At 45.1% G+C, this 72089-nt stretch overlaps 1 long non-coding RNA gene across 1 annotated transcript; it reads right to left on the bottom strand.

The window, feature by feature from the left end:
- Nucleotides 1–36945: 36945 nt before the first annotated feature.
- On the bottom strand, nt 36946–56500 carry LOC137528301 (uncharacterized). Its single transcript, XR_011023353.1, has 3 exons — nt 56282–56500; nt 38876–39024; nt 36946–37169 (listed from the first exon to the last, which is right to left on the bottom strand). It is a non-coding gene; the product is annotated as an uncharacterized lncRNA (long non-coding RNA).
- Between the last annotated feature and the right edge of the window lie 15589 nt (nt 56501–72089).

Below are 72089 nucleotides of genomic sequence, written 5' to 3'. Positions count from 1 at the left end.
AGCGCATGGCCGAACGTTCCCCGAACGTTCGGCTAGCGCTGTGATTGGCCGAACGGGTCACGTGGTTCGGACCCGAACGCGCTCTGATTGGCCGAACGGTCACGTGGTTCGGGTAAATAAATACCCGAACCACGTCATATCTCCGCCATTTGTCTGTGGGTTTAGCTTTGGGTAGGCAGGCAGGGTAGTTCGCGCTCCAGCCACGCTAGCCAGGGTCCCCCCTGTCATTGTGTCACTGCTGGGAACAGTAGTACACCGCTTGCTCAGCCACACTATATAGCATTCTGTTTACTGCCACTCTGTGTACCTCGCTCAGCCACACTATATAGCATTCTGTTTACTGCCACTCTGTGTCTGCTGGGAATAGTAGTACACCGCTTGCTCAGCCACACTATATAGCATTCTGTTTACTGCCACTCTGTGTACCTCGCTCAGCCACACTATATAGCATTCTGTTTACTGCCACTCTGTGTCTGCTGGGAATAGTGGTACACCGCTCGCTCAGCCACACTATATAGCATTCTGTTCACTGTTCTGTGTCTGCTTGGAATAGTGGTACACCGCTCGCTCAGCCACACTATATAGCATTCTGTTTACTGTTCTGTGTCTGCTGGGAATAGTGGTACACCGCTCGCTCAGCCACACTATATAGCATTCTGTTTACTGTTCTGTGTCTGCTGGGAATAGTGGTACACCGCTCGCTCAGCCACACTATATAGCATTCTGTTCACTGTTCTGTGTCTGCTGGGAATAGTGGTACACCGCTCGCTCAGCCACACTATATAGCATTCTGTTCACTGTTCTGTGTCTGCTGGGAATAGTGGTACACCGCTCGCTCAGCCACACTATATAGCATTCTGTTTACTGTTCTGTGTCTGCTGGGAATAGTGGTACACCGCTCGCTCAGCCACACTATATAGCATTCTGTTTACTGTTCTGTGTCTGCTGGGAATAGTGGTACACCGCTCGCTCAGCCACACTATATAGCATTCTGTTTACTGTTCTGTGTCTGCTGGGAATAGTGGTACACCGCTCGCTCAGCCACACTATATAGCATTCTGTTTACTGTTCTGTGTCTGCTGGGAACAGTAGTACACCGCTCGCTCAGCCAGAGTATATAGCATTGTGTTTACTGCCACTCTGTGTACACCGCTCAGCCAGACTATATACCATTGTTTACTGACACTCTGTGTACACCGCTCAGCCAGACTATATACCATTGTTTACTGACACTCTGTGTACACCGCTCAGCCAGACTATATACCATTGTTTACTGCCACTCTGATTCTGCTGGGAACAGTAGTACACCGCTCGCTCAGCCAGACTATATAGCATTGTGTTTACTGCCACTCTGTGTACACCGCTCAGCCAGACTATATACCATTGTTTACTGACACTCTGTGTACACCGCTCAGCCAGACTATATACCATTGTTTACTGAAACTCTGTGTACACCGCTCAGCCAGACTATATACCATTGTTTACTGCCACTCTGATTCTGCTGGGAACAGTAGTACACCGCTCGCTCAGCCAGACTATATACCATTGTTTACTGACACTCTGTGTACACCGCTCAGCCAGACTATATACCATTGTTTACTGCCACTCTGATTCTGCTGGGAACAGTAGTACACCGCTCGCTCAGCCAGACTATATAGCATTGTGTTTACTGCCACTCTGTGTACACCGCTCAGCCACACTATATAGCATTGCGTACTCTGCCAGTCAGTGTGTATATTGCTGGGATCAGTAATACTCCACTCACCGTCAACCACTATATGAGCTCAACATGAGTTCCCCAGAGACCTCCGCTGTGAGCAGCACTCCCAACAACAGCAACAGCCAACGCCCCACGCAAGCTATAACATCCACCCCAGCAGCCAGTGGTCAGCAGCAGCCCTCCCCGGAGGAGAACGTTGTGTCCATCAGTCCGTCGCCAGAGCGATTAATGAGGGCTGCCATTGAGGAGATGATGGGGCCTGATGTGGAGGAGGAGGTCTGGCTCAGGCCAGCATCCCAAGTTAATGTTGAGGACGATGAGGGGTCTGTGTCTGGGGATGTTGGGGTGGCAGAGGTGGTGGGTGGGTCAGACTCAGGAGAAGAGTTGTATGATGAGGATGATGATCGGGACCATCTGTATGTGCCTCAGAGTCCGACCCCGGAAAACATGTTGTATCGTGTGTTTAGGTACTAAAATCTGCGTTCCCTCCCAGTAGTGTTGGGCGAACAGTGTTTGCCACTGTTCGGGTTCTGCAGAACATCACCCTGTTCGGGGTGACTATATAGCAGACTATATAGCATTGTGTTTAATGCCACTCTGTGTACACGGCTCAGCCACACTATATAGCATTGTGTTTACTTCCACTCTGTGTTTGCTGGGAACAGTAGTACACCGCTCACCCGCCACTGTATAGCATTGTGCTCTGTGTCACTGCTGACAATAGTGGTACACCGCTCACCCATCACTGTATAGCATTTCTGTACTGCCACTGTACTGCTGCCAGTCAGCGTGTACTTTAAGGATAAGTGAAATGAGGAAGAAATCCGGTGAAAGAGGGAGGGGCAAGGGAAGAGGTGTTTCCCCTGACGGTTCACGTACAGGCCACAGGGGAGCACCCAAGAAAACCCACTCAATACTGCCCATGTTGTCCAGGACAACAACCCTCACAGATCCAAAAGAACAGGACCAGATAATTACTTGGATGACCTCTCAAGCGTCCAGCAGTGGGTTAAGCAGCACCAGCACATCACGCACGAGGTCCGAGTCCTCAGCCAGTTAAAGTCTGGGCTTTCTTTGAAGACTGCACTGAGGATGTTACCATGGCGATTTGCAAGGTGTGCAAGACCCGCCTGAGCAGGGGGAAAAGTATTAACAACCTCTCCACCACCAGCATGAGCCGCCACATTCTATCCAAACATCCCACTCTGTGGGCAAACGCGGCAGGACAGGGTACCACCAGCAACACTGCCTCCCTTGGGTTCACCAGACTCACCACCAGACCCGCCTCAGCAGCAGCAGTAGCCCAGCCATTGCGTGGTTCACAACATTCACAAACATCAGACGATGCTGACACTGTCACTTTCCGGACTAGTGCTCTTGAGGTCTCCCAGTGTTCATCAAACACAACAACCAACAGCCCTTCGGTGTGCAGCGCTACGGTTGAGTTGTCTGTCTCTGAGATGTTTGAGCACAAGAGGAAATTGCCAGCAAATGACCCCCGGGCCGTGGCAGTAACAGCCAGCCAGCATAGCCAAGCTTCTGGCCTGCGAAATGCTGCCATATCGAGTGGTGGAGACAAACAGCTTCAAGGGCATGATGTCAGTGGCCATCCCACGTTACGTGGTTCCCAGCCGCTACCACTTTGCGCGCTCTGCAGTGCCTGAGTTGCATGAGCACGTGGTCAGCTAAATAACCCGAAGCTTGAAGAATGCCGTTGCCTGCAAGGTTCACCTCACCACTGACACCTGGACGAGTGCGTTCGGCCAGGGTCGATACATCTCCCTTACCGCGCACTGGGTGAACCTTGTGGAGCCTGGCAGCGATTCCTCACCTGCTACGGCGCGGGTGTTGCCCACGCCGCAAACAGCTGGATAACAACAGCAGCACCTACCTCTCTGACTCCTTCTCCTCCAACGCATCTCAAAGCTGTACCTCATCCGGAAATGCTAACCCAGCACCAGCAGCAGTAGGATCGTGGAAGCAGTGCAGCACAGCTGTTGGCATGCGTCAGCAAGCGTTGCTGAAGCTGATCTGCCTTGGGGATAAGCAGCACACAGGGGAGGAAATTTGGAGGGGAATAAAGGAACAGACGGATTTGTGGCTGGCACCGCTGGACCTGAAACCGGGCATGAAGCTAGACACCTGGCACGAACTGGCAATGTACGCAATAGAGGTGCTGGCTTGCCCGGCAGCCAGCGTTATGTCGGAACGCTGTTTCAGTGCTGCCGGAGGCATCATCACAGATCGGCGTATCCGCCTCTCCACAGAAAATGCAGACCGTCTGACTCAAATTAAAATGAATCAATCCTGGATTGGAAACGACTACGCAACACTCCTGGACCCCAACCAAGTAACATGACCGATGAACATCTGGGATGGTTTAGCGTTTCCGGTCCCTGTTTATTGAACCTCTCATCTGTATTACATTTATGACTGCATGGCGGCAAAAAGCATTGCTGCTATATCCGCACGCTTTTTGTCCTCATGCAAGGCCTGGGTTGTTGTGTCTCACAAAGCGTGGCCTTCTCCTCCTGCGCCTCCTCCTGTTCCATCACGTGTGCTGCTGCTGCTGCTGCTGCTGCTGCTGGGTTACCGTTGCCGGTCCCTGTTTATGGAACCTCTTATCTTTATTACATTTATGACTACATGGCGGTACAAAGCATGCTATCCGCACGCTTTTTGTCCTCATGCAAGGCCTGGGTTGTTGTGTCTCACAAAGCGTGGCCTTCTCCTCCTGCGCCTCCTCCTGTTCCATCACGTGTGCTGCTGCTGCTGCTGCTGCTGGGTTACCGTTGCCGGTCCCTGTTTATGGAACCTCTTATCTTTATTACATTTATGACTACATGGCGGTACAAAGCATGCTATCCGCACGCTTTTTGTCCTCATGCAAGGCCTGGGTTGTTGTGTCTCACAAAGCGTGGCCTTCTCCTCCTGCGCCTCCTCCTGTTCCATCACGTGTGCTGCTGCTGCTGCTGCTGCTGGGTTAGCATTGCCGCGTGGTCCCTGTTTATTGAACCTCTTATCTTTATTACATTTATGACTACATGGCGGTACAAAGCATGCTATCCGCACGCTTTTTGTCCTCATGCAAGGCCTGGGTTGTTGTGTCTCACAAAGCGTGGCCTTCTCCTCCTGCGCCTCCTCCTGTTCCATCACGTGTGCTGCTGCTGGGTTAGCGTTGCCGCGTGGTCCCTGTTTATTGAACCACTTATCTTTATTACATTTATGACTGCATGGTGGTACAAAGCATGCTATCCGCACGCTTCTTGTCCTCATGCAAGGCCTGGGTTGTTGTGTCTCAAAGCGTGGCCTTCTCCTCCTGCGCCACCCTCCTCCTGTTCCATCACGTGTGCTGCTGCTGGGTTAGCATTACCGGTCCCTTTTCCTGGAACCTCTTATATGTATTACATTTATGACTGCATGCCGACAAAAAGCATGTTACCTGTGCAAAGAAAACAGACATTTCCCGCATTTAAAAGACAGTTTTCCCTTTGAAACTTTAAAATCGATTTTCTCAAAAACTATAAGCTCTTTTTGCTAAAAATTTTTTCCTCTTGTACCCACTCCCAAGGTGCACATACCCTGTAAATTTGGGGTATGTAGCATGTAAGGAGGCTTTACAAACCACAAAAGTTCGGGTCCCCATTGACTTCCATTATGTTCGGAGTTCGGGTCGAACAGCCGAACATCGCGGCCATGTTCGGCCTGTTCGGCCCGAACCCGAACATCTAGATGTTCGCCCAACACTAGCATCTACCTGACAGAAAAACATACAAACTTTCACACATTCCAATATCTTGTGGCCCTCTGGCCTACAAATACATATGTTAATGGATGACATGTAATCTCATTGTTTGATGCAGCCTTGAGAACCAGGCACTTTTTGTCTTCACATCTCTAAACTAAGTACACACGTCCAACTTTATGCCTGATTGTTGTTTTGATCGGTTTTTAAAGACTTGTCAGGCAAACAACATGTTATTTAAACGTCACGTACACACATCCAGCAAAGCAGCCGACGAACTAATTTACATGTCATCTGACAGACCGGACATTCAGTCATAAAAGACGTGCATCAACACATTGATAGAAATCCTGGTATCCTGCACCTCTACACACACTCGCCGACAAATTAGTTGGTCAAACGACCGCTGGTCATTTGTACACACGTACGGACCTGTCAGTTGTTTGAACAACAATTGGTCCAACTGATCCGCCAGGCGGATCGGGCAAAACAGCTGTTATCAGTCGCGTGACTACATGTAATGTGTCCAACTTGTTGCTCAAACGACAAGTTGGTTGGAAAAGTTGGACGTGTGTACGTCCCTTTATTCAATGACTCTGTCCTGACAGGCAGCGAGACCTGCAGAAAGACTCCCTAATCTTTAAATCCCTGTTTTATTACCTGATATCTAATTTGATTATGGTTAGTGTCTACCTGTTGGTGTTCCCTGGAGGTAATATGTTTACTGTGTGTGTCTGCCCATTTTCAAATGTTCCCAGGGTGATTAGATCGCAGATAAGATAAGATTAATTACATTTCATAAAGAGAAAGATTGTGTAACATGGTGTCAGATTGCTGTATACCCTAGAAAATCATATACTGTATAAGCTTTACTTTTACATTACTTTTGAACAGTCCTGATCCAGTTCTGTATCATTTCTGAACAAGTAACTTAAAAGTTCGAAAGCTTGCAAAGAAATCTTGTACATTTAATCATTACAAGTATCACCTAGACAAGTTTTGCTGTTATGTCTGGATTCTCTCCATGACTTAATACTGGACCACATGCAGCTACTTTAATCAGTGTACTGTCACTATATTTATACTTTTACTATATATTTATGTTATTTGGACATCCTAGCAGTTATACAATTCCTACTTTCTTGTGACATGAAATTGAATGATCATTTTTGTCAGCATACAATGTGTAAATGACTTGCTAGATCTTTTTTTTTTTTTTAATATGGAAAGAGGTACTTCTCCTTCATGCTACAGATATGACTATATCTTCCAGATTTCACTGTGACTTGTGGAAGTCTGGCAATTAAATTATCTGAAATTTGACTAAGCTGATTGATATGCTAATGTACTGCTACTGATAAAAAGAATTAAAAATAAAACAGTTATGCATAAATTCCGATTAACATTTCGTCTTTGACTTATGAAAAACTAATTGAATCTGACCCATCTCTCGAAAATGAAAAATTGAGATTGTCCCCGTGAACTGCAACCTGATCCCCACTGTGCTTGAAATAATTGTGGCCTCTCGAACAAGATTTTTCAATTAAATTTTACAATGCATTAATACTTGATGATGAATGGAAGAGTGGAATTTGAATATAGCATGATGTGACCTAGAAAGGAAGAAGGTCTAGCCTTTCAAATACTGTACTAGCTCATCTGAACCCAACTTGTTACACATATCATTAGCACATTAGTGGTGTCAAAAGGTTTCTCAAGCTACAGATTATCACTTTAGCAGGCAAATCAAGTCCTCTTGAGGACGTATTACAGGGCTAAGTGTGCGCAATATAAAGTAATGAAAGGGGAAGTTTCTTAGAACACAACTTTATAAGGTGAGTTAATTTCATGTACTAGTCCATTAACGGTAATGAGGCTTTCTGGAAGTATATCTCCTGTTTCCCTACAGCCTTTCAAGACATGACCCACATATTAAAATGTGTCACAGTTACAGAAATAATGTTATAATCATGTCACTATAGTGAATGGATAGGGAAAAAAATATAGAAATCTGTAATGTTTCCTTTGAGTTTTTGGCATCAAGCTACTTTATATACTGTATATGCTTATAAATGTTTAATGAGGAGCTAATCAGGAGAAAAAATATTATAAATGAACATTATGTCAGATTTCGTGCACTTGCTATCTCTTTTTTTTATTGTGAGCTGCGGCTGTGGCCATACATAGGACCTAATGTCGGGATATAGCAATTGCTTTTACCTAATTACACTGTACTATAGTTTATATCCCAGTTATGACTATTCATAGTTATTATTAATAGTAAATTAATAGTTATGACTATTAATAGTTAGCATTAATAGGAAATTAATAGTAAGTAGTGCAGTCACATTGCTTTATCAATGTATGAGTGGCTGGGTGTATATACAGTTGGATGCAAAAGTTTGGGCAACCTTGTTAATTGTCATGATTTTCCTGTATAAATCATTGGTTGTTACCATAAAAAAATGTCAGTTAAATATATCATATAGGAGACACACACAGTGATATTTGAGAAGTGAAATGAAGTTTATTGGATTTACAGAAAGTGCGCAATAATGGTTTAAATAAAATTAGAAGGGTTCATAAACTTGGGCACTGTTGTCATTTTATTGATTCCAAAACCTTTAGAACTAATTATTGAAACTCAAATTGGCTTTGTAAGCTCAGTGACCGCTTACCTACATACACAAGTGAACCCAATTATGAGAAAGAGTATTTAAGGGGATCAATTGTAAGTTTCCCTTCTCTTTTAATATTCTCTGAAGAGTAGCAACACGGGGTGGGGGGGGGGGGGTCTCAATACAATGCTCAAATGACCTGAAGACAAAGATTGTTCACCATCATGGTTTAGAGGAAGGATACAGAAAGCTGTCCCAGAGATTTCAGCTGTCTGTTTCCACAGTTAGAAACATATTGAGGAAATGAAAGACCACAGGCTCAGTTCAAGTTAAGGCTCGAAGTGGCAGACCAAGAAAAATCTTGGATAAACTGAAGCGACAAATGGTGAGAACAGTCATAGTCAACCCACAGACTTGCACCAAAAACCTACAACATCTCTTGCTGCAGATGGAGTCACTGTGCATCGTTCAACCATTCGGCACACTTTACACAAGGAGACGCTGTATGCAGAGGAATCCTTTTCTCTGCCCACAGCACAAACAGAGCCACTTAAGGTATGCTAAAGCACATTTGGACAAGCCAGCTTCATTTTGGAATAAGGTGCTGTGGACTGATGGAACTAAAATGTATTTATTTGGGCATAACAAGGGGCATTATGCATGGTGGAAAAACAACACAGCATTCCAAGAAAAACACCTGCTACCAACAGTTAAATATGGTGGTGGTTCCATCATGCTGTGGGGATGTGGGGCCAGTGCAGCGACTGGAAATCTTGTCAAAGTTGAGGGACGCATGGATTCCACTCAGTATCAGCAGATTCTGGAGACCAATGTTCAGGAATCAGTGACAAAGCTGAAGCTGCGCCGGGGCTGTATCTTTCTACAAGACAATGACCTAAACACTGCTCAAAATCCACTAAGGCATTCATGCAGAGGAACAAGTACAATGCTCTGGAATGGTCATCTCAGTCCCCAGAACTGAATATAATTGAAAATCTGGGGTGAGAGTTAAAGAGAGCTGTCCATGCTCGGAAGCCATCAAACCTGAATGAACTAGAGATGTTTTGTAAAGAGGAATGGTCCAAAATACCTTCAACCAGAACCCACACTCTCATTGGAACCTAAAGGAAGCATTTAGAGGCTGTAATTTATATATATATTGATTTCATTTCTTTTTTGTGGTGCCCAAATTTATGCACCTGCCTAATTTTGTTTAAACAATTATTGCACACTGTAAATCCAATAAACTTCACTTCTCAAATATCACTGTGTGTGTCTCCTATATGATATATTTAAATGATATGTTCTATCGTAGCAACCAATGATTTATACAGGAAAATAATGATGATAAACAAGGTTGCCCAAACGTTCACATCCTACTGTGTGTGTGTGTATATATATATCTATATATATGTTTCAAGAGGTCTAACACCTGGACAGGGGCATGCCAGAGGGGAATCCATGCCAAAAATTCCACCAAAAGCAATATAAGACATGATTTGGAATTGTTTGCAGTAAAATATTTCCTCGGTATGAGAGGGAAACACATGGAACAATACAATTCTATTTTGTTGCAACTTTTACAGTTTATACCTACTTACAATGTATTCTTGTTTGGAGGCAGGGTCTACCACCAGCTCGGCGGCAGTGCGATGGGGACGGTGTGTGCCTCATCGTATGCCAATCTGTTCCTGGGCTGGTGGGAGGATACGATTGTTTTTTAGGAAGATCTCCTGTTCTTCACCTCCCATATTGTATAATGGGGGCATTTTATAGATGATGTTGCCATCCTGTGGGATGGGCCAGAGAAGACATTTGTTGATTTAGTTGACATCTTAAATCCAAACCAGATAGGGATGTGCTTTACCTACGAGATTCAGAGCAAATCCATTAACTTTCTCGACTTGACTATTACTATTGGGGAGGGGGGTTACTTGAAACTGATATTTATAGAACACCTACCTCCACTAATGCCCTCCTTAGATGGGAAAGTGCGCACCCCAAGGCCCTACGTAAAAGTATACCAGTAGGCCAGTTTCTGCGGGCGCGTAGAAATTGTTCGAACGAAAGCACTTTTGAAGCAGAATGTGATCTTTTGAAAAGGAGGTTTAAATAGAGGGGATTCCCAGAACAAGTGGTACAACGGGCATATAGGAGAGCAAAAGAATCCCCAAGGGTAGAAACCCTTGCATCTAATTCCACCAATAGTAAGAAGAAAAGTATTTGGACCCCTCCTTGCCTAATAGGCACATACACTGAACAATCCCATACAATCTTTGAAATCATCAGACACTATTGAATCAGAATCAGAATCAAATTTATTTAGCCAAATACAACGTGAGTTGTACCCGGAATTGGTTTTGGCACAACAGGGTCGGTGGTGGTACATACAGTGGTAGGTACATACAGCATATGCAGGTACATACAGTAGATACATATAGTAAGAACAGTGCAAATCAGGGATAGACAATAAAGCATGGACAGAAGCATACATTAAAGATGAACCCAGAAGAAGGACCAGGGGGGTAATCCGCTGCCGTCGGAGGCACTCAAAACGCTTCTGCAGTGATACTTTTGAATCAGATACCCCCTGGTCTAACCCTAGGACAGAGACAGAGAGAGGAGAGGAAAGAAGAGAAAGAAAGAGAGAGAAATTGAAAGGACAGTGATGAAAGAGAGTCCCCTTAGGATTGCTGCATAACCTGATTGATTAGTGACCGGTTAGCTGGCTTTGTCTGGATTATGCCTGCTGCTGAGATTGGTGCCTGAAGTTAGGGATTGTGCTGTCTGAGAAGTGGCTGAGGTCTATGCATGGCTCCTGCGGTGCACCTCCATGCGGGGCTGGGCCTGCGTTAGACCTGCAGCTAGGACCAGTCCTGTGCTGGATCTGTAGATGGTGGAGAGCAGCTTGATGGAGTGCAGTGAGGCAGTTGGTGGCAGCCGGGTGCTCAGCATGGGTAGCCTAGCCCAGAGGAAGGTGGTGGTTCCAGGCAGAAGGGTCCAGGGTGGTTACCTGGGGAGGTGTGCAGGCTGCCGCAGTAGCATCTGATGGCCTGGGAGTGTGCAGGCAGCTGCGGCAGCATCAGACCTTCTGTGGCGGTTAAGGGGCCTCTGTTCCTTTAAATGCGGCGTCCTCCAGTTCCCTTGGCAGCGGCGGTGTGGCTGCCCACGTGGTTCATCCATGTGGATGCAGGAGCCGGGAAGATCTGGAGTCCTTACTCCTGTTCTGCAGCCAACAGCGGAGCGAGTCGGCTTCGTCCCCCGGCAGCAACAGTGACTACCTGGCCGGTGGTGTCCTGTCCTCCGAGTCCTCCATGGAGTGGCGGGATTAGCGACAGACCCGCCGCATCTGTGGAGTGGCACGGCCCCTGTGTGTGGTCCCTGTGCCGGCCGCGTGAGAAATGGCTGCAGCTCAGCGTCAGGCACCAGGAACCGTAGCCCAGCATGCTCAGGCTCCCCAGGACAAGAAGAGCAAGGGGAGTCCCTCCAACCTCCTAAGGTAGGTGAGCCATGAGGGTAAGGGGGGAGAGAGGAAAAAAGGGCCAGAGCCCTGCGTGCCGTGGTGACCTACACCGGTGCCATCTTGGGCACTATTGGCACTTGGCACTATTGGCCTATCTCACAGAAAGATAAGGACAGGCTGCTTCCTTCCAACCCCTTGAGCACATTCAGAAGTTCCTCCAACTTAAGGGATATACTAGTTCACAACACTTTTATAAGAACACCCACTTCAGTACGGATGTGGTTACCGACTACACCGAACGGCTCATTTAAATGCGGCAAGTGCAAAGCACGCAAATTTATGCCGACTGAAGTTTACATCTCCTAATAATGGTAGGGAATATGATATCTTATCCTTCATTACATGTGACACCCGGGGTGTTGTGTATGCAGCTACATGCAAATGCAACCAATGGTACATAGGCAAGACCACGAGAGCTTTAAAGGAACGTGTCTTGGAACATGTACAGTAGGTGACATAAAACATAAGAATGACACCTTGATTGCAAGACACATGAATCAGGTACACCCCAATTCACAATTTGAAAAATGACATCAGAGGGGGTAACCTGGATAAAAAACTGACCCAGATTGAATCAAGATGGATTTTCCATCTGGATACGATAGCTCCAAAAGGTCTAAATGAAGATTTTAATCTTGCCTGCTTCCTATAATAATGGCTGTTTCTATGTCCCTACAGTTTTACCAGTAAATGTATGTGTGGTCCACTTTGTGTCCGTTTTGGGCGTGGTTTGATACAGGTTGTAGCCACATCCGTATACATGTGACATTGTGGTGTGATCCTCTTATGCATTACTTCTTATCACTACCTATTCGTGTGTACTACATAACCTTTTTAATGCTACTTTTGTATGTCTCCCTTTCCTACCTCACTGGCTCACGTTTATATGTAATTGTGGGGATGATTAAGTCTCCTTAATTCTCATCACTGGCATGTAAGACTCTTGCAATCTGGTGGAGTGACAGATACATTTAAGCCATTAGCTCTGCCCGCTTTACAATACATAATACTGCATAAGTGACGGAATGCGTATGTGATGCACTGCAATTGCGCTGAGATTACAACACGCAAGCAATGGGTGTGTGTCTTACTGAGTAAGAGTATACCGGTACTATTATGGTGGTATTTATCGCCATATAGTAAAGCACCTCTTTATTTATTTACGAGAGGCTTTGCTCGATTGCTTACATGTCGCAACAGCGAACAGCATCCTTGCCAGGAAGAACGGTGCTTTGGGATCACTATGGTGATTAACCTCACTGCCCATATACACTCCTCCTTCCATATCCGTACTCATCCGATAAACAGTGACATGCAAAAAACAATGGACACCATGGTGACAGCTGCCGCAGGCGGATGTGACGTCACCGGTGGCCGGTGGATGTGACGTCACTGGTACCTGTAATCCACCGGTATGGACGCTATCAGCGCATACAGCGCACAGGGCACTGGCCATTCTGAGTTTTTTAAAGTACGATCCTTCTAATGCCGCTAGCAATGTGTATTACATAATTCATGGGCATGATTCTGTCCCGCCCAGGGGGCAACACTATGCACTCTCCTTCCACCATTTAAACCCATGCCATAGCCGGCGTCCTCAGCTCTGACTTGGGCTTTTACTATAGGGGACATGCTGTGTCTGGGTGGTGGTTGTATATAATGTATATATTTTCACTGCAAATATGTTTAGCACCTTCTGAGGAAGCCGTTAGGTGAAACATGTTGAGGTCGCATTTACAGCACTGTAATTATGTATAGCAACATTCTATGCATGTCTTCTATAATCTTGTGATCACAGACTCGAGTGAGAACCTTAGCACACTGATTCAGGTAGCTATACTAGGCACCTTTCAGTGTGTATACTATTGTCTGTAGATCCAAGTGGGGCCGTTCCTTCTTGTTCTGCTATGTTCTGGGCTAGCTACACCCCACCCCGTGACGTTTGTATAGAGGGGTGGCGGGGGATCAGCAATGACACCCACAATAGGCACATGACATATGTTAATTAACCTCCTCTAGTTTGTGCATAACACAATTTCCACATAAAATAAACCATGATACTTGAGGGCAGGTAAATTGAAATTACTGCTGTATTGGTGAGTCCACCTATTACATACAATATTAATTCATCCCCTTCCCCAAGTTGTTGCACCAGTCCCTTAGCCTAGGTAAACCCGTGATTTCCTGATGGTTGCCCAAATGTCCCAGTATGCGAGCCCCAGCACTCAATCTTCATATATTACATACTTTTCCGGAATCCGGATATTCATACAGTTCATACTGCAGTATGTACGCATTATGCGCTGATGCGTGTTTACTCACGATACCCAGGGCTTAATTGGGAGAGTCACTTCAGTTGTGCTGCGTACCAGGGGATGAGCGCTACATACAGAACCACAGGGAGAGCGGGGACGCCCGTGGACTGCAGATGAGAACCCAGCACGGGTCATCTACTCCCCGTAGCGCCAATCCGGACGTAGGAATATAGCGGCAATCACAGCGTTTAGCCACCAGTATGGTGAGGAGGAATACGGTGCCCGGAAGGGGATGTGAAGCATGCTTACTGCAATGGTAAACCGAAGTGACTCTCCCAATTAAGTCCCGGGTATCGTGAGTAAACACGCATCAGCGCATAATGCGTACATACTGCAGTATAAACTGTAAGAATATCCGGATTCTGGAAAAGTATGTAATACTGTATATGAAGATTGACTGCTAGGGCTCGTGTACTGGGACATTTGGGCAACCATCAGGAAATCATGGGTTTACCTAGGCTAAGGGACTGGTGCAACAACTTGGGGAAGGGGATGAATTAATATTGTATGTAATAAGTGGACTCACAATACAGCAGTAATTTCAATTTACCTGCCCTCAAGTGTCATGGTTTATTTCACATGACCATATGTGTTTGAGTCCAAACTTCCCTTTTGGGTGTCCCGTACGAGTGTGGATATCCTCTTTTTAACAATTCATATTACTTATTAATAAAGTTTATCGACTTTCTTTTCGTACCTATAGGGCTTGGTCATATTGACTTTTAGTGCATGAATTTTAAAACCTACAAAGACTGTTTCTGGCCTTAAAAGTGATAGAAAAGTTGTTTCAAGGGGTCTAACACCTGGACAGGGGCATGCCAGAGGGGGATCCATGCCAAAGTCCCACCAAACATTACAGACTTGTTGAAGAGTCTGGTTTTAATCCCTAAAGGGCATAAATCACATTATGCACAGCTCTGGGTGTCAGTGGGCTGTGGAGTGTCACACACAGAGTAATGCAATAGTACAATCAGAATACAGTGAAATTATAATGCATTGGAGTAGTACTGTGCGTGCAACTTAAAGTAGCAACAGCAGTAGTGTGCACACAGTGCTGGGTGTCAGTGGGCTGAGGAGTGTCACATTTAACTAATACTTTCCCTAGCTATCTGCAGCAAGTCTGACCTTGCTCTCACTAACTGTCAGCAGCCATCAGAGAATTAATCAAATATGTCCACCGCAATTGCTTTTTTGATGGGGGACCCCCCCGTCCAGGAGGGAGTGCTAGCTTACTGACCCCTTACCTCACAGTCAGCATACACATGGCAGCCAAAGTTTAGCTCTATGGTGATGTATAGGGGCGGGTGGAAAACACCAAATGATTGCTGTTCGCCGTAAATGCGAACAGCGGAAGATTGCAGAATACTGTTCGCCGGCGAATAGTTCGGGCCATCTCTGTTCACTAACAGCTCTAAATAATTATCTAGGGTCAGGGTGTTGTAAAACAAATGGAGAACGTCTCATATGCATAGCAAAGTATCAGATGTAACGTAGCTCAATCTCATGGGTTCCCCACACAGAAAGCGCATAAATAAGGGACACTTCACCAGTTATTTTATATTTGTTATTGTATGCAAATTCTGGCAGTCATTCAAAACCCAAACATAATTCATGAAAGTCTGCTGTTCAACTCCTACATTATGGTTATTTAAAATGAATGCTGTAAGTGCCACTTTAAACTGTTGAGATATAAAGATGCATAAATAGCTCGCTTGTCCAGGAAATGTATTCATATTGCAACTTTGTTTCTGAACATGAGGCTGAAAAGCTACAAGGCCAGATTAATAAAATGTCATGAGGATCTGTGGGTGGTTGACAGGTTTTCCTCGGTGATTAAGATTTAGTAAGGGGGCTATTTGGCAAAATCCCTCAGTATGTTCATTTTTCACATTTGTCACATGAAAATGTAACATGGGAATAAATAGATAGGGCACCACTTCCCTGCTGAGGGTTTCTGTTACTCATCCTGTCATTGCTTCAAGTGAGACAATCTGGGTTTGCAACATTTACAAACGGAAGCAGGAAATTCAGACGCCCGCGGCTAATGGACGATTTGGTTGCCGCCATAGGCTCTAATGAAAATAACGGCTATTGGGCACCCAATATATCGTTTTGAAAATTAGAACGTTATAGAGTTTTAAAGTTTTTATCATTTTGAAAATTAGAAAGTTCTAGGTATTGGTATGTGTGGTCTTTTGTATTTAACAATTTTTTCTTTTTTGATGCATTTGATTTTAGGGGTAGGCGTCAAGAAGGGGGGTTTTAGGGCTTGGCATCAGGAAAGGGGATTTTAGGTTTACGCCTCAGGTGTGTGTGTGTGTGTGTGTGTGTGTGTGTGTGTGGGGGGGGGGGGGGGGTGTTAAGGCTAGGAATCTGAGGGGGTAGGGTTCTGTGTGACAGTAGGGTTAGGCTTAGTTGTAGTATAATATTGGTAAAATTTACTAATGTTTTACTATCATCATTATCACTGTCAATATTTTTCCATTTTCATCTGGTGCCAAATTCACAATGTTATTTATCATTTAGACTTATGTCAGCTTCACCTAGCACCCATTTGTCCTCTTGTCCCTATTTCATGCACACTTACAATCAGCTTTAATCAATTCTGTAGTGGAATAGTGAAAATTAAACTGTTGTTAACGCTGCATATTATGGAGGCTCACCACTACATCAGCCTTCTACACAGTTATTAATGTACCTTAGGTGCTCTCCTGAGCCATTTTGGGATCCTCCTGACTAGTGTTGGGCGAACAGTGTTCGCCACTGTTCGGGTTCTGCAGAACATCACCCTGTTCGGGTGATGTTCGAGTTCGGCCGAACACCTGACGGTGCTCGGCCAAACCGTTCGGCCATATGGCCGAACTAAGAGCGCATGGCCGAACGTTCCCCGAACGTTCGGCTAGCGCTGTGATTGGCCGAACGGGTCACGTGGTTCGGACCCGAACGCGCTCTGATTGGCCGAACTGTCACGTGGTTCGGGTAAATAAATACCCGAACCACGTCATATCTCCGCCATTTGTCTGTGGGTTTAGCTTTGGGTAGGCAGGCAGGGTAGTTCGCGCTCCAGCCACGCTAGCCAGGGTCCCCCCCAGTCATTGTGTGTCACTGCTGGGAACAGTAGTACACCGCTCGTTCAGCCACACTATATAGCATTCTGTGTACTGTTCTGTGTCTGCTGGGAACAGTGGTACACCGCTCGTTCAGCCACACTATATAGCATTCTGTGTACTGTTCTGTGTCTGCTGGGAACAGTAGTACACAGCTCGTTCAGCCACACTATATAGCATTCTGTGTACTGTTCTGTGTCTGCTGGGAATAGTGGTACACCGCTCGTTCAGCCACACTATATAGCATTCTGTGTACTGTTCTGTGTCTGCTGGGAATAGTGGTACACCGCTCGTTCAGCCACACTATATAGCATTCTGTGTACTGTTCTGTGTCTGCTGGGAACAGTAGTACACCGCTCGTTCAGCCACACTATATAGCATTCTGTGTACTGTTCTGTGTCTGCTGGGAATAGTGGTACACCGCTCGTTCAGCCACACTATATAGCATTCTGTGTACTGTTCTGTGTCTGCTGGGAATAGTGGTACACCGCTCGTTCGCCACTGTATAGCATTGTGCTCTGTGTCGCTGCTGGGAATAGTGGTACACCGCTCACCCGTCACTGTATAGCATTGTGCTCTGTGTCGCTGCTGGGAATAGTGGTAAACCGCTCACCCGTCACTGTATAGCATTGTGCTCTGTGTCGCTGCTGGGAATAGTGGTACACCGCTCACCCGTCACTGTATAGCATTGTGCTCTGTGTCGCTGCTGGGAATAGTGGTACTGTATAGCATTTCTGTACTGCCACTGTACTGCTGCCAGTCAGCGTGTACTGTAAGGATAAGTGAAATGAGGAAGAAATCCGGTGAAAGAGGGAGGGGCAAGGGAAGAGGTGTTTCCCCTGACGGTTCACGTACAGGCCACAGGGGAGCACCCAAGAAAACCCACTCAATACCGCCCATGTTGTCCAGGACAACAACCCTCACAAATCCAAAAGAACAGGACCAGATAATTACTTGGATGACCTCTCAAGCGTCCAGCAGTGGGTTAAGCAGCACCAGCACATCACGCACGAGGTCCGAGTCCTCAGCCAGTTACAAGGAGCCAGTGGGCACAAAGCTGACACAACCGGCAGCGACACCACGCACACAACTGCCAGATAACCAGTCCGATGAATTACCTCAGGACACAATGGGGTATTCGCAGGAGCTATTCCCAGCCCAACAAACTTCCACCTTTCAAAGGTCAATGGAGGAACAGCCAGAAATGTTGTGCCTGGATTCACAACCGTTAACTGTGGGAAATGCACCGCGCACTGAAATACAAGGCGAGTCCGAAGAGGACTCGGAAACCCAAATCCCAGAGCAATTTGGGCAGGAGGGGTTGCAATTGCAGGAGGTCGGCCGACAAGATCTGGAAGACGACGTTGGAGTGTGCTGCGCAGAGGTTGTTGTGGGGAGCTCTACTCCACGGCGGTGGCCCACAATGACATATGACGAGTTTGAGGAGATGGAAGAGGAGGGTATGGACAATGTGGACAGAGACCCAGATTTTGTTTGTGAACGAGAACATCGCCGTCGTAGCAGCAGCACAGATGAGTCTGTTGAAGAACACACTGCTGCACGAGTTCGCCTTGTGCCACAAGGTAGGCGGCGCGCAATTTCAGGCACCACAAGCGTGGAAGTTCAAGTGAGAGGCAAAAGAGGAGCAAACAGAAATCGCCAGCAAGGAGGCAGGTGCTCCAAAGTCTGGGCTTTCTTTGAAGACTGCACTGAGGATGTTACCATGGCGATTTGCAAGGTGTGCAAGACCCGCCTGAGCAGGGGGAAAAATATTAACAACCTCTCCACCACCAGCATGAGCCGTCACATGCTATCCAAACATCCCACTCTTTGGGCAAACGCGTCAGGACAGGGTACCAGAAACAACACTGCCTCCCTTGGGTTCACCAGACTCACCACCAGACCCGCCTCAGCAGCAGCAGTAGCCCAGCCATTGCGTGGTTCACAACATTCACAAACATCAGACGACGCTGACACTGTCACTTTCCGGAGTAGTGCTCTTGAGGTCTCCCAGTGTTCATCAAACACAACAACCAACAGCCCTTCCGTGTGCAGCGCTACGGTTCAGTTGTCTGTGTCGGAGATGTTTGAGCGCAAGAGGAAATTGCCAGCAAATGACCCCCGGGCCGTGGCAGTAACAGCCAGCATAGCCAAGCTTCTGGCCTGCGAAATGCTGCCATATCGATTGGTGGAGACAAACAGCTTCAAGGGCATGATGTCAGTGGCCATCCCACGTTACGTGGTTCCCAGCCGCTACCACTTTGCACGCTCTGCAGTGCCTGAGTTGCATGAGCACGTGGTCAGCAAAATAACCCGAAGCTTGAAGAATGCCGTTGCCTGCAAGGTTCACCTCACCACTGACACCTGGACGAGTGCGTTCGGCCAGGGTCGATACATCTCCCTTACCGCGCACTGGGTGAACCTTGTGGAGCCTGGCAGCGATTCCTCACCTGCTACGGCACGGGTGTTGCCCACGCCACAAACAGCTGCACCGCCGTCCCTCCCACTGGATAACAGCAGCACCTACCTCTCTGACTCCTTCTCCTCCAACGCATCTCAAAGCTGTACCTCATCCGGAAACGCTAACCCAGCAGCAGTAGGATCGTGGAAGCAGTGCAGCACAGCTGTTGGCATGCGTCAGCAAGCGTTGCTGAAGCTAATCTGCCTTGGGGATAAGCAGCACACAGGGGAGGAAATTTGGAGGGGAATAAAGGAACAGACGGATTTGTGGCTGGCACCGCTGGACCTGAAACCGGGCATGGTTGTGTGTGATAATGGGAGTAATCTCATTCGCGCTTTAAGGTTGGCTAAGCTGACACACATCCCTTGCCTGGCGCACGTGATGAACCTAGTAGTTCAGCGGTTCCTGAGGACATACCCAGGCGTGCCCGATCTGCTGTTGAAGGTGCGTCGAGTGTCCAAACATTGTAGAAATTCCAGTACTGCTTCGGGGGCACTCGCCAAGATGCAGGAGCGCTTCAATCTCCCCCACCATCGCTTGCTGTGTGATGTCCCTACGCGCTGGAATTCTACGCTGCACATGCTAGCCCGCTTTTGCGAGCAGAAGAGTGCAGTGGTCCAGTACATGACGGCGCAGTACCGAGGCGCATCCGGCCAGCTGCCAAGCTTCTGTGGATCCGATTGGGCCAACATGTTGGACCTCTGCCAAGTCCTCCAAAATTTTGAGCAATCCACGTTGCTTGTGAGCAGTGACAACTCTTCAGTCAGCATTACCATACCACTGCTGTGTTTACTGAAGAGGTCGATGTTAAAAATCAAGGAAACAGCTGTCATGATGCAACTGGGGGAATCTGAAGGAGAAAACGATCAGCGTGATGGTACCAACATCAGGCCATCCGCCTCAGGGAACGCTGGCCCCAGCAGCTATGACGAAGAAGAGGAGGAGGAACAGCTGGAGTTGGAGCAGGAATTTCATGCCACCACTGACGAGGGCCAGAGCGGTGCACGTTGGACTTCCACAATTCAACGCGAATGGTCAGCAGAAGCAGACCAGGAGGAAGGTGACGACTATGATGCATCACAACAACTATCACAACGCTCACAAGAGGATGATGAGGATTCTGGTAGGACTCTGGCACACATGGCTCAATTCATGCTAGACTGCATTGAACGTGACCCACGCATTGTGCGCATTCTGGACAACACCAATTACTGGGTTTATACCCTTCTGGATCCACGGTACAAACACAATGTTCCAAAACTGCTTGAAGAAAGAGTCAGACAGGTCAAAATGGAAGAATACCAGCAGGCCCTTGTGGAGACTTTAGAGAGGAGATTGACATCCTCCCCCTCCTCTAGCCAGTTGTACGCAGACAGACTGACTTCCGCAAACCCAGGACGACCAGGAGGGCAGCAAACAACGCAAGCCGCAGCTAGTACCCAAAAGGGAATGGTATCGGCAGTGTCCTTGGAGTGGGAAAATTTTCTGACACCCATGCAGCCGCAGCCCACTGAACAGCAAGCGTGCAGATCCACCTCCAACACCGATCGCCTGGAGAAGATGGTCAAGGACTACATGTCAGATGGCGTAGCTGTGTCGAACCATCCATCTGCACCCTTCAACTATTGGGTATCGAAGCTAGACACCTGGCACGAACTGGCAATGTACGCAATAGAGGTGCTGGCTTGCCCGGCAGCCAGCGTTATGTCGGAACGCTGTTTCAGTGCTGCCGGAGGCATCGTCACAGATCGGCGTATCCGCCTCTCTACAGAAAATGCAGACCGTCTGACTCAAATTAAAATGAATCAATCCTGGATTGGAAATGACTACGCAACACTCCAGGACCCCAACCAAGTAACATGACCAATGAACATCTGGGATGGTGTTGCGTTTCCGGGCCCTGTTTATTGAACCTCTCATCTGTATTACATTTATGACTGCATGGCGGCAAAAAGCATTGCTGCTATATCCGCACGCTTTTTGTCCACATGCAAGGCCTGGGTTGTTGTGTCTCACAAAGCGTGGCCTTCTCCTCCTGCGCCTGCTCCTGTTCCATCACGTCTGCTGCTGCTGGGTTAGCGTTGCCGCGTGGTCCCTGTTTATTGAACCACTTATCTTTATTACATTTATGACTGCATGGCGGTACAAAGCATGCTATCCGCACGCTTCTTGCCCTCATGCAAGGCCTGGGTTGTTGTGTCTCACAAAGCGTGGCCTTCTCCTCCTGCGCCTGCTCCTGTTCCATCACGTCTGCTGCTGCTGGGTTAGCGTTGCCGCGTGGTCCCTGTTTATTGAACCACTTATCTTTATTACATTTATGACTGCATGGCGGTACAAAGCCTGCTATCCGCACGCTTCTTGCCCTCATGCAAGGCCGGGGTTGTTGTGTCTCACAAAGCGTGGCCTTCTTCTCCTCCTGCGCCACCCTCCTCCTGTTCCATCACGTGTGCTGCTGCTGGGTTAGCGTTACCGGTCCCTTTTCCTGGAACCTCTTATATGTATTACATTTATGACTGCATGCCGACAAAAAACATGTTACCTGTGCAAAGAAAACAGACATTTCCCGCATTTAAAAGACAGTTTTCCCTTTGAAACTTTAAAATCGATTTTCTCAAAAACTATAAGCTCTTTTTGCTAATTTTTTTTTCCTCTTGTACCCACTCCCAAGGTGCACATACCCTGTAAATTTGGGGTATGTAGCATGTAAGGAGGCTTTACAAACCACAAAAGTTCGGGTCCCCATTGACTTCCATTATGTTCGGAGTTCGGGTCGAACACCCGAACATCGCGGCCATGTTCGGCCTGTTCGGCCCGAACCCGAACATCTAGATGTTCGCCCAACACTACTCCTGACCCCCATTGGTCTGTTAAAGAACCAATGGGGAGCCCTAGAGCCAAAATCTAAAGATGCTTTTTAGCTATTCACTTTTCCGCCGCCCCGATGCCACACATGACATCCCCTGCGCAGCTATATTTATTAGTATAGCTGAGCGGCTCATCCTATGCGGGTGTATAGCTGCCGGCTCCCGCTGACCTTCCAGCCTGCTAGGGTGACAGGTGAGGAGGCGGGAGGACAGTGGGAGCTGGTGGCTATGTGCCCTAAAGGACGCATTCTCAGCTATACTAATTAGTCTAGCTGCATGGGGGCGTCGTGTGTCGCGTTGCGGCGGAGGAGATCTTCAATCAAGTTAATGAAGATCACAAGATTAGAGGATATTGGCGTGGGACATTTCTGAGGATATTGGCGTGGGAACTTTTTCTTAAAGGTACAGGTGAGTATTTATGTTAATGAAGATTAATAAACAAATTTTCTCGTGGTTGTGCTTTTATTTCACTAAACCCTTTATGGAAATGGGTAAGGGGTACTTTGTAGCCCCTATACTCATTTCTTCTGGGAGGGGGGGCGGGCATCTGGAGGTCCCTCTTCTTAAAGAGACTCTGAAGCGAGAATAAATCTCGCTTCAGAGCTCATAGTTAGCAGGGGCATGTGTGCCCCTGCTAAACCACCTATATCGCGCCGCTAAACGGGGATCCCTTCACCCCCAAACCCCCCCTGCAACACTTGGTCGCAGACTTGGTCGCTCCTGGAGGCAGGGCTAAGGGCTGCAGCCCTGCCTCCAGTCGCGTCTATCAGTGGCGCATCGCCGCCTCTCCCCCGCCCCTCTCAGTGAAGGAAGACTGAGAGGGGCGGAGGAGAGGCGGAGATATGCGCTGACAGATGCGCGTGGGGCAAGGCTGCGGCGGTTAGCCCTGCCCCAACCAGGAAGCGCTCCCCCGCTGCACCGAGGGGATTTGGGGGGTCAGGGACCCTCGTTTAGCCGCAGGGTATCGGCGGTTTAGCAGGGGCACACATGCCCCTGCTATCTATGAGGTCTGAAGCGAGATTTATTCTCGCTTCAGACTCTCTTTTAAGGGGACTTCCAGATGCCACCATGAACCCCCCCCCCCAGGGAGTAGTCGCCCAGACCTCCTCCTGGGGCACTGGAGTTGGGGAAGAGCCCTTTGTCCATGGATTGGTTAAGGGCTTGGGGGGAGAGGGGAAGGCTTGGCCGCCCCTCTCCCCTGGAGCCCCCCCATACCATGAACCATGCGGGCTGGTATAGCTCAGGGTGTGAAGCCCCAGTCAGCCGGGGCTCCGCATTCTGGCTATCCCAGCCTGCATGGGGACAAGGGGCTACAGAGGCTTGGGAAGTGGGGACACCATGCAACATCATTTTTTGGGGAAAATTTCCCACTATCAGCACAACAATTTTTTTTTCTTTAAATATTGTTTCCCGCTATCTTTTTAACATATCCTGCAAAAGTGGTGTTGCTAGGATGTAGGAGGCCTTTGCTATTAACTGCTAAAGTCTGCGGGAATTGTTTCACTAAGAACTGTCATTTGCAGCATTTAAATGTATACTTTTTTCCTTTGAAATTTTAAAATCAATTTTCTCAAAAACTATAAGGTCTTTTTGGAAAAGAAAATGTTCATCTTGTTCCCACTGTTCTTCTTAATATATCTGGAAAATTTGGTGTTCCTACCATGTAAGGGGGCTTTGCTATTAACTGTTAAAGTCGGCGGGTTTTGGCGGCTTTTTAATCACGGATACTTTTTTGTTTGAAATTTTAAAATCGATTTTTTCAAAAACTAAAAGTTCTTTTTGATTTTTTTTAAAGTTGTAGCCACATCTCACCTTTGTAATCCATGCAATTTTGGTGATTGTAGCATGTATGAGTATTTGAGTGACTATAATATAAGATGGCCATGAACCCATGGTGGTTGGTTGCAAGGAGCACATACAGGCAAGACAAGCTGTGTCACCAGCAGAGGGCAGCTACAGAGCAGAATAATTCACAAGGCAACCTAGGCAGATGTAGGGGGCCTATAGGGTGTCAAGGGGCTCATCTGCCACCTTCCCCCACCCCCTCCACCTCATGACCAAAAGAACCATAAGGTGGGAGCCAAAGCTACTATCTTACCTAGGATCCACTCCACATCAGAGCCGGGACAAGGTCCTCCAGCACTCAAGGCTGAGACACCAAAGTGCGCCCCTCCATCCCTCCACCCCAGCCGTCACACACTGATTGCTATTAGACTAAGAGGCACCCCAGGGCCCCCAACACCTTAAGCTCTAGTTATCTGGAGTGTAGTCACTTCCATGTATCTCCTTTTCTTATTTCTTTCTGCTTCAAACACAATTAGGAATGACGGCTGAATGAATTGTGCGCCCCTTCCTACACTGCGCCCTGAGGCTGGAGCCTCTCCAGCCTATGCCTCGGCCCGGCCCTGCTCCACATTAATCCACCTCTGCAACTACCCCTCTCTTTCCACGAGAATAAAAATCAGTAGTGCATTATTGGTTAGGGGCTTCGTTTGGAATGATTAAACTTATTTTATTACAGGCTCACATAATCTTTAAAGCATTTGTACTTAAAAATAAATAAATAAATAGAACCTAAAATACCGGAGAACTTATCACCCAATTTACACGTGTCCCATTTGCTGTACTCTTCTACACTCCATCATATTGTTTGCAATATATCATATTCTTTTAAACTTTAATTTTGTCACAAGATAATTATATAGTCATTTATCTTCATCAAAAGTATTTAATCTTTATACATGTAAGGTAAACTGGTTATACGGTACATGACAAATGGCAGAGGAAATGAATGCTGAAAGTCAGTGATGTATAAACAAACCTATAATCACCTATTCTCAGTTATGTCTCTAATAAAATTATAAATTACCTGTCTCCATTACCATTAAGTAAAAACACACAATTATGGAACGGGAAAGGTAAAAAAAACATCAAAAAACCCACAAGAATATATTCAGCCTGGATATTAGAACTCGTTAATGTAGTATAATAATTTGGTTGATAGTTGTAGCGAGTTACAGTTAGCTACAGCATACAATTTCTGTCTTTATCAAACATAATAGAAATAGTATTCGTACACCTTTGGAAATGTCATTTGAGGGAAACCATGCATTGATCACCCACACAAGTGACATTACATATAAGCCTTTCTACAGAATACAAAACAGACCTTGCATGGCAAATGACATTCTAACATTTTCATCATGCTCTTGGATTTGTACAGTTATGCAAACACAGAAGTACATTAACTATATTATGTTGTCGGCCTTAAGAGTTCTTGGCATTGAGGGGGATGACAGTGATAAGATAACCTTATTTCGCTAGCTTCTAGTGGAAGAGGCAGCAGTTTGTGGTAGTAGATTTTGGGTTCCATTTTTATTTGCATGGGGAATTACTTTTCAGGTAGTCTTAACAACAACAACTATAATTATTATAATTATTAATATTTGTTTTTAAGGCTCCAACATATTATGCAACACAATACATAGGGGATGAAAAATGACAAACCTCAATGGATTAGAAGTACAAACTATAATGCAGAAGACAAAAGGGACTCTGGTCAATCAAGCTTACAATTAGGGATGATCAATAATATACAAATATTTCAGAGTTTATGCAAATGTACCTACTTTTTTTGAAAATATATGCAGCTTGAAAATGGACCAATCAAATCCCACCCAGGTTTAAATTGATTGGTCCATTTTAAAGCTTCATATATTTACATAATAATAATAATAATAATAATTTGCACAAATGCAGAAATATCTGCACATCATTGGTCATCCCTACTTACAATCTAGGAGGAGCAATAGTAAAGGCCCAGTAGTTCAGAGGGTTAGTGTGAAAGCAGGGTTATTGTTAGTGATAGCTTCTGTTAGGAGTGTAACGGTAAGAGTTAAGGTGGCCACTAACAGTACAATTTGCCGAACTATTGCTTACAAATGATCCTTTGCATGAACGATCGGAAATTATTGTTTGTGACTACGAATGGGCAAAAATCTCCTAACCAATCCGATCAGAATAATGAAATCAATACTGTCAATCTGATTGGATTGGTTAGGAGATTTTTGTCCATTAGTGGTCACAAATGATCATTTCCGATCCTTCATGTGAAGAATTGTTTGTAAACAATCTTTAGTGGCCACCTTTAGGCATATGATAAGCAGTAAAGGCTTGTGTTAGGCATATAGCCAGGGTAAAGGCTGGAACCAGGCATACAATAGGGGTAAAGTCATTAAGAGAATATTAAAGGTAAAGGTTGGAGTTAAAGGGAACCAGAGAGTATGAAAAAAAGCTTTTATACATACCTGGGGCTTCCTCCAGCCCCATACGCCTGGATCGCTCCCACGCCGCCGTCCTCCGCTGCCTAGATCCGCCGCCACCAGGTCCCGTCATTGCCACTAGTCGGCCAGTCGGCCGGCGCATGCGGCCAATTCTCCGCATCACAGGGGGCTCCCTCCATATACGTACGCGTGAGGCTGCTTACTGCGCAGCCGCATGCGTACGGGTATGGAGGGAGCCCCTGTGATGCGGACAATTGGCCGCGTCCGCCGGAAGTGATGGCCTGGTACCGGCGGATCCAGGAAGCGGAGGATGGCGGCGTGGGAGTGATCCAGGCTTATGGGGCTGGAAGAAGCCTCAGGTATGTATAAAAGCCTTTTTCTATTTTACAAAACCATTCCTCTCTGGTTCCCTTTAAATGTATGACACAAACAACCAAACTGCCCTGTTTCAGCGAGAGGTAATGGTGACAACAGGGCATCTGCCAGCCTGGCTCCACCAAATGAAAGTACACAAACCCCATTGGATCTCAATGTTTAAGGAAAATGCCACCTTCCCTGGATGCATATTCACTTGTAGGTGAAACAAGCCTATACAAAGCTAAACATCCAGACACACCTATATGGAGGCAGACACATCCTTGAAGTGGATCTTAAAGAGAAACTCCGACCAAGAATTTAACTTTATCCCAATCAGTAGCTGATACCCCCTTTTACATGACAAATCTATTGCATTTCACAAACAGACCATCAGGGGGCGCTGTATGACTGGTATTGTGGTGAAACCCCTCCCACAAGAAGCTCTGAGTACCGCGGTACTCTGGGCAAACTGCCACAATGTAACAATGTTCACAGACAGGAAATGGCTGTTTACAGCTGTCTGTAACAGCCAGAACAGCTAGAAACAGCTACATAACCTGCCCACAGTAACAATGTCACTATGTAATACATGTCAGAATGTGAATCTGGGAGAGGAACGATTTTACAATGAGCAAATCATTTATACATAATTATTGTAAAAAATTAAGCACTTTTTTAATTACATTATTTTCACTGGAGTTCCTCTTTAACTCAGAACTTCTTATCTGCTCTAAAAGATAAGACACATTTTGATAACCAGTGAGGAGCAAACAGGCTGATAATATATTCTTTTCGCATATTTTTTCACGAAAACCCTGAGGATTTAACTGCATTAACTTTCAGGGAACACAGAAAGGGTTATAGCATCTTTTTCTGTAGAGCCATGATGCTGCGAGGGACTTCTGCAGATACTACTTACACTCTGGTGTAGCTAAGTAAACAAACACAGCTCAGTGCAGTTTATTTCTACTGCATTTATATGTGAAATGAAAACTGTGTATCGTGTGCTATGTAAGTGTTCATTTTAAGGAGACACCTACACGGCCCTTATAAAGATCAAATATTTTCAAACAGGGAATTGTTTGGGGAAAAAAGATGTATGTTCTTGCTGGATCTACATACATCTGTGCATTGAGAATATCTGTTTGTTCCCCCTATTATTATTATTTTTAGTATTTATATAGCGCTGACATATTACGCAGCGCTGTACAGTATATGTATATTGTCTTGTCACTAACTGTCCCTCAAAGGAGCTCACAATCTAATCCCTACCATTGCCATATGTCTATATTATGTAGTGTAAGTACTGTAGTCTAGGGACAATTTTTTTTTTTAGGGGGAGCCAATTAACTTATCTGTATGTTTTTTGGAATGAGGGAGGAAACCGGAGTGCCCGGAGGAAACCCACAAAGACACAGAGAGAACATACAAACTCTTTGCAGATAGTCCCCTGGCTGAAATTCGAACCAGGGACCCAGCGCTGCAAGGCGAGAGACCTAACCACTACGCCACCGTGCTGCTGCTCCCCTAGTCCCCTTCTTAAAGAAAAACATAAAAAAGTAGTTGTTTAACTAAGTTGAGGGAAGCCTCTGGGTGCTCCAGAGGCTACCTGATCCTCCAAATCCCCTCAGCTGCCTGCTGGGATGGACTCTGCATATGAAGGTGGCCGCACTGTGCAGGCACCAGTAAGGTTAGCATATGCACAGTAGCACAGAGTAGAGTTGGGCCGAACCTCCGATTTTAGGTTCGCGAACCTGGTTCGCGAACTTCCGCGGAAGGTTCGGTTCGCGTTTCGGTTCGCGAACCGCAATAGACTTCAATGGGGATGCGAACTTTGAAAAAAAAAATAATTATGCTGGCCACAAAAGTGATGGAAAAGATGTTTCAAGGGGTCTAACACCTGGAGGGGGGCATGGCGGAGTGGGATACATGCCAAAAGTCCCCGGGAAAAATCTAGATTTGACGCAAAGCAGCGTTTTAAGGGCACAAATCACATTGAATGCTAAATGACAGGCCTAAAGTGCTTTCAAACATCTTGCATGTGTATACATCAATCAGGTAGTGTAATTAAGGTACTGCTTCACACTGACACACCAAACTCACCGTGTAACGCAGCGCAAACAGCTGTTTGTGTAGTGACGGCCGTGCTGGACTGGTGCGCACCATGGCGAGAGTGCAGGTTTTGGTGGCTTTACAGCCCATATGGTTGCCTGGCTGATGTAGCTGAATGACAGAACAGTGACTGTCCAGCTGATCAAATTTGGTCTGACCACAATGAGGCAACGACCTTATTATCGTGGGTGTGCCCCCCGAGACACTCATCTAGGCGCCGGTCATTGCTTCATTGTGATACGCAAGCCTCTTCACCACGGCAAGGTAATGATCACGAAGGGGAATGGGCGCATGTACATGCCTTTTCTTTTGTTGTTGCAGCTGCCCGCAGTGCAGCCAGAAAAATTAGGCAGTCATGTACACGCACCAGAAAAATTATTACAGCGGCCGCTGCTAGCAGCGGCCTAAAAAATTCAGCAATCCGCCTGGAGTCCCGGACCCTGTTGGTGGTGGCGGAGAAGGTAGTCAAGCGGCCTGCAGGCAGACATGCTGTGTGGAGGGACTGGGAGCGACTTAGTCTTCTTGGGGCAGGCCAGGCAGCCAGTCACACGGCGTGCAGGCAGAGATGCTGTGTGTGCGGGGACTGACTTAGTCTTGGGGCGGGCAGCAGCCCTCCGGGATCCATGCCTAATTCATTTTGATAAAGGTGAGGTACTTAACACTTTTGTGACTTAGGCGACTTCTCTTCTCTGTGACAATGCCTCCAGCTGCGCTGCAGGTCCTTTCTGACAGGACGCTTGCGGCAGGGCAGGAGAGAAGTTGGATGGCAAATTGGGACAGCTCTGGCAACAGGTCAAGCCTGCGCACCCAGTAGTTCAAGGGTTCCTCATCGCTGTTCACAGCAGTGTCTACATCCACACTTAAGGCCAGGTAGTCGGCTACCTGCCGTTCCAGGCGTTGGTGGAGGGTGGATCCGGAAGGGCTACGGCGAGGCGTTGGACTAAAGAACGTCCGCATGTCCGACATCACCATGAGATCGCTGGAGCGTCCTGTCTTTGACTGCGTGGACACGGGAGGAGGATTAGTGGCAGTGGTACCTTGCTGGCGTTGTGCCGTCACATCACCCTTAAAGGCATTGTAAAGCATAGTTGACAGCTGGTTCTGCATGTGCTGCATCCTTTCCACCTTCCGGTGAGTTGGTAACAGGTCCGCCACTTTGTGCCTGTACCGAGGGTCTAGTAGTGTGGCCACCCAGTACAGCTCATTCCCCTTGAGGTTTTTTATACGGGGGTCCCTCAACAGGCAGGACAGCATAAAAGACGACATCTGCACAAAGTCGGATCCAGTACCCTCCATCTCCTCTTGCTCTTCCTCAGTGACATCAGGTAAGTCAACCTCCTCCCCCCAGCCGCGAACAATACCACGGGAAGGTTGAGCAGCACAAGCCCCTTGCGATGCCTGCTGAGGTTGTTCTCCTGCCGCTGTCCCCTCCTCCTCCTCCTCCCCCAAAGAAACACCTTGCTCATCATCCTCTGAGTCTGACTCGTCTTCTGCACACGACTTCTCTTCTTCCTCCTCCTCCCCCCTCTGTGCTGCCGCAGGTGTTGAGGAAACAGCTGGGTCTGATGAAAATTGGTCCCATGCCTGTTCCTGCCGTAACGGTTCCTGTTCACGCTCATTCACAGCTTCATCCGCCACTCTACGCACAGCACGCTCCAAGAAGTAAGCGTAGGGAATTAAGTCGCTGATGGTGCCCTCACTGCGGCTCACCAGGTTGGTCACCTCCTCAAACGGCCGCATGAGCCTGCATGCATTTTCCATCAGTGTCCAGTTGTCGGGCCAGAACATCCCCATCTTCCCAGACTGTTTCATTCTACTGTAGTTGTAGAGGTAGTGGGTCACGGCTTTCTTCTGTTCTAGCAGGCGGGAGAACATGAGCAGGGTCGAGTTCCAGCGAGTCGGGCTATCGCAAATGAGGCGTCTCACCGGTATGTTGTTTTTGCGCTGAATTTCCGCAAAGCGTGCCATGGCTGTGTAAGACCGCCTCAAATGCCCACAGAACTTCCTGGCCTGCTTCAGGACATTCGCTAAGCCAGGGTACTTTGCCACAAATCTTTGAACCACTAGATTCATGACATGTGCCATGCAGGGTATGTGTGTCAGCTTCCCCATATGCAAAGCGGCAAGCAGATTGCTGCCGTTGTCGCACACCACGTTGCCTATCTCCAGGTGGAGCGGGGTCCGCCACTCATCCACCTGTTTCTTAAGAGCAGCCAGGAGAGCTGCTTTAGTGTGACTCTCCGCTTTGAGACAAGACATGTCTAAGATGGCGTGACACCGTCGTACCTGGCATGCAGCATAGGCCCTGCGGAGCTGGGGCTGTGTAGCTGGAGAGGAGAACTGCCACTCAGCCAAGGAGGAGGAGGACAGCGAAGAGCATGTAGCAGGAGGAGAGGAGGTGGCAGGAGGCCTGCCTGCAAGCCGTGGAGGTGTCACAATTTGGTCCGCTGTGCCCTGCTTGCCATCGTTCACCACCAGGTTCACCCAATGGGCTGTGTAGGTAATGTAGCGGCCCTGCCCGTGCTTGGCAGACCAGGCATCCGTGGTCAGGTGTACCCTTGACCCAACGCTCTTCGCAAGAGATGACACCACTTGCCTCTCAACTTCACGGTGCAGTTGGGGTATGGCCTTTCTCGAAAAATAAGTGCAGCCTGGCATCTTCCACTGCGGTGTTCCGATGGCCACAAATTTACGGAAGGCCTCAGAGTCCACCAGCCGGTATGGTAACAGCTGCCGAGCTAACAGTTCCGCCACGCCAGCTGTCAGACGCCGGGCAAGGGGGTGACTGGCCGAAATTGGCTTCTTCCGCTCAAACATTTCCTTCACGGACACCTGACTGCTGCTGTGGGCAGAGGAGCAGGAACCGCTCAAGGGCAGAGGCGGAGTGGAGGAGGGTGCCTGTGAAGGTGGAAGTGAGAAAGCGGCAGAAGCAGATAATGCACCTGATGGAGGAGGAAGAGGAGAAGGAGGGTGGCTTTGCTTTTGTGTGCTGCTGCTGCTTTTGCTCAGGTGGCCATCCCATTGCTGTTTGTGCCTTTTCTCCAGGTGCCTTCGTAAGGCACTTGTCCCTACGTGAGTGTTGGCCTTTCCACGGCTCAATTTTTGTTGGCAGAGCGAACAGATGGCTTTGGTCCGATCTGAGGCACACACATTAAAAAATTTCCACACCGCTGAGCCACCCTGGGATGTGGGCACTATGGGGACCTCAGCAGCTGATGCTGAAGGGCAAGTTGGCTGGCTGTACATAGGTGGCGATACATGGTGCCGGATTCTGCCACCAGCTGTTTCTGACGAAGAGCTGCCTAGGCTTCTTTCAGCAACTTCCCTCCTCCTACTACTCTCTGACTCCCCCTCTGAACTGTCCCCCTCTTCATCTCCTCTATTGGGAACATACAGAGGATCCCTATTACCGTCATCATCGTAGTCATCCTGCCCAGCTTCGCTTGCCTCAGACAAATCCAAACTTGCACCATCAGTAGGTCCTTCATCCTCCTGACACGTTACATCCATAGTGTTGCCGCGTAACTCAGACATATTAGCTGGTGAAAATTCATCTGGCTGTAACAACAATGGCTGTGCATCAGTGATTTCAACACTAAATAATTCTTGCGAAGTGTCAAATGCAGCGGAAGTGGTGCTAGTAGTAGCGCTGGTGGCTGAGCAAGATGAGGTGTTCTGTGTCGCTAAATACTCAACCACGTCCTGACAATCTTGGGAGGTGATGGGACGTGCCTTCTTCCGAGCACTGTACTGTGGGCCAGGTCCACACGAAATTACATTTACACGACCTCGCGCAGACCTGCCGGGTGGCCTTCCTCTGGCTCTGGCACTACCTCTTCCTCTACCTGTTTTGTCCATATCGGGTATGCACGGAGTGGTATATCACACTGCGTGCACTCACGTAGGTAGGTGGGTTCACTTAACTGCACAGGTATGCGCACTGATGCGGTGGGTTCACTGAACAGAACAGGTATACAGTGGCGGGTTCACAGAACAGGTATGCAGTGGCAGGTTCACTGAACACAACAGGTATGCAGTGGCGGGTTCACTGAACAGGTATACAGTGGCGGGTCCACTGAACAGAACAGGTATGCAGTGGCGGGTTCACTAAACAGAACAGGTATACAGTGGCGGGTTCACAGAACAGGTATGCAGTGGCAGGTTCACTGAACACAACAGGTATGCAGTGGCGGGTTCACTGAACAGGTATACAGTGGCGGGTCCACTGAACAGAACTTGTATGCAGTGGCGGGTTCACTAAACAGAACAGGTATACAGTGGCGGGTTCACTAAACAGAACAGGTATACAGTGGCGGGTTCACTAAACAGAACAGGTATACAGTGGCGGGTTCACAGAACAGGTATACAGTGGCAGGTTCACTGAACACAACAGGTATGCAGTGGCGGGTTCACTGAACAGGTATACAGTGGCGGGTCCACTGAACAGAACAGGTATGTAGTGGCGGGTTCACTAAACAGAACAGGTATACAGTGGCGGGTTCACTAAACAGAACAGGTATACAGTGGCGGGTTCACAGAACAGGTATGCAGTGGCAGGTTCACTGAACACAACAGGTATGCAGTGGCGGGTTCACTGAACAGGTATACAGTGGCGGGTCCACTGAACAGAACAGGTATGCAGTGGCGGGTTCACTAAACAGAACAGGTATACAGTGGCGGGTTCACTAAACAGAACAGGTATACAGTGGCGGGTTCACAGAACAGGTATGCAGTGGCAGGTTCACTGAACACAACAGGTATGCAGTGGCGGGTTCACTGAACAGGTATACAGTGGCGGGTCCACTGAACAGAACAGGTATGCAGTGGCGGGTTCACTAAACAGAACAGGTATACAGTGGCGGGTTCACTAAACAGAGCAGGTATACAGTGGCGGGTTCACAGAACAGGTATGCAGTGGCAGGTTCACTGAACACAACAGGTATGCAGTGGCGGGTTCACTGAACAGGTATACAGTGGCGGGTCCACTGAACAGAACAGGTATGCAGTGGCGGGTTCACTAAACAGAACAGGTATACAGTGGCGGGTTCACTAAACAGAACAGGTATACAGTGGCGGGTTCACAGAACAGGTATGCAGTGGCAGGTTCACTGAACACAACAGGTATGCAGTGGCGGGTTCACTGAACAGGTATACAGTGGCGGGTCCACTGAACAGAACAGGTATGCAGTGGCGGGTTCACTAAACAGAACAGGTATACGGTGGCGGGTTCACTAAACAAAACAGGTATACAGTGGCGGGTTCACAGAACAGGTATGCAGTGGCAGGTTCACTGAACACAACAGGTATGCAGTGGCGGGTTCACTGAACAGGTATACAGTGGCGGGTCCACTGAACAGAACAGGTATGCAGTGGCGGGTTCACTAAACAGAACAGGTATACAGTGGCGGGTTCACTAAACAGAACAGGTATACAGTGGCGGGTTCACAGAACAGGTATGCAGTGGCAGGTTCACTGAACACAACAGGTATGCAGTGGCGGGTTCACTGAACAGGTATACAGTGGCGGGTCCACTGAACAGAACAGGTATGCAGTGGTGGGTTCACTAAACAGAACAGGTATACAGTGGCGGGTTCACTAAACAGAACAGGTATACAGTGGCGGGTTCACAGAACAGGTATGCAGTGGCAGGTTCATTGAACACAACAGGTATGCAGTGGCGGGTTCACTGAACAGGTATACAGTGGCGGGTCCACTGAACAGAACAGGTATGCAGTGGCGGGTTCACTAAACAGAACAGGTATAGAGTGGCGGGTTCACTAAACAGAACAGGTATACAGTGGCGGGTTCACAGAACAGGTATGCAGTGGAAGGTTCACTGAACACAACAGGTATGCAGTGGCGGGTTCACTGAACAGGTATACAGTGGCGGGTCCACTGAACAGAACAGGTATGCAGTGGCGGGTTCACTGAACAGGTATACAGTGGCGGGTCCACTGAACAGAACAGGTATGCAGTGGCGGGTTCACTGAACAGGTATGCAGTGGTGGGTTCACAGAACAGGTATGCAGTGGTGGGTTCACAGCACAGGTATGCAGTGGTGGGTTCAATCAACAGGTATACAGTGGCGGGTCCACTGAACAGAACAGGTATGCAGTGGCAGGTTCACTGAACAGGTATGCAGTGGTGGGTTCACAGCACAGGTATGCAGTGGTGGGTTCACAGCACAGGTATGCAGTGGTGGGTTCACAGCACAGGTATGCAGTGGTGGGTTCACAGCACAGGTATGCAGTGGTGGGTTCACAGAACAGGTATGCAGCCAGACAGGAACAAGTTAAGCCTAACTAATCTCTCCCTGAGAGACAGTCTGCAGCAGCTCGCCCTACTCTCACTAACGCAGGCAGCACACGAGTGACCGTAATGGCCGCCGCTGCCTGCCTTATATAAGGGGGGGTGGGGCTCCAGGGGCTAGTGTAGCCTAATTGGCTACACTGGGCCTGCTGACTGTGATGTAGAGGGTCAAAGTTGACCCTCCATGTGCATTATGGGGCGAACCGAACTTCCGCAAAGGTTCGCCTGCGGGACCCGAACGCGAACCACGGAAGTTCGCATGGAACCGTTCGCAGGCGAACCGTTCGGCCCAACTCTAGCACAGAGCTGCTCATGGCCAGAGGATAATGCAAATACATGAGCGGCAGTGTGCCATGCTTTTCAGGTGTGCAGTGCAGCCATGCTTAGACAAAGAGGAGAGCATTCATGTTGAATATTATAAAAAGGAGCCCCAGAGGGGCCTAAGAAGATTGGGGAGGGGGGGGGACTTCTGGACTATCCAGAGGCTTACCCCTACTGAGACAAGTATCCAACTTTTATTTTTTTGTGTGGCTCCAGGTACTCTTTAAAATGGCCAGGCACCTGAGGAAGAGCATACTTGCCTGAGACTTTGTGCTTAGAAAAAAAACATGATGTTCTCAGGCCATCAAAAATATACATGTGTTTCAGGTGTCCCCTCACGCTCTCTGGGTATTCTCCTGTACATCCTTCCTTGTGCGTAACACACTTGCATCAGGCGTAATGGCTCCGCCCTAAGCATTTTGTCATCGATCAGACTCACCAGGGGCTCATAAAACATAGAATCAAATGTGTGAAAAACATGAAAAATGCATGTGGAGTTGACACGGATAAGCAAAAATGCTGCCTTAATTAACAGGATCAAAGTGTCTCTTGCCTGAATGACTATCCACTCACCTGCAGGAATAACAGCCACACACAGGATTTTTTTTTATTATTATTTCAAGTGTTTAGATAATACTTATCATTCACATCAATCAACATGATGGCTTTCAGAATTTGCCAATACATTTTTTAGAAATGTATTTCAAAAAGTACTTACTGACTATCAGTTGGCCAGTTCAACTATCAAAATATTATAAGAGCGAGTAGGGAGGTTGTCTGACATCTTTGTACAGAACTTTGCCAGGGAGTGATTTTGTTAAGACGAAAGGAAATACTGAAAATCCCCAATGAGGAGATGGAGTAGTGCAAAACCTGTCAGATCTGTCAAGTTTTTACTACCTACTGTAAGTGACAGCGACATAGTAAAAAGGTAACTTATTGCACACAGTACTCTGGGAGAAATGTACATCTTATATGTATGTGTACACATGTATTTTTAATTTTACAATGGCTTATAGTGGCCCTTTAGACTTTCCTGCTATAATTTCTATGGTTAGGTAACAGACAGGAATTTTGCTAATGTTGTTTTCTATAGCTTCTTCATTCCAGTATATGCTGCACTGTATTAATCATACATGTATCAGTTACAAAGAAAATGTCCCAAAAAGATGAAATTCTTCTTTTTCATTAAAATGTTTATTTACCATCACAACTGCTATTTTTCTTCTTTTTGTTTACAAACGTGTAGCTGTTCTTGCTCAGAGTGATTTGCGTCTCCACTTCCAGCACCAAATCTCTGCGGATAAGTGTGAAAGGCATCTCAGGAGCTGCTTTCTCTGATTGCCTGTCATGGCTGGTTGTGGCAATCAAACAAAATGAGCTGACATGTCCAAAATACCGTCTAAATGAAATTGTGGATAGACTCCAGAGGATCTTTAAATATTGAAAAGGAAAGTGCTGGTCAGTTCTCAAAGCAAACTATTTATACTTCTCTTGTGAAGAAATAAATAACATTGAACAAAAATAGACAGATATTGACACACTGACACAACTACACAAAAGAGTATTTTGCTATTTTCCTGGGTGATTAGAGTCTCTATCAAAGATAATGGAAAGCAAGAAAAATGTCTTTGCGCTGTACCTGGCAATTTGATTGTTTAACTGTACTTTTAGACTACCTGTTGCTTTGCTGTCTTAAAACCAGAGCTGTGAGTGCATTAAAGTGTACAGTCAGTTTCTGAAAAAAGTCAAAAATTACTCCATTTCCCCCTCCTCACCCAAAACCAGGGATGAGCAAAAATGCCAATATTTTTTTTGCATACATTTTTTTGCAAAAATGATGTAAAATTAGACTTTCGAGCAACAATGCCATCAAAAATCATTTTGTATTTAATTGGTGATATATTTTTTTTGCATTGTTTTCAAAATTTTGCACAAAAAATAAACAATTTTCATGCTTTTCACAAATTGTCATAATAAAAAGAAAGATTTTTACTTTTTGGCAAATTTTCACATCGGAAAGAAAAAATAGTTGTATTTGACCATATTGCAAAAATACAATGTATTTTCGCAAATATTTTGAAAATTGAAAATAGCATTTTCGATGCAAAAATTATTTTTTGATGAAACAATTCACAAGAAACCCAGTCCAAAACTACCCTGAAGTAAAATACCTCTCCCCTCCATGCTATACTGATTTGCCAAGTTTTTCCTAGGTTATATTTTCACATTTTGTCTATAAAATGCTTTTTGGGCCACCAACAAACAAGAACATGCTCAAAATAATTTTGATGGTAATTTTAACCTACTTTTTGAGGCTTGCATATGGGCAGATCTGTGAACATGTTCTAGAAACTTCCAACCTAAAATATTTAATCTCTCAGCATAGTTTAGCAATCCCCCTTCCTTCTTCCCCACCCAACCAACATACCCAAAGCACTAAGGCAACTCTATTCCTAACCTAACTTAAATAAACTATTACTGTAGCCATTAACCTCTTTAGCGGTAACCCCGTGCTGGACTGAGGGTGCCGCTCAGGCCCTGCTGGGCTGATTTACATTTTTTTTTTTTGCTACACGCAGCTAGCACTTTGCTAGCTGCGTGTGCATAATGATCGCCACCGCTACCCGCCGATTCGCCGCTATCCGCACTGCCGCGCCGCCCCCCCAGACCCCTTTCGCTGCCTGGCCAATCAGTGCCAGGCAGCGCTGAGGGGTGGATCGGAATGCCCCCGGACGTCACGACATCGGTGACATCATCGCGATCGTCGCCATGGCGACGGGGAAGCCCATACAGGGAACCCCGTTCAGAACGGGATTCCCTGCAGGGTAAAAGCGCCGGCAGCGATCGGAGGGGTGGGAGGGATAGCAAAGGGAGGGGGGAAGCATGTAGCTATCGCTAAGCTAGCTACATGCTTTAAAATAAAAAATAAAAAAAAAGTGCTGCGCTGCCCCCTGGCAGATTTATTGTACCGCCAGGGAGGTTAATGTTCCAGTAGTAACCCCGCCCTAGCACAGTAACACCATTCCCCTTCCAGATACAGTTTCACATCCCCTGAACTTAATCCTATCCTCATTCTGGCTCAAAAGGGAAAGTAGCCATCCAAAAATATTCACCTACTGAGGCCCAAAAATACTCACTTAACAAGGAAGTGCAGCACAGAGAAGCTCCAAAGTCTGTTCCCAATTGGTTATGTAAATGGGTAATTTAATTGCACGCTGTTCCAGTTCTGGAGTAGTTTTGCACAGCTCTGATCAGCACCCTTTTTTTTCTTCTTTTTGGCGATATGCTGTGTAAACAGGTAGAGGGCTATCATCTTCATTATTGGTTTTTTTTTGCTCACTGATAGTTATTCTCTTATCATGAAATATGTCAATTCAGGTACCCTTTAACAACTATCAAACAAGTTTTTTTTTTTAATACTCTGTATTAGGGTTCACATTACCACTAGTGCCAGGGGCACTGTATTTATTTTTATATAGACGAAGTTTATTGAGGCGTATGAAAGGAAAATTACAAACGTGGCATTGAAGAATATTCAGCAAGTACAAAATACCTTTAAGTGTATCAATATTAAAATACCAGACTTGGATCAGAATAAGGCCATACACAATTAGCACATCCAGTAGAAACTTCATAATATTTCTAAACAACAATGACAAGATAACAAAACTCTAATTGAATTTGATGTGTGATCCAGCAAACCTCCAGAATCCCCCCCCCCCCCCTCTGTCCCCAGAATCATAAGTAATAGAAAAGTGAAGAAAAAAGCTATTCATTATTGTAGAGATGTCCTTGATATAATAACCACGCTTCTCCTATAACATTAAAGTGATCCAGGTTTTCAATACTTAACCTCTTGAGGACTGCAGTGCTAAAGCCCCCTAGTGACCAGGCCATTTTTATTAAAATAGGCCACTGCAGCTTTAAGGCTAAGCTGCAGGGCCGTACAACACAGCACACAAGTGATACTTCCCCCTTTCTCCCCACCAACAGAGCTCACTGTTGGTGGGGTCTGATCGGCCCCAGATTGTTTATTTTTTTTTACAAATATTTTTGTTACTGTTTTATATTAAAAACAGTATGTTTCTTTAAATCTATTCCCTCCCTCCCTCAACACAGCCAGCCAATTATGGCGATCGGCTGTCATAGGCTTCTGCCTATGAGAGCCGATCACTCTCCAGTGTCCCAGGGGGACAGCCGTGTCACACGGCTGTCCCCAGTACAGCGCTGCTGCCGATCGCAGCGCTGTACATGTAAATAGACGGAGATCACGCCGTCTAACAGTCTCCCGAGCGGCAACAGCCGCTCGGAGACTGAAGGTGGGGCGGAGCTCCGCCCCCAAGCAGGAGATGCGTGCACAGCCTGTGCGCGATCTCCTGCATTAGTTGGCCCCAGGACTTTACGCCAATCGGCGTTAGGCGGTCCTGGGGCTGCCGCCGCACCCACGCCCATCGGCGTGACGCGATCGGCAAGAGGTTAAGTAATATACCCGGTCCATCAAAGAGATCATATCTAAGCGGTACTTTACCAGGTCGATATCAAGCATTGAAGTTTTCCATTTATAAGCAATAGACCATTGACCGGCACATAATAGATATCTATAAATGACTTGATATGGACCTGGAACAGAGTCATTAAAACATATAGGAGAGCCTGGGAGGGACTCAAGGAGATTGAGTCTTTGTAGACATCGAAAAATAAGGATTGTAGGGTAGATCAAAATTGGGTTGCAATTGGACAGTCCCAGAAAACATGAAAAAGAGTCCCTAGCCCTCCACATCCCCTGAAACAACTAGAGGAAACATTTGGATAAAAAAAATGTGTAACCTAGCAGGGGTAAGATACCACCTAAATAATAATTCCACAGGGGTATCTTTAAAAATGTTGGATTTGACTATCTTTGCAACTGTTTCCCAACTAGAAGACCATTGAGAACGAGATAGTTGATGTCCTAAATCCTGTTCCCAGGCTCTCATATATGTCAATATTTCCTCCTCCGTCCTACCATTAAGCAAAGCATATAGAATGGAAATGACTCCTTTCTGTCTGGATGATCCAAAGTATAAGTTCTCAAAGGTAGAAAGTTCACGAGAAGGTGGAGATAAAAACTGGGATTTATAATAATGTTTAATTTGGCAGTAACTATAAGCCTCCTTTAAAGGAGCGTCCATACTGAAGCGTAAATGTTGGAAGGGGACAAAAATATCACCAATCCAGAAGCGTGAGGCAGTAATTAAACCTTTATCTATCCACCAAGAGAACTGCATAGAATGTTTAAAGGCAGGGGCAAACCTTTGGGTAACCAAAAAGGACAATTTTGAGGAAGGGGACTTCATCAAATTAAATTTGGGAGCAACGTCTACCCATAATTTAGCTAGGGAGGCAACAATCTTATTGAGTTAAGTAAGAGAGAATATATCCCGGCTAGTCACCACCATAATAAGATGAGAGAGAAAATATGGTTGAATTGTCTCTGCCTCAAAACTCCACCAGAGAGGGGGGAGAAGTAGAAGGACTCCAATCTAGAATTTGGTTTAGCTTAGAAGCAAGGTAATAGTACCAAAGATTGGGGAGACCAACACCGCCCTGAAGTGGATGTCTATAGCGAACTTGGGCTCTAACTCTAGCTGGTTTAGAGTTCCAAATATATTTATTAATTTGAGATAGCATGGGGAGAATTACTTTCTTAGGTAGGGTAAGAGGTAACATGCAAAATAAATAGAGCAATTTAGGTAACAAAATCATTTTCCAGGCTAAACAGCGTCCCAACCATGAAACCTTATATTGTGACCAACTTTTGAGCATATTATTTAATGAGAGAAAAGGGGGAGGGTAATTAGCTGCAAAAAGATCACGGTATTGCGGTGTAAGAAGCACGCCCAAATATTTAAAAGTGCTCTTGCTCCACTTGAAATCAAAGTGAGCCTCCAGTAATTTAATTGTATGTGGAAGGAGATTGATTGGCATTGCAGTGGATTTAGAGGTATTAACATGGAGACCTGAAAAAGAGGCAAATAAATTAAGCAGACAACATACATTTGGGAGGATGGTGACCAGCCGGGTTAAAAATAGTAGGGCATTATCGCATAGAGGACTATCTTGCAATTATTTGGCCCATATCCTGGATCTGGATGTTGCCTTATTGCCGCTGCAAGTGGCTCAAGAGCTAGAGCAAAAAGCAAGGGCGACAATGTGCAATCCTGTCTTGTACCGCGTTTAAGGGGTATGCTACTAGAGGATGCACCTGCAAGAAAGGGACCTGTGAAGTCAAAATTTTGCAATGCTTTAGATAAATTTTGCCAACCTACCGAGTCAAATACTTTGCTAATATTTAATCCTAGCATCAGAAGTCTATTGTTTTTTAATTCAGCATCTTGGATTATATTGACTGCTAATCTAGCATTGTCAGAGCCCTGCCTCCCAGGAATAAAGCCTGTTTGATTATTCCCAACTAGGTGCCCCACAATGGAACCTAGTCACAAGGCTAGGATCTTAGCAAATATTTTAATATCATTATTGAGTATAGAAATTGGTCGAAAACCTGACGGGGTTAAATGATCAGCTCCAGGTTTAGGTAGAAGAGTAAGAGAGGCTTCAAGCATTTCAGAAGGAAACTTCCCCCCTTTAAGAATATTATTAAACAAAGCAGTTAATGGAATGGAAAGGAGATCAGCACATTTTTTTAGAATATTGCGGGGTAAACCCGTCTGGGCAGGAGGCAGTAGAGGATCTAAGAGATTTTATCGTAGCTTGAACCTCAGATAAAGTAATAGGGGCATTCAGCATCTCTAGATGGTCACTAGTTAGTGAAAGAAGATTTAATTAGGTTGGCCAAGATCCTAGTGCAACCGAGTCCAATGCAGGGGCTTTGCCCAGTAGCTTAGCATAATAATCCTCAAATATTTTTACCACACTGGACGGTAAAGATTCCATAGAGCCTTTGTTATTTTTAAGTTTATATGTATGAGGTGGTTTGTAATATCCAGTAAGTTTACGTGCAAACTGAGTAGAGGGATTATTGCCCCTTAACCACTTAATGACCGCCCACTGCACAGGGGCGGTCGGAAAGTGGATGCCGCAAGGACCAGTTCATGCCCAGAGGCGGCGGTCCTTGCAGGGGCATGGGCGGCGTGATCGCGTCATTCGTGACGCGATCAGCCGCCGGGGACTGGCTCCGCCCACCTCGCGCTGTAACCCACCGGCCGTTCGGAAGCGCCGGCGGGTTACTAGCACCCGGATCGCCGCATACAAAGTGTAATATACACTTTGTAATGTATACAAAGTGTATTATACAGGCTGCCTCCTGCCCTGGTGGTCCCAGTGTCCGAGGGACCACCAGGGCAGGCTGCAGCCACCCTAGTCTGCACCCAAGCACACTGATTCCCCCCCCCCCTTCCCCCTGATCGCCCACAGCACCCCTCAGACCCCCCCCCTGCCCACCCCCCAGACCACTGTTTGCACCCAATCACCCCCCTAATCACCCATCAATCACTCCCTGTCACTATCTGTCAACGCTATTTTTTTTATTCCCTAAACTGCCCCCTGCTCCCTCCTGATCACCCCCCACCCCTCAGATTCTCCCCAGACCCCCCCCCCCCCCAGACACCCCCCCTGTGTACTGTATGCATTTATCCCCCTGATCACCTGTCAATCACCTGTCAATCACCTATCAATCACCCATCAATCACCGCCTGTCACTGCCACCCATCAATCAGCCCCTAACCTGCCCCTTGCGGGCAATCTGATCACCCACCCACACCAATAGATAGCCCGCAGTTCCGATGTCAGATCACCTCCCAAGTGCAGTGTTTACATCTGTTCTCTACCCTAAACACCCACTAATTACCCATCAATCACCCATCAATCACCCCCTATCACCACCTGTCACTGTTACCCATCAGATTAGACCCTAATCTGCCCCTTGCCGGCACCCAATCACCCGCCCACACGCTCAGATTGCCCTCAGACCCCCCCTTATCAATTCGCCAGTGCAATATTTACATCTGTTATTCCCTGTAATAACCCACTGATCACCTGTCAATCACCTGTCAATCACCCATCAATCACCCCCTGTCACTGCCACCCATCAATCACCCCCTGTCACTGCCACCCATCAATCAGCCCCTAACCTGCCCCTTGTGGGCAATCTGATCACCCACCCACACCAATAGATCGCCCGCAGATCCGACGTCAGATCACCTCCCAAGTGCAGTGTTTACATCTGTTCTCTACCCTAAACACCCACTAATTACCCATCAATCACCCCCTGTCACTGCTATCTATCAGATTAGACCCCTATCTGCCCCTAGGGCACTCAATCGCCCGCCCACACCCTCAGAACGCCCTCAGACCCCAGCCCTGATCACCTCGCCAGTGCATTGCTTGCATCTATTCCCCCCTCTAATCACACCTTGAGACACCCATCAATCACCTTCTGTCACCCCCTAGCACACCTACCCATCAGATCAGGCCCTAATTTGCCCCGTGTGGGCTCCTGATAACTCGGCCAAACCCTCAGATCCCCCTCAGACCCCCTTCCGATCACCTCCCCAGTGCATTGATTGCATCTATTTTCCCCTCTAACCACCCCCTGAGACACCCATCAATCACCTCCTGTCACCCCCCTAGCACTCCTATCCATCAGATCAGGCCCAATACAACCTGTCATCTAAAAGGCCACCTTGCTTATGACCGGTTCCACAAAATTCGCCCCCTCATAGACCACCTGTCATCAAAATTTGCAGATGCTTATACCCCTGAACAGTCATTTTGAGACATTTGGTTTAGGTGTATGACAAGTTCATAGAAGATTTTATTTTTTGTCAAAAGTTAGCGGAAATTGATTTTTATTGTTTTTTTTTCACAAAGTGTCATTTTACACCAACTTGTGACAAAAAATAAAATCTTCTATGAACTCGTCATACACCTAACGGAATGCCTTGGGGTGTCTTCTTTCTAAAATGGGGTCACTTGTGGGGTTCCTATACTGCCCTGGCATTTTAGGGGCCCTAAACCGTGAGGAGCAGTCTAGGAGTAGGAGTAGTCTAGAAAACAAATGCCTCAAAATGACCTGGGAATAGGACGTTGGGCCCCTTAGCGCACCTAGGCTGCAAAAAAGTGTCACACATGTGGTACCGCCGTACTCAGGAAAAGTAGTATAATGTGTTTTGGGGTGTATTTTTACACATACCCATGCTGGGTGGGAGAAATCTCTCTGTAAATGGACAATTGTGTGTAAAAAAAAATCAAACAATTGTCATTTATAGAGATATTTCTCCCACCCAGTATGGGTATGTGTAAAAATACACCCCAAAACACATTATACTACTTCTCTTGAGTACGGCGGTACCACATGTGTGGCACTTTTTTACACCCCAAGTGCACTAAGGGGCCCAAAGTCCAATGAGTATCTTTAGGATTTCACAGGTCATTTTGCCACATTTGGTTTCAAGACTACTCCTCACGGTTTAGGGCCCCTAAAATGCCAGGGCAGTATAGGAACCCCACAAATAACCCCATTCTAGAAAGAAGACACCCAAAGGTATTTCGTTAGGTGTATGGTGAGTTCATAGAAGATTTTATTTTTTGTCACAAATTAGCGGAAATTGACACTTTGTGAAAAAAACAATTAAAATCAATTTCCGCTAACTTGCGACAAAAAATAAAATCTTCTATGAACTTGCCATACTCCTAACGGAATACCTTGGGGTGTCTTCTTTCTAAAATGGGATCATTAGTGGGGTTCCTATTCTGCCCTGGCATTTTAGGGGCCCTAAACCGTGAGGAGTAGTCTTGAAACAAAAATGACCTGAGAAATCCTAAAGGTACTTATTGGACTTTGGGCCCCTTAGCGCAGTTAGGGTGCAAAACAGTGCCACACATGTTGTATCGCCGTACTCAGGAGAAGTAGTATAATGTGTTTTGGGGTGTATTTTTATACATACCCATGCTGAGTGGGAGAAATATCTCTGTAAATGAACAATTGTGTGTAAAAAAACAACAAACAATTGTCATCTACCGAGATATTTCTCCCACCTAGCATGGGTATGTGTAAAAATACACCCCAAAACACATTATACTACTTCTCCTGAGTACGGCAATACCACATGTGTGGCACTTTTTTGCAGCCTAACTGCGATAAGGGGCCCAAAGTCCAATGAGCACCTTTAGGCTTTACAGGGGTGCTTACAATTTAGCACTACCCAAAATGTCAGGACAGTAAACACACCCCACAAATGACCCCATTTTGGAAAGTAGACACTTCAAGGTATTCAGAGAGGGGCATGGTGAGTCCGTGGCAGATTTCATTTTTTTTTTTTTGTCGCAAGTTAGAAGAAATGGAAACTTTTTTTTTTTTTGTCACAAAGTGTCATTTTCCGCTTACTTGTGACAAAAAATAATATCTTCTATGAACTCACTATGCCTCTCAGTGAATACTTTGGGATGTCTTCTTTCCAAAATGGGGTCATTTGGGGGGTATTTATACTATCCTGGAATTATAGCCCCTCATGAAACATGTCAGGTGGTCAGAAAAGTCAGAGATGCTGGAAAATGGGAAAATTCACTTTTTGCACCATAGTTTGTAAACGCTATAACTTTTACCCAAACCAATAAATATAGGCTGAATGGGTTTTTTTTAAATCAAAAACATGTTTGTCCACATTTTTCGTGCTGCATGTATACAGAAATTTTACTTTATTTGAAAAATGCCAGCACAGAAAGTTAAAAAAATCATTTTTTTGACAAAATTCATGTCTTTTTTGATGAATATAATAAAAAGTAAAAATCACAGCAGCAATCAAATAGCACCAAAAGAAAGCTTTATTAGTGACAAGAAAAGGAGCCAAAAATAATTTAGGTGGTAGGTTGTATGAGCGAGCAATAAACCGTGAAACCTGCAGTGGTCTGAATGGAAAAAAAGTGTCTGGTCCTTAAGGGGGGTAAAGCCCACGGTCCTCAAGTAGTTAATAAGAATCTTGATTTGGAAAATTTTAAGGCTTTCATATGAACTGAATTTAGTACCGACTCCAATTCAGTTCTTTTTAAAGTGATTAACTAAGCAATATTTGGATCAGGATTAGGGAAATGTTGTTTATAAAGACCGTCTATCTCCCTAGACAATGCCAGAATTTTAGCTGATTTTAATTTTTTAGCCTGAATCGCCTTTTTAATTAGTATACCTCAGATTACTGGCTTATGAGCATCCCATCGCAAAGCAGGAGTACTTTCTTCATCATTATAAAGAAAATAATCCTCTAATGCAGAAGCCACCTCCATTCTACTTGCTTGATCAACAAACAAAGAGTCATTTAATCTCCTGTATTTAAGGTGAAAAGGTAGGCCAAAACCTTTAAAGAGACTCCATAACAAAAATTGCATCTTGTTTTTTATCATCCTACAAGTTCCAAAAGCTATTCTAATGTGTTCTGGCTTACTGCAGCACTTTCTGCTATCACAGTCTCTGTAATAAATCAATGTATCTTTCCCCTGTCAGACTTGTCGGCCTGTGTCTGGAAGGCTGCCAAGTTCTTCAGTGTTGTGGTTCTGCTATGAACTCCCCCTTCCTGGCTCCTCTATGCACACTGCCTGTGTATTATTTAGATTAGGGCAGCTTCTCTCTTATCTTTTACAAGCTGGATAAATCGTCCTCTGAGCTGGCTGGGCTTTCACATATTGAGGAATTAGACAAGGGCAAAGCTGTTTGCAAGGAAGAAACGAGCAGCCTGAAACTTCAGTGCATGAGAACTGCAGGGGGAACGAAACACACAATGATCTCTTGAGATTCAAAAGGAAGGGTGTATACAGCCTGCTTGTGTATGAATGTATTTTCTATGTGTGGACATACTGTACATCAACCTACTTCCTGTTTTGGTGGCCATTTTGTTTGTTTATAAACAAACTTTTTAAAACTGTTTTTAACCACTTTTAATGCGGCGGGGAGCGGTGAAATTGTGACAGAGGGTAATAGGAGATGTCCCCTAACGCACTGGTATGTTTACTTATGTGCGATTTTAACAATACAGATTCTCTTTAAGTGTAGAGGAGACCATGGCCCATGTGCAATTCCAGTTTTCTCCTATGTTTTCTCCTAGGAGATAATTTTTCATCTTCTATTTTAAATAATTTTCCAGCACTTTTCAACTGAAAAAGTACTGAGAAGTAAGAGCAAAAGTATTATCAAAATTATTCTGAGTATTTTCTTGCTTGCTGGTGGCTTAAAAGGCCTTTTATTGACAAATTTAAAAATATCACCTAGGAGAAAACACAGGTGAAAAAGTGAATTGCATATGGCCCCATGTGTTGATCCGACCATGCACAGGTGATAATATCAGATGCTATTGAATTGGAAGCGACCACAGGAGAAAGAAAAATGTAATCGAGGCGGGCATATGACAGATGTGGATGTGAGAAAAAGGTGTATTGGCGACAGCCGATATTGTGAGCTTGCCATATATCAATCACCTGTGCCTTGGACAAAACACCAGACAGCCTCCTAGGGAAACTGTGTGCGAAAGGAGACAGAGTAGAACGGTCCAAAACAGGATTAGCCACTGAGTTAAAATCACCTGCTATAATCACATGAGGGGAGTTAAATTTTTCGATTAATGGGGCAAGTTTCTTAAGGAAATCTGTGAAGCATTCGGGGCATAACAATTAATTAATGTAATAAGTTTACTGTCCAGTGTGCCTTTAAGGATCAAAATCCTACCCTCTGGGTCTTTGTAAGAATCTAACAAAGCAAATGAAAGGTGATTAGCAAAAAAAAATTGCAACCCCTCTAGCTTTTCTGCTAAAAGTAGAAAAATATCCCCTGCAATACCTTCTATCAAAGTAGGAAGGAATTCTATTGTGAACTAGGTGTGTTTCTTGTAGAAATAATAAAGAAGCATGCTCCTGAGCATAGTGATGGAAGGCCTACGTCGTTTAATAGGATCATTAAGACCTCGAACACTATGCGTGATGATTTTAAATTCAGAAGACATCAAAAATATATAATGTATATATATACTGGTGGACGGAGGGGGAGAAGAGCAACAGGACCACACAAAACACATCATCCCGGACAAACGAGAGAACATAATAACCAACTATTAATCCTAATAAAATAACCCTCTGGGCTAATCAAACTTTAATAACCTCCTAACCACTTGCCCAGGAACCCTCAGTGGAAATAACTCACAGAGAGGAGGGGGGGGGGGATGTAATCGAACAGCCCAAAGCGGGGAGAAAAAAAAAGATCTACACACACAATAGACTAAACATATCACATGACCTAAAATAAAAGTGGTAGTTTACAGAAGAAATGTTTCACCTGAAATCTTCCTGCCAGAGGCAAATACCAAAACTCATTAAAATTAAATTAAACTTCCAAATAAAAATAAAAAAAAGTCTAAATCCCTCATCAGGACGTCATATTGCAGGATATAATATAATAGAGCCCTTAAAGAGAAACTCCAACCTAGAATTGAACTTTATCCCATTCAGTAGCTGATACCCCCTTTTACATGAGAAATATAATGCTTTTCACAAACAGACCATCAGGGGGTGCTGTATGACTGATTTTGTGCTGAAACCCCTCCCACAAGAAGCTCTAAGTACCGCGGTACTCTGGGCAAACTGCCGCAATGTAACAATGTTCACAGACAGGAATTAGCTGTTTACAGCTGTCTCTAACAGCCAAAACAGCTAGGAGCAGCTACATCACCTGCCCACAGTAAAAATGTCACCATGTAATACATGTCAGAATGTGAATCAGGGAGAGGAAAGATTTTACAATGAGCAAATACTGACTAAATCATTTACACATAATTATTGTAAAAAATGAAGCACTTTTTTTACTACATAATTTTCACTTGAGTTCCTCTTTAAGCAGTGGCCTTAGTCCATATTATGTAATGTGGACTAAGTCCACTGCTTAAGGGCTCTTTCACAGTGCAAAGTTAAAGTCGCACGTTACAACAACATGTAACGCACAATAACTTACAGCAATGAAAAATCAATGGGCTGTTCACAGTGCAGACATTGCGTTGGTGTCTAACTCTGCACGTTAATTGAAAGTGCTGCATGCTATGCGTTATACATGTTTTTAACTGTGTTAGACTGTTTGCACATGCTCAGTAATGTTTTTTCTTAACGCATGCGCCGTTTTTGTTCTATCACTGCGCGACAAAAACGGCGCACCAAACGCAGGGCTAAATAACGTCCAAGTTATAGTCTTTCAATGCGTTGCATTAGGGGCACGTTATGTGACCTTAACGTCGCATCAAACACGTCTTACTGTGTAAGAGCCCTAAAGAAAGGAAACAGAGAAAGCACCTTTCCTGGAACATAAGGGGAAAGTTATCGAAGATATATATAACCAAATCTTTGTAGAACCTATAAAAGTGCATATAACAATTGCATTAGTAGAACTGTTGATAAAAAAGAAATGCAGAAAAATACATTATATAGCACAGCTCCATAAGTGAAGAGTCCTATAATGTCAGAGATGTTTCTCCGGCGGACAGCATATATAGACAATATAGAGGACCTGAAATACATGCAAAATATTTTATAAAGAGAACTAATCATGCCATGAGCATCTTATTTGAACAGAAGCCATGCTGAAAGCATATAGCCAGTAAAAAGATAAAATGGTATTTCCAAGGTAAAGTTTAGAGCTAGCTATGTAATATCATATAATCTTCAATCCGCCAATTGAGAGGAGATATCCACGGTCTTGGGCCTAGCATCCAGCCAGTTGCGAACTTCCTTTGTAGTAGTGAAAAACAGAGTCTGCCCGTCAGCTATTACATGCAGTTTAGCGGGGTAGATCATGGCGTAGGTTAACTCAGAGTCTCGAAGAGCACGTTTCACTGAAGCAAATTGGGCGCGGTGTTTCTGAACTTCAATCAAGAAGTCTGGATAAAAGGAGAGATTGCAGTTCTCATAAGAAATTTCTCCCATTTCTCGGGCTGCACGAAGGACAGTGTCTATGTCTCTATAGTTGAGTAGTTTAAACATAAAGGTACGAGCAGGAGCCCCTGGCTTAGGCAATTGTGTCGGGATTCTATGAGCGCATTCTACACTAAATGCAGAAGAGAAATACTCACGACCAAATAGGTCTATAAGTAACTTTTCTGTAAAGTCCTCTGCCTTTGTGCCCTCAGCTCTTTCAGGAAGGCCATCTTCCAGGGCACTAATACGAGTCTCTGATTCTCCGACTCTTGTGTGTAGGTTCTGTAGGTCTTGACGAAGGAGGGAGACGTCGGACTTAACTTCTTCCAATGTAGTAGATATGGTGGATAGACTACCCTGACAGGCAGTGATAGCATCCATAATTTGTGATAAAGTGGGGCCGGATGTCGGCGTCTCCTCTTCAGTATTGTCGTCATCATGGCCGCCGCGCTTGTACTGACGGAGCTTCGCAGCAGCTTCGGCAGCCTTGTCCCCGGCTTTCTTTTGGTGGTTCTGGTATCCATCTGCTCCGGATAAGCTCACAAGTCTATTCCGCCCTGTTTCGTGGGGGAATTCAGCGGTATTATTATAAAAATACGGATATCTCAGGATGCCTTGGCGGGAGCTCAGCACCAACACGTCCGCTCTACATGACTTCCAGTCACGCCCCCGGGCACTGTATTTATTACCCCAGTTCTCCCTGTCTGCTTTAAAATCATCATTCACTCCTAGCACAGCTCACAAAGAGGAGGAAAGCTGAAGCAGTACCGGAGATTTCAGTCAGGGAGACATGCAAACACCACTCCTGATTGACTGTATGATGTGTCACTTCTGACTGTAACAGCTCTGACTGCTCCATGCTGGAAGAGGGGAAACCTTGATAAAGATATACTGCTTATGCCTTTCTGAACAGTCAGATAAGTGAAGACAATAAAGCGGCCCATACACTGTTCAATTTCAGCCATCGATCAATCGTTTCTATAGAATTGATCAATCGAAAATCGATTCTATCAAATCTATCGATCGATTTGCAGCCAATTTCAATTGATTTGATCTATCTGACAGGATGGAAAATCTAGGTCGATCTGCTGCTGGCAGCAGATCAATGGCCCATAGAGTTGCATTGGATCTAATGGTCCAATAATGCATTTAGATAGATTTCCAATAGATTTCATTCTGAGATCCTTTCCTAGTGTGTGGCACACATCAGATAGATTCCTGTCAGATTCGACTTGACAGGCATCTGACAGAAATCTATCTGATGGTCGAATCTGCTGCAAATCTATCTATCACCACATGAATAAGCTTCTTTCAGCTGGGTGATTAGTATAATATACACTGAGGAGTTGATAGCAACTCCCGCAACTCCCCCTGTGCAGGAACATGGACTGCCCTGCAGAATCGACACATTTGTTTATCTGGATATGTTGGGATGATTTTACAGCACAGAGTCAGAGCTGTGTGAGGAAAGAAACTGCTCCTAGTGCTTGTCCTAATGTGTGCCATAACTTACAGCATTTTTACAAAATGGTTTAATCGATAGAGGTCCTTTAATAAATCAATGCTGCTTAGTTTGGATAACTGTCCATACAACTGACTCTTAATTGATAGAGAATCAACAGCCAAGAACCACATGACATAGATTTTAAAGCGGATCCGAGATGAAAAACTAACTATAAAAAGTAACTTGTCTATATATCTTATGTAAAGTTTAGATAGTTTACACAGCAAATCTAGCTGCAAACAGCTCAAATAGAATATGATTATTTCTTCCTGTGATACAATGACAGCAGCCATGTTTATAAACATTACACACAGGCAAGCTTATCTGCACCATCAGCACTCAGTCTGAAAAAACCTAATCCCCTCTCCTCCTCCCTCCTCCCATCTGCCTCTGAAATCTCTGGCTAGTAATACCTGCCCCTCCTCCTGCCCAGACTGAGCTCCCATGAGCCCTTGCTACTGCCAAGGCTCTCTGAAAAACTGTGGGTGGGGCTTGTTTAGTTTATAGGGAATTAGAGTATTAAAACAAAAACAAAAAAGTATTTGGCTTGAGGAATGCCCTATAAACAATAGGAACACAATTATGCAATGAGTAAAAGTTGATCTCGGATCCACTTTAAATCATGTTAAAGTGACACTGAAGCGAAAAAAACGTAGAATGAAGTGTATAATGAAGTGTATGTGCAGTTACATTACAGCTAAGAAATAGAACATTAGTAGCAAAGAAAAGAGTCTCCTATTTTTATTTTAAGTTACATAGTTGTTGTTTTTTTATATAACATTGCATCATTCCTTAATATTTGCAGTTTACAAACCACACTCTGTATTTTAAACTATGAAACAGAGCAGAGCTAATAACCCTTTGAACTTTCCTGCAGTAAAATCTTATCTGAAGTTGTTTTTCACTGTTTCTTTGAAGCATAAGTGCTTCATAAAATAGCGCTGTAGCCGACCAAGTTTGGTCAGAGAGCTCAGAGAGGCTCTTTTGCATTGATAGCAAGTGAAGTTTCTTAACTCTTCCTGTACTGGAAACAATATGAGACTCATATCTTTGCTACTAATGTTCTATTTCTTAGCTGTGCTACACATACAATTCATTATATCATGAGTTTATTTTCACTCCTGATTCCTTTTAAAGTTTATTTCTAAAATAAGTATACTCTTAAAATGCTGATATAGTAGCATTTAACAAAATGTATTAGTGTTTTGTTTGCTGCCTGTAATCACGCTGGACATTAGCACACTTGAATCTATAAGAGCCAAAAATAACTGGCCATGAAGGCAAGTTTAAGCACTTGGTTTCCTTCTTATTAAGGGTGTGTTGGAAAAAAAAATTGCCAGGGTAAAAATATACTTAAGCATACTGTATAACAGTCCATCAGTATCTATACTGCTTTTATCTAAGTGTTCTGAAACAAATCCTTGTTGATTAATATACTTTGCACTCTAAGGCTGGTTTCACACCAGGACGTTGCGTTTTAGGGGACATTAAGGTCGCATAACGTGCCCCTAACGCAACGCCTGGTGGTGTTGGAGCAGGACGCTACCAAGAGCCGCGTTACAAGCAGCTCTTGGTGCGCCTGCTCTGTCGGAGGCACTGCGGAGACCACGTGAGCGGAGCTCTCCGCATCACGTGGTCCCGCCAGCCAATCAGCGGCCGCTCCAAGAAGAAAACACTGCAAGTGCAGTGAATATTAAGTAGCCATGTGCCTGGCTACGTAGCGGCCTCTCCCCGCATCCTCTCCGCCCCAAAAATAAAAAAAACGCACCCGTACTGAGCATGTGCAAACAGTCTAACGCGGCTTTGCCGTGTGTAAAGTACTGCATGCAGTACGTTATCAGGAAGTGCTGCGTTACAATGTAATGCAACGTGGGCACTGTGAACAGCCCATTGATTTTTCATTGCTGTGCGGTGGGGTGCGTTACAGGCTGCTCTAACGTGCGCCTGTAACGTCCCACTGTGAAACCAGCCTAAATGTAGTGCTTTCCACGTTCACTTAACTAAAGAAATCAACCAGCAATGCTTGCAAATTTTCACCAAAGTGATTTTCACATTGAAAAAAAAAATATTTGTGTAAATACATTGTAGTTTCACAAAATGGTGAAAGGAAATGAATTAGCAAAAATTCACTGAAAATGCCAAAAAGTATTTTTCTGCAAAAATTTGTGAAATGCATGAAATCCTTTATTTTTAGTTTCAAAATGTTTAAAAAATTTTAGAAAAATCCCAAATGTATTACAAAATGATTTTCGATGGCATTTTCGCTCAATAGTCAAATTTAAAATTATTTTTGCAAAAATTAATGTGAAAAGAATATCGTCATTTTGGCGCATCACTGTACTGCATACAATAAAATCAGTCGGGCAGAAACTAAAAGCCAGGTAACCATATTTAAAGAATGGAAAGGTCTCACATCATGCTTTCGTGCTCATGCAATCTATGAAATTCAAGATGCTCTGTGGGCCTTATTTATTATGGCCACACTAGGTGGCAAGTTCCTGTGCTTTGGTGAAAGTCCCAAATGCAAATTGGGCCTAAAAGAAGGACTGTTATAGTACTGGGGTAACTTATAGTGCTATCTAATCAGGGCTGGTTCTCGACTTTTTTTCTGCCTGAGGCAAACTTGTGAGGATGCGACTCCACGTGCCAATTTGGAATGATCGCACAGCACCTGACAATTTACTCTGCTTCATTTAATGTTCTCACATGACATGCTGCAGCTCAACACAATAGCACACTGGCTGGCTGGGAGTCTGGGACAAACAAACTGGTCACCCTCAGCCACTCCATTCCTCCTCAGGAGGGTACACACAGTACAAAAATGCTGTCCCTGTAATCTCTGCGCCTGATGCAAATGTTTCACCTTGCTTCATGAGAGAACCGGCCCTGTATCTAATCTGGACTTAATATGATGTTGCCAAACAGTATTCCCCTCTTAGGTAAATAGGTAAGGAGGGAGCCTCCTTACAGTCTGAAATTATACATCCACATGCATCGTCTACATCAGTAATTGGCTACCGGCCTGCCAAATACCTCTGTATTTCACAAACTTTATATGAGTTCCACCTCAAAAACTTGTTTTAGCTATAGAAATTCTTTCTGTAAATTTCCTATTCATTTTTCTGCCGCTAAGTTTATTACACTCACAATTCCAGAGGAGAAAAAAAGGCAACAAGTAAAATTATATTAAATACATTAATCAAAGTAATGCAGTGATGTAGAGAACCTACATTTTGTGATTGCATTTCACTACCTCCCGAGAAGTAATTACTTCAAAAGGTCACTTGACAGCTAAAATCCCTTGACAAGGACACAGAAAGAAATCAGCACAAACTGAGAACTATTAGAAGTCTGTTTAATAAATGAATGAGTGGACTTTATAACTAAATATGTATGAAGGTGTGTGTATTTCAAACTTTGCACAAGATGTTGTGATTCTTTTAAATTATTCCGATTATTTTTACCATTATTATTATTATTATTATTATTATTAATAATAATTGATAAAACACCAACATACTCTGTAGTGCTGTACAAAGTAAGAAACAAACATGAGGTACATACCAATACAGACAAAGGTGTACACCAATATACAAAATACAGAATTGATACAAAATACAGAACTGGTAATAACAGTGATAAAAGTAGCATGATGAATTCAATGTATAACAAATTCCAAGACACAAACGGATGAGATACCATAATACAATTACTTGCTTTTATTTAATAATAATAATAATAATAATAATAATAATAATAACAATAATACTAATAATAATAATTCCAAGACACAAAATGGTGAGATACCATAATAGTTACTATTATTATTATTATTATTATTATTATTATTATTATTATTATTATTATTATTATTATTATATTATTATTAATATTATTAATAATAATAATAATAATAATAATAATAATAATAATAATAATACACCTCACACTTACACCATTAAAGTAGAATGTGTCTGCAGTAACTATGTTATGGGCATGCTTCTTATTTTATGAAAAAAAAAATGGTGTTGAGATATCTGTCAATGAGCAATCTGTCATACCATGTCATATCTTAAAAACACACTAAACAATCAGCTCTTACTTTCTGTGGTAAAGGTCTTATTCCATTCACCCCAACCTCCACCAGTTGCTCAGCTGATCATTGTCTTCTCACAGTTTCTGTTCTCCTCACAGCAGAATTTGGTGCTGAAGGAACACTCATCCTACGTGACCATCAAATTCACCTGTGGAATTCCTGTGGAAGCTAGTGGGAATAATTACTGAAACTGTCCATTCTGGGTGCTCAGATAAAGCTGTTTTACCCGTCCTAAATAGCATAAATAAAAAGGAATTTGGCTCAAACATTTGGCTCAACATTACACAGTGTCTCTCATTTATCAATCCTGGGTTCCTATTGGCTAGTTTGGGCTTTGACGCATGAAACGAGTGAGCTGGGATAGCTATGGATTTTATGTGATTGTGCACTCTTTTCTAGGATGCTTTTTTTTTCCTTACAGAACTTTGTCCTTGTGCCGTGTTATTACAAACAATTTAGTCCTGACATCACACTTCTAAAGTCAGGAACAAAACAAAATTGTGGAGCTGGTTCACATCATTCATCATATAGTCCCCAGTTTCTGTGTATCTGTCTCTTTACCTCCTTACTTCTTGTCTCATCTATCTGGGTTGAAAATGTTTTAGCAATGTATTCAATCTACAGCCATCTCTGAATTTTCAAAACTGTTGGTATGCCCAGGTTGCATTCATTTCTGAAACTGAACACTGTGTTACATCACATTTCAGTTCAGACAGCCCAGTTTAACTTCTCATTCCTGCATGAGTAGTTAAAGTGGACATAAACTCACAACTTCCTCTCTGCTCTAAATGTTCATTCAAATTGAAATACAGTATTATGACAAACATGGATCCATAGATGAGCCACACATAGTTCAGCATATGATATGAGTAAGGCAAATCCAACACAATTAAGCAGAAAAAAGATTCTATTGCACAGGTCAATACGTGAATTAATTCACCCACTTCATGAGAAGTTGGGGAAGCCAGGTCTGCAATACAAGACAGAATATGAAAAAGAGGCCAGACCGCCACTCAAGAACTATAAAAATAGAAAAAGTTTATAGGTCAAAAACATGTGGTACTCTAAAAATTGAATCTCTCCAACACCAAACACACCATAAAACTACGCTAGGCCAACCACACACTCACTCATACCGCACGTATACATGCAATGCTGTCCAGATCTGCCGATCATATAAGTTGCACATGATGGATGGATGAGCTTGGGAAAGAAAACAATGGATCATAAGGGCTGAGTTAGTTCATGAGGTTCCATATGCAGTGTGGACCATATGGGCAGCAGTATTATGTAAGACTTCTGCTCTAAAGCACTGCAAACATACACTGTAAAATACTCAATTTTCACTTACTCCATAGGCAATCAGTCCACTCCCTGGAATCTATAGGAAACTTAAGTAATGGCAAGTCCACCACAATACCGCTGTACAGCGACAATTAAGGTTACCTCTCCAGATAGATTGTTGTGGATGAGCTAAGCAGCGCTGCGGCGTCCCACAGCTGAATGGTACCTGCCTCCAGGACGGCCCCTATGCGCCAAGCCCAACAAACCACGCCCACATATGTATTACGCCCACAAAATACGTGAGCTTCCTCAGTGTGATGACGCTGTGGATATGGGCCTCCGGGCCAATGAGTAAGCAGCTGTTAAAGTTCAAGCCGTTCAAGCTGTAAGCGAAGTAAGCAAGCAGCTGATAAAGTTTAAACATTCAGCAAATAATTTGTTTCAAGCAAAAAGCTGTTAGTAATACTCACTGCAGCATAGAAAAAAGGCACCTGGAAATCGTGTCGGAAGAAGCTGCTAGTAGAATATTGGTAATGCCCACAAACAAGAGGATGTGTGCATCACCAAGTGAAACCTGATATATTGTAAGAAGTGAAACCTGATATATTGTAAGACCCTGCACATTCTGGCATGCGAGAGCAAATGCAAATTTGCACAAGCTGTGCCTCTTTGTTGAGCAGATTAGGCTACGTTTGCAGCCAGATAAATCAGGTTTTCCTTGGTGATGCACACATCCTCTTGTTTATGGGCATTGCTCACTGGCGTAACAATAGGGGATGCGACCCCTACTGTCGCGGAGGGGCCCCCTAGGGCCTGCTCAGGGACTTTTGGGGGGCAGGAGGGGTCGCAGAATAAGAGGAGAGTGTGGCAGTTCGGTGGGGAGGGGGGAAATCCCCCCCCCTCCCTCACCTCGGGCTCTCCTCTCAGCGCTCCCCCTTCTGCAATCATTGGTGGTGTTCGTGGCAGCAGCGGCGGTGGCGGCGAGATGACTCATTACCTCCTTCTCGCTGGAGGACTTCCATTCTCTAAGTGCTTCACGCAACTTCCTGTGTAAACAGGAAGTTTGCACGTAGAGAACGGAAGTCCTCCAGTGAGAAGGAGGTAATGTATTCAGCCTGCTGCCACGAACACCACCAATGATTGCAGGAGGGGGAGTGCTGAGAGGAGAGCCCGAGGTGAGGGGGGGGGATTTCCCCCCTCCCCACCGATCTACCACACTCCCCTCTTATGCATGCCACCCCTCCTGCCCCCCAAAAGTCCCTGAGCGGGCCCTAGGAGGGGGGGCAGATTGTTTTTTTTGCAGGGGGGCCTGGGGATTTCTAGGTATGCCCCTGGCATTACTGCATTCTTTTCTTTGGAGGTTGGTGGTGGATGGCTCTCTCTGGGTAATGGCAGCCTTTGGGTGAGCTGTATGCATCTGCCCCCCCCCCCCCGGGGTGCGATGTGTGGGAGCTACCCCTGAGAATTAATAGGCTTGGGATGGCCCCTGCATTGCTCCCCTTTCTCAGTGGTGAAAACGTGGGCTAATTTTGCAGATTTTTTACATACAGATGGATGCAATGCGTTACCTATCATTTGGGAGGGCTCTCCCTGTCGGTAGCCATGCTTAGGGGGGGGGGGGTCTGTATTTCTCAGCTTCCCACCCCGGGGTGCAGCTGCAGTGCTTCTGAGCAGTGAGGGGGCTTGGGGCTCTGTTGATGTGGCTCCCTGTTTCATGAGGGCATGAGAGACCTACCCGCGGAGCCCCTGTTAATGTGCTGAATGTTGCGCAGACTAACCCCTGCAGGGCAAACTTTTGCAGTATAGTTAGTTGTAAGATCCTGTATATTCTGGCATGCAAGAGCAAATGCAAATTTGCTCAAGCTGTGCCTCTTTATTGATCTGATTAGGCTTAGTTTACAACCAGATAAATCAGGTTTCACTTGGTGATGCACACATCCTCTTGTTTGAGAATATTGGTAATGTTATCAATATACTACTATTGCACTACTTATCCTACCTCTCACACTAACCTTTCCCTCTACCTACTCCTAACCTACCCCATACCTATACCTAACACTAACCCAACCCCCACACACAAACCTATGCTGAACGCTAAAAGTTATTGAATATGGGTTTCAGGCAGCTACATAGTAGCTGAACTCCGTGCACTGCTGTAACACTTAACACTAATCTGAAGTTTGGCTACATAGCTGATTTCTGTGCATCACTGAAACACTTACCGCTTTCTTAGCTGCCCCCACTATCCATGCACTGCTCCCTCATCCCCACTAGAGTTTGGATATTTAATAGGCACTCCAGCACCCAAACTATTCATTGGGCACCACTGTAGCTGCAACATTGCAGTCTATACTGTGCCCAAAGTACACACCACATGCAGGTGCCCAAATTACCTTTTGCATATATGGGAGTCCTGGACTGAGCTACTCTTTTTTTTTTTCTTTTATGCTTTAATATAAAATGGTTTACATTATTTTTGGTGCTTTCTCCCAGTAATTAGTATAAAGGTTTTTTTGATATTGGTTGATAGTGCACTGTTGATGTGCTAATAAGAATATGTTAATGGGAACCAAGGGAGATAATGAAATAATAAAAATAGAAATAAAATGGGTTACAGTTCTTACATAGAACTGAGCACATTACAATATTTTTCATGGTGTTTAACAGATTTCCTCAAGTAATGATCTCAAGAAACTATATTAAGCTCTGCTAAGTATGTCGATTTGTGCTCAATAAAGCTCTATCACTTGAATGCACCTTTCTCTTTTATTCTAATTTTTTATTATTTTTAAATTACTTTATCTTACTTTGTGCATTATTATCATTTGTGAGCCTAAAAACCTGTTCCTCACCTTCCCTCACCTCGAATAATGGTAGCTATTTGGATGCACTTAAAACATTTACATAGTTCCTTCCAGCACCCTGCCTTGTCCATTCAAAATGCTACACTTATTTTAAAAGGTATTCACCTGCTGAGTGCTGTTCTTGAAGCAGTGTGCGGGTCTTGCTCTCACTTTGTCCTCTGCTGCTATAGCAGTCATTTTCTAGCAGGACTTGATTTGCACAGTGCCGTTGTACCATAATAAGCTTGAACCAAGAGCACACACAGCCCAGTACATGTTGCCCTGCTTCGCTGAACGGTGATCATGCAAATCTTAAGTACAAAAATAAAAAGAAATTGTGGTGCTGTGTAATAAGTACAAAAACTAAAATACAATAATGCAACTGTTATTAGACTATTTTTTTGTACTTGTTCTTTTTAGATTGGAAAAAAACCAGAAAACAAAATCAAAACAAAAAACAAAAATATATACTGCGTGTGTGTGTGTGTATAAAAGTCTTCTTGAATGTTTTGTTGTAATTAAGGCATCTGGATGACATTTATTTATTTTTGCAAAACCGTCTATAAGATTGTTACGGTACCCTCCTTCTGATGTTGAATATAGCTGTGTGTGTTCTAACATCTTGTCACCATATTGGACTAGAGTCTGAAGAAGGCTTATTAGCCAAAAGGTTACTATTTTTCTTTTAAGTTAGCCAATACATTTTAGCATCTTGATTCAAAACGTCCTGCTTTCACTGATGGCTAACACGGTACAATACTCTACTGCAACTTAAAAAAATGTTAGTAGTTTAGATTTTTCTTTAAATTCAGAGCCATTTTGCTTTTTTTTTTGTTTTTTTTTGTTGATGTTCAACATCGACAGAACTATTTTGTTATCAAGAATGCCAAATTTGGCTTGATAAAATAGAAAAACTGCAAATGTTGCTTAGGATGAAAGGGTGTGCGGCGAGCTTTGGGTGTTAGCAACAATGGCATGATTTTCAGCAACAAAAATGACAAGCAGACCAACGAGGGCTTTTCCATAGAAATGCTTTAGTATAGAGAAGTTTTGTGAAAGCAGAAATAAATAGCTAGTGATGTCCTTATTTCCACAGGGTGCTTAGTGACAACAAGGAAAATAGCAGATATAGCAGAAGTCCACATCCAGTCTTGCTGAGTGCTTATGTTCACAGAGTGTCTAAGCACTGCTCCTGTCTGCAGTATTTTAGTATAAAATGGGGCTGACCAATTCAATGGAATGAAAATTGTGATCCTTCAGCTTTGGATGAGGCAGCAAACATGATTCCACTGTGATATGTGCTGAACTATGTAGCTCTCTGCACACTAGGAGCCATGGTCAGGTCCACTGATATGAATAGGATGTACACTTGCCTTTTCACCTGCACTGCACTGCAGGCCAGCTGCTCACATGAATCATTATTAAACTGTTCAGCAGCCATTTATTGTGGTGCCTGACCCACACTTTCTTTTTTATACAGTGTACATGCTTGTGTTATGCTTTCCTTATTACACTGCGTGCATGCTTGTGATATGTGTATGCACACTGTGTAAAAGATTGGATAAAAAGAACTTAAAGAGAAACGTAACTGAATATAACTTAAGGCAGTAGTGTAGCTAAGGAGCTCTGGGCCCCAGTGTGAGTTTTACATTGGGGTCCCCTAAGCACTCTATACATAACAATTGATATGGTGCACCACAACCTGCCAAGAACACCACAGTGTCAGAGGTGCAAGAAGGGGAAGGGGGACAGCTTTTTAATGATTACTGCCATTCAAAGCATCTATAGAAGTAATTATTACAAGTACAGGACCAAGAAAGAGCTAAAACTGCAGTTAAGGGAGGGCTCTACAGGGCCCTTCTGTCCCAGCGGCCGTGGTGTGGTAGAGACCTTTGCAACCCGTATTGTTTTACCACTGACTTAATAGATACAATTGCTTATAGTTTTACAATATTATCTTATAAATTATTTAATGAATGTTTAGCCATTGTATAATCTTCCCTCACCCTGATTTACTGTAAGCGACTTACCTCCGGGATCCAGCGACGCGGCTTTCTCTAACAAGAGTAGGTCGCGTCCTGACACTTCCGCATCAGCGCCGCTCTCGCGTGTGTCTCACAACCCCTGTGTCCCTAGCAATGGGGGCAAGCACACACAGTCAGGGAAAGAGAAGGGACGGACGCATCTGCTTGACCTGGCTTGTTCCTGGACTTTTGCTACTTCCTATTAGGTTCTGGTGAGCAGTGCTGCTCATCAGGATTCCGGATATTTGGGTAGCCCGGATATCCGACCATTTTTCAGCTATCCGAATCAGATTCCAGATTTCTCTAGAAATCCAGATAGCTATCTGCGGATATTTGGGCGCATAACGTGGATATCCACGGATATTGCGGATATCCGGATCTGAAATACTGTAACTAAGGAGATGACGTCCTGGAGCCAACCAGAGGGCTCCCAGCAGAAGCCCTAGCAACCAATCACAGAGGGGAACCCTGGCCAGCCCCACCTGACCTCATTGAGCCAATCAGAGGCCTCCCAGCCTAAACCCTGGCACCCAATCACAGAAAGGAACACTGGCCAGCCCCCCTGTATAATAAGGAGGGCTGCCATGATGAGACATATCGTCCTAGCTTGCTGAATGCTCACTGAGAGACATGCTCCAGTGCTGGTGGCCTAGCAAGGTCTGTACACAGTTATAAACCTAAAGCTGTTCAGTGATTAACCCCTTCACTATCACTACACTATTGTTAAATCGTTAATTAGCTTGATGTCATTTGTGTGACAGTCAGAGTGTGTGCTGCAGGCAGCTGCTATGTGTCTGTGTGTGTGATGTGCACAGACCAGGCCAGCTGCTGCCTTCTGGCCAGCTATTAGCCTTAGGTATAGGTTAGGTTAGGGATTAGGGGATAGGATTACTGTGTTACTGTGTACTAAGTACTGTAGTACTGCAGTCAGTGCTAGTAGTTGTTAGAGTTGTAGTACTACTGTGTTAGCTTTCTACAGAACTGCTGTGCTGTGAGCAGTGCCAGTGTGACAGTTAGTGTGCACTAGTGTCTTCTCCTCTGCTGTCTGACTGTCACTCGGCACTTGGCACGTGTCACATGGCACTTGGCACGTGCCACGTGACACGTGGCACTTGGCACTTGCCACGTGTTACGTGGCACTTGTCAGTTGCCACGTGGCACTTGCCAGTTGCCACGTGTCATGTGGCACTTGGCACGTGTCACATGGCACTTGCCAAGTGTCATGTGGCACTTGGCACCGGGAGGCACTTGACAAGGGCCACGTGATGTGACAAGTGCCAAATGGCACGTGCCACGTGCTAAGTGCCAATTGCCACGTGCCACGTCCGGCATGCTCCTGGCACACATTACACCTGCTACTGCTGCTGCATTGCCCTTCTCCTGCTGCCTGTGCAGCTCCTACCGCCAGGGTGCCACAGGCCACTAATACCACCTATATTTAACCCAAAACACAATTGCTGCATAATTTTTTGGAGGTGTCTTGGCTGAATACTGTCATGTCCCAGTTGTGCGGTTGGACTTTGGACACAATGTGGGCTGCACGACCCCTGTCTGGAACCTAGGTCTAATGTTAATTGACAGCCATTTTTTTTGGGAGGGGGATTTTAAGTCCCCACATCATCAATTAGTGTTCCCCTTTACAAAATAATGATGCCTCATATATCCCGGATACTAGGGTCGGATATCCGATTTGGATTAGAAAATCGGATCCGGATTTTGAAAAGGGGTATCCGAGCCGCACTACTGGTGAGTTACATGGTTCACTCTACGTTCAGCTCCTAAACCTTACACCTACAAGGCCTGGGTGTAACCGAAGTGGGGCAGGTGTTGCTCTTCACCTCCTGTTCAAGTGGGGACGCGCCACATAGGGTGAAGAAGGTGGTGGTAGATTGGGGCATAGGAGCTGAGCTGTGAGCTGATAACTTGTCAAGCCTGACATTTACATTCTTAATTTACCACATCCAGCAACATCTTTACAGCTGGTAGGGTGCATCACTGTGGAATGTTTACTTGCTGTGAAGTAATCCGAAACAACACCTTGTCTCCCAGAGTGCTCTGAGGAAGAAGGCTGTGTAACATCATTGCCAGTGACGTAGGGCGCAGTGGTCACACCTGCGACTGGGCCTGTGCTTTCCAGGAGGCCAGCAAGTGCCTAACTATAAATACTTCGCCTCTCCATCCTGTGGCTGTCATGTCCCACAACTGACAGGGGGTGTGGAACTAGCAGGATCAATTACAGCCTCAGTGCTCCTCTCCCTGCTTCTGCTTCTCCCAGCGCACGGCTGCAGAATTCTTGATGGCTCTGCCTGCCCCATTTTGAACTTAAACATCTTTGCAGCTACGAACCCCACATTTGGAGGGTGATGAGGGGAGCCCCCCCCCAAGCCATCTCTGTGTCATACTTCAGACTCCCAGACCTCCTGGTTCTGGCTCCTGAGATAAGTTTGTATGTCATATCTCAGTAAACAGCAATACTAGGGGTCTGCAATCTTTCACAGAGATGGCTTCAGGGTTCCCCTCCCAACCCTCTAAATGTGGGGTCTGTAGATGGCATGGTTGTGTTAGAATTTATAGGGGTGCTACAGCGAAAAACTGTAAAATTTAAAATATGTGCAAACATATACAAATAAGAAGTACATTTTTTCCAGAGTAAAATGAGCCATAAATTACTTTTCTCCTATGTTGCTATCACTTACAGAAGCGACAGGTTTTGGACTATGCCATCTCTTTATAGGGGACTCTCAGGGATATATGTATTTTCAAAAGCACTTAGTGAATGGCAGTTGCTCTGTCCAACTGCCAAAAAACTGTGTAGCGAGCAGGGAAGCTGGCCAGCATCATTGTTTAAATCATTTTTAGTGAATTTCTTTATAAAGAATAAAAGCCTTGCTGAGAATCCCCTATGAAGAGATGGACTAGTCCAAAACCTGTCACTTCTGTCAGATTTCTACTGCCTACTGTAAGTGACAGCATTACAGGAGAAAAGTAATTTATGGCTCATTTTACTCTGGAATATACTTCTTATTTGTATATGTTTGCACATATTTTAAATGTTACAGTTTTTCGCTGTAGTGCCCCTTTAAGGATTACATGCTTGAATTCTGGGCCCTCAGATACTTTAGAGAACTGGTTTTAAAAAGACTTGATATGCAGAGTGTCTCCTTAACTTACATTTTCTGGGAGCTCCATACTGACGGCTAGAGATGGCCCGAACCTCCGATTTTCGGTTTGCGAACCAGGTTCGCGAACGTTCGCGAACCGCAATAGACTTCAATGGAGAGGCGAACTTTGAAAACTAGAAACACGTATGCTGGCCAGAAAAGTGATGAAAAAGATGTTTCAAGGGGTCTAACACCTGGAGGAGGCATGGCGGAGTGGGATAGATGCCAAAAGTCCTGGGGAAAAATCTGGATTTGACGCAAAGCAGCGTTTTAAGGGCAGAAATCACATTGAATGCTAAATTGCAGGCATAAAGTGCTTAAAAAAATATTGCATATGTATACATCAATCAGGGAGTGTAATTAGAGTACTGCTTCACACTGACACAACAAAATCACTGTGTAACGCACCGCAAACAGCTGTTTGTGTTGTGACGGCTGTGCTGGACTGGTGCGCACCATGGCGAGACTGCAGGCGATAGCGGTTTTCAAGCTCATATGGTCGCCAGGCTGAGGTAGCTCAATGACAGAACAACAGTGATTGTCCAGCTGATCGAATTTGGCCTGTCCACAATGAAGCAACAACCTTATTATCTTTGGTGTGCCACCCCCCTCATTTAGCCGGCGGGCATTGCGTCATTGTGATACGCAAGACCCTTCACCGCGGCAAGGTAACGATCACGAAGGGGAATTGGCACATGTACATGCCTTTTGTTTTGTTGTTGCAGCCGCAGTGCAGCCAGAAAAATTAGGCAGGCATGTACACGCACCAGAAAAATTAATATAGCGGCCGCTGCTAGCAATGGCCTTAAAAATTCAGGAATCTGTCTGGAGTCCTGGACCCTGTTGGTGGTGGCAGAGAAGGCAGTCAAGGAGCCTGCAGGCAGAGATGCTGTGTGGGGACCGACTTAGTCTTGGGGCAGGCAGTCACACGGCGTGCAGGCAGAGATGCTGTGTGTGGGGACTGACTTAGTCTTCGGGCAGGCCTGACCGTGCTTTGCAGACCAGGCATCCGTGGTTAGATGGACCCTTGACCTAACGTTGTGTGCCAGAGATGTCACCACTTGCCTTTCAACATCACGGTACAGTTTAAGTATCGTTTTTTTTTAGAAAAAATTGCGGCCTGGTATTTTCCACTGCGGTGTGTGGCTTTGCTTTTGTGTGCTGCTTTTCCTCAGGTGGTCATCCCATTGCAGTTTGTGCTTTGTAATCATGTGCCTTCGTAAGGTAGTTGTCCCTACGCGGGTCTTGGTCTTTCCACGGCTCAATTTTCGGTGGCAGATAGTACAGATGGCATTGCTCTCATCTGAGGCAGAGACATAAAAATTTTTCCACACTGCTGAGCCCTGGGGTGATGGCACTTTGGTGGTGGCGGCCGACTGAGTGTTAAGTGGGGTACCAGAATCAGAGCAGGAGGAGGAAGATATGTCACACTTCAGTGCGGAAGCTGAGAAAGATGAGGTGTTCTGTGTTAAATAGTCAACTACGTCCTGACAATATTAGGGGGTTGATGGCACGTGCCTTCTACGGAACACTGTACTGGTCGAGGGCCGCACGTAATCACGACAGTGCAACCTCGAACAAACCTGCCAGGTGGCCTGCCTTTGCCTTTAGTTTTGTCCATATTGGGGGGGATGAAGTGAAAGGTATGCACTGACTTGACTAATACAATGTGCAGTCACACAGGTGCAGTTAACAGGTATGCATGGAGTGGTATATCACACTGCGTGCACTCACGTAGGTAAGTGGGTGCACTGAACATAACAGGTTGGCATATACATTGATAGTTATTACAATGTGCACCTGTCACACACAGACAGGTACCGGACCGGCACAGTGACACTGTGTGCGCTCACGTAGGTAGGTGGGTGCTTTGAAGTGAACAACAGGTAGTAGGTATATGCAGTGATGGGTATTACAATGTGCACCTGTCACACACAGACAGGTACCGGACAGGCCCAGTGACACTGCATGTGCTCACATAGGTAGGTGGGTGCACTGAAGTTAACAACAGGTAGTAGGTATATGCAAAGATGGGTATTACAATGTGCACCTGGTACAGTAGTAATTATACCACCAAGTCGCCAAAGGCCAGCTGCAACTAACTGACAGGGCTGTATATAATGCAAGTGGACCACACGAAAAGAAAAAAAAAATAGATCACAAGAACAAGATTAGCTCTCAAAAGAGCTGTTGAGGGGTGCTTTTTTAGCAATAACAATCAGCCAGGAGCAAGCTAACAAGCCTACAAGAACCTAACTAAGCTTTCCCTATGAGAGTCTGCAGCAGCTATCCCTTCTTTATTTACCGCATGCACACGAGTGTCTCCAATGCCTGATGCTGCCTGCCTTTTATAAGGGGGGGGGGGGGGCTCCATGAGGGAGTGTAGCCTAATTGGCTACAATGTGCCTGCTGACTGTGATGTAGAGGGTCAAAATTGACCCTCATGATGCACTATGGGGGCGAACAGAACTTCCGGAAAAGTTTGTGGTTCTCCGCGATCGCGAACCCCGGAAGTTCGCCGGGAAACGTTCGCCAGTGAACCGTTTGGGCCATCTCTACTGAAGGCATACTGAAGGTTTTAGCAGAATGTTTTGCTTGTAGAAGGTTATAGAGCTCATATCTCCAGACTGGCTGACTACATTGCCAGCAAAACATGAGCTTTGTTATGCTTTGAAAGGTAAACATACAGTAAGTGTTGACCGGTTCCTCTGAGGGAAACAGCCCTCTGAGCAACAGATCATCAATATTTTCCTGTGATTAGGGGTCAATTCCACTGAAACTGCACTTCGGGAATAGGCCATCGGACAAGCGTAGCAGTATTGTGCTTGCCACCCTATCACAGGATTTGACTAACCAATGGTGGGTATAGCATGTGATGGACAGTGGATTCCAACCCCAAAGGGTGGCGTCCAGGATTAACCCTTGACTGGCCGTTGATGTGAGAATGTCAAGTTATCACAGTTCCTGTGATATGGTGCTGAACAAAAGTTGTGGTACCCATGGCAACCACAAATCACATTTTTGCAGGTTGCAGAGATGTTTAACCCTGATTCTCTGAGTGAGGAGTACTTCTGCATTTGTTCACAGTGTCCCTGTGATGAGCAGTTTTTGCAGTCAGGGACATAGCTAGGGGGTGGGCAAGGGGGACATTTGTGCCTTTGTCTCCGGGTGCAGTAATGTGGGTGTGATCAGGGCAGCTGCTGCCTGTGTTTTTTTTTCCCCGACAAGGCAGCAGAGCTCGTTTTGGTCTGCTGCTGATTCCTGTAGTTCGCCTGCACAGCAGTTACATATTGAGCACTGTGTATTTATATTTAGCTTAGATACTTGACTATCTCACTTGCTGAAGCAGTGAAAACAAAAAAATGATGACTCCCAAGTATTGACTGTATTAAGATCCAGTACTATAGTATACTTTATGTGCTTGAGTATGACCATTTCTGATGCGGTAAACTTCTGATACTGTATTTACTATACTTTTCCCGGCCCCATGGAGTTCATGATAAAGCAGGGATTCTGCTGTATTTCCTTTTAAAAGTAAAAGATAGGGTTGAAGTGGTTATGTAACTATTCTATGTATACTTTAAATACAGTATGATGAAACTCAGAAACATTAAGTTATGTACTGTATTGGCTGCAAATATCTTTGCAGGTATTACTGCCAAATCATTTCAAATTTTCCATTTTGCCCTTAGTTCATGTATTTCTTTATTCACCTTTCAAGTGCACTCCCATGGTGCAGTGAGAGTCCTTTGATTTTCATTACTGCTAACAGGCATTCAAGTTTGTCCCTGTCTGTAAAATCAGCAAAATGTTGCCTGTGGCACAAAAATGCAATGAGATAAAACACTGACATTCTGAAAATTAGATGCAAAATTATTAACCTTACTATATTCCTTCATCCGTCTCTCTCTCTCCCTGAGCTTGATTCAGTTGCAACTATAACTGACATTAAAGTGCACCTAAACTTAAAAGGATATGGATGTTTCCTTTTAACCAATGCCCATTGCCTGGCTGTCCTGCTGATCTCTTTGGCTGCAGTAGTGTCTGAATCACACACCAGAAACAAGCATGTAGCTAATCCAGTCTGACTTCAGTCAGAGCACCTGATCTGCATGCTTGCTGAGGGGCTGTGGCTAAAAGTATTAGAGATACAGTGTCAGGCAACTGGTAATTTTTCAAAAGGAAAAATCCATATCCTTCTCAGTTTAGGTTCACTTTAAACTGTAGCAATAGTATAATGCACACAACTATTTATTGCATTAAGAAGGGGAACTTCAGCCTAAACAAACATACTGTCATTAAGTTACATTAGTTATGTTAATTAGAATAGATAAGTAATATAATCTTTTACCCACCCTGTTTTAAAAGAACAGGCAAATGTTTGTGATTCATGGGGGCTGCCATCTTTGTCATGGGGGCAGCCATCTTTTTGGTTGAAAGGAGGTGACAAGGAGCAGGAGACACAGTTACCCACCCTGTTTTAAAAGAACAGGCAAATGTTTGTGATTCATGGGGGCTGCCATCTTTGTCATGGGGGCAGCCATCTTTTTGGTTGAAAGGAGGTGACAAGGAGCAGGAGACACAGTTCCAACTGTCCTGTGTCCTGATCACCCCTCTCAGCTGCACACACTAGGCTTCAAATGTCAAATTCAAAATGTAAACAAACAAAAAAAATTACACCAAAACAGCAGAACGAGAACAACAAAATCAGAAATCCCATCATGCTTTGCACAGCATCAGGGGAAAAAAGCCCGGGCAGTTTTCTCCTGTGCAGCTAAAAATGAGACTTGTATAAGAGAAACAAAGTTCTGATGCTGTGAAACTGTTAAAGAAACACAAATCCTTTTCAGTGCTGCTGAGTCGATTTTTAGTCCGGAGGTTCACTTTAAAGTGAACCTCTGGTGGTGACATATGCAAAGTTAAATTTATTACTTAAAGACCACCTCCAGCCCAAAATAGTTTGAATGGCAATACGTACATGTAGTCTATGCGGGTACATCAAATAAAGGCGCAGGGAAATGTGGGCGTACAGTAACATTAGTAAAATATCGATATTAAATACCAACATTTTACTCTAAAAACGTAAAATAGCGATATTTTACTATGGCCAAACCTAATGCCCCTAATTCTCACACTAGCCTTTTCGTATGTAACTAATACTAACATCCTTACCCCAACTATTTGTAACACTGGATGTACAGCTGCGAAGCTGGAAGGGACCTAAGCAGGCGCCCAAACAGGAAGCTATGGCTGTCGGGAGGCAGGTAAAGAAAGTCACAGCAACTGTACACTGTGCACTGGAGCAGCAGCTTTCTGTGTCAGACACCCGGTACTGTGTGCTACAAGGGAAGCAGTAGAGCAGAGCCGCAAACAGTGGCGGCTGTACTATGGAGATCCACATAACAAATTACAAAGGGAGCACAGCCAGCTGAATGACTATCCTGAGGCGCAGCAGAAGCAGCTAGGAGCTGGCACCCACTGCCAGAGCTTACCGCGGCCGCTACTGCTATCAGAGCTTACTGGAGTTGGCAGTGGCTGCCGGTGCCCTTCTGAATACACAGAGGCTGGATAGGCTCTCTCTACTGCACCAATACAAAATAGCGGCTGGATAAGCTCTCTCAATTACTTGCACTAATACAAAATAGCGACATTTGGGCACCCACGATGCCCGATATATAGCCGGCGCTGAGACAACGTCTGATATATATTGGGCGCCAAGATTTCAGCTCTGGCATCCGAAGACTGCTAATATGTATTGACTATGGCGACGCCCATTTAGTCCACTTGCCGCATGCGCCCATTTTTCCTGCTCCGAGTCTATGCATTGTGTACAATTAGATAAACATATAAAGTTTACATCTGGTACATCGTATTGTCTCTCTCTCTGAGCTTGATTCAGTTGCAACTATCACTGACATTAAAGTGCACCTAAACTGAGAAGGATATGGATGTTTCCTTTTAACCAATGCCCATTGCCTGGTTGTCCTGCTGATCTCTTTGGCTGCAGTAGTGTCTGAATCACACACCAAAAACAAGCATGTAGCTAATCCAGTATGACTTCAGTCAGAGCACCTGATCTGCATGCTTGTTGAGGGGCTGTGGCTAAAAGTATTTGACACAGAATGAGCAGGAGAGTCAGGCAACTGGTATTTTAAAAGGAAAAATCCTTATGTTTCTCAGTTTAGGTTCCCTTTAAAGTACCCAGCCCCCCCCCAATTTAAGTCAAAAGGATATCCGACTTCAGTTACCACAAGTCTACACACAGTGCAGCTCCCCTGCACGCTATGTGCAGTGACTCATATCTGGAACTAAAGTGGCGAGTCGAGGGGGCAGAATTAAGGACAAGCAGAGAGGAGGAAGAACTGCAACTTCCTCACAGCTCCAGAAATAAAACAGTATTAACATCTTACAGACTGCTCCACGCCAATTGGTGCGAGCAGTGCGGCGTCCCCAGGACCGCTCCATGCCAATTGGTGCAAGCAGTGCGGCGTCCCCAGGACCG

The sequence above is a fragment of the Hyperolius riggenbachi genome, chromosome 8 (assembly GCF_040937935.1).
Source record: "Hyperolius riggenbachi isolate aHypRig1 chromosome 8, aHypRig1.pri, whole genome shotgun sequence".
Classification (NCBI taxonomy): domain Eukaryota; kingdom Metazoa; phylum Chordata; class Amphibia; order Anura; family Hyperoliidae; genus Hyperolius; species Hyperolius riggenbachi.
This window is presented reverse-complemented; position numbering and strand designations above follow the sequence as displayed.